This window comes from Cyanistes caeruleus, chromosome 19 (genome assembly GCF_971803275.1).
Source record: "Cyanistes caeruleus chromosome 19, bCyaCae1.hap1.1, whole genome shotgun sequence".
Lineage (NCBI taxonomy): Eukaryota > Metazoa > Chordata > Aves > Passeriformes > Paridae > Cyanistes > Cyanistes caeruleus.
In genome coordinates, this window is record NC_141719.1 from 6,763,897 (window position 1) to 6,835,985 (window position 72,089).

Genomic DNA, 72,089 nt, shown 5'->3' on the forward strand with positions numbered 1-72,089 from the left:
CAACAAACAAGAAAATAATGTTAGAAGTGGTTGGATTACATGTAGAGCTGAAAAAAAAAAAAGGGCAACAAACACCACCCCCACCCCATGTTATTTTCAGGTGGAGATTTCCCAAGTGTCAGAAATCTGCAGAGCAGTTTTGGCCCAGCCCAACATCTGTGAGGGTCTTCCTTGCTCACTTTTGGACAGCCCCAATAACAGGTCAGTGCTGTCCTGGGGCTTCTGAGTGCTCTCTACTCTGGACAACACAACCATTTAAACAGTGAAATATGAAGTGTGCTAGTCAGCTTTTTATCTCACGGGAAAAAACCGTGTGGGGAGGTCTCTTATCTGGTTTGGAGAGCCAGATTCAGTCAGAATGTGAAACAAGAAGTAAACACGTGTTGCTGTTTCATGAAATCATGGTGGCTTTCCGTGATTTGCCTGTACTTGGGGAGGAAAAAAAACCATACTGTTGATGTGGTGTTATTTCATATTTTCCTCCTGTGCTGTCAGTAGTTTAATTGACCCCCTGCTTCAGTGCTGTTCACAGACAGCCCACTGGTGTCTGCTCCTCTGTGGTTTATGCCCCAGCCCTCATCTTCAGCTGCATAAATTGGCTGACTTGAAAACTGCTGACACAGACCTGTCATGATGTTTTCCTCAGCTTTGTAAATTATGTTTTCCAGGTGAAGGACACTGTGTTAATGAACATTCTGTATGGGCCTGTTTCACTTCAGGCTGTGTTGTCTGAGAGATGTGAAAAGTCAAAGTGAACTTCATACAGTTGAACACAAGCAGGGAGAAAGATAAAAACAACAGCTGAGAACCTCTCCAGTATGAAGGGAAAAATAATTAGATTTCCCTCACAGACCAGCACACAAATCTTTCTGCTTGTATCTTTCTCACCAAGGAATGACAGAGAAAATTCTGTCATTAATTTTCAAATTAAATGAGCCTTAATATCAGCTTCTCCAGCTACTTCTGCTGGGGGTCATGGGCATAGCTCAGGAGGTTCACAGAGTACTGAGCCAGGCAGCAGCTGAATTGAGTAGTAAAAACTGTACTAAGCTCCTCCTTATCCCTGGACATTAATGTGGGGAGAACCAGACTAACCTAATTAATTTCTAAACCTCTGCACTTCCTCTAGTTGTTTTCCCTCCTTTCCCCCCAGTTTTCTGTGACATATCCATGTAGCAGCTCTGTGTTTTAGTCCAGACTTTACACAGTGGAAGACAATTTTTTTTTTCCTTCCTCTTGCCCAGTATACCAGACTTAATTCAAGCAGGAGTAAAATTAAGGAGCAAGTGCATGAAATGCTGCCCTTGTTTATGTAAATCTGAGATAGTAACCAGAATAGATTGAAAATTGAATTTTCATTCCATAGGCATATCCTTTTAATTTAGAAGCCATACTAAATGTAAAAGGGTTGAGGGAAGCAAAGTTTAAATTTAATGAGATGTTTTAATTTCATAGTTTCAAATTTTGTTTCACTTCAGTGACTTCAGTGTTTCTGTTGGATGGTACAGCACAGCTGAGACACTGGAAATGAAATGCTGTGATTATGCCACTGAAACTGAAGGAAAACCAAAAAACTCTCCAACAACATTTTTAGTGTTAGAGAATGAAGGCATTACTTTTTTCTGGCCAGGATGTGCAACAGAAACCATTGCATCCACATATTGCTGGGGTTGTGCAATGAAAATCATTCCATGACACAGGCATTTTACTACACTTTTCACACATTTTGAACAGTCAAAACCCATAGAAATGCATTGGTTCAATGCCCATTGGTCCCAAGTCCTGCAGTTTAGTATTTGTTTTTCTTTTGGATACGTGTTTCTTTCCCTCCAGTGCTAATTAGGTTCTTATTTTTATCTCTTTTTTTTCCCAGACCAGGTGTCTCTGACCATGCCAGGGGTGATTTTTGGAGCTGGTGATTGTTAATGATTATTAATGGTTCTTATCTTTTGTAGATCTTCTGTGCCACTCCCAGTCTGTTGAGACCTTCAGTTCATCAGACCTTGCCTGGTGGAACTTCCCCTGAAAAGATCCTTCAATTCCCTTCCCATGGGGCAAAGGCAAACAAAACTAACTTACTTACATTAAAAAATTTAAACTTTGTATCATTTCCACAGTAACTTCCCACACAGAAGATTGAGCAATCTGATCTGTTATAGTGTGTTCTCATTTTTGTAAATCAGTTTTATCTGGTGGAACAAAAGTCTGAAGGAAAGCTTTTAAGCAATTTCCCTGTGTTCACCCAGAAGAAATGGCACAGATTTTATTTCAGACATACCTGCAGCCCAGTGGAGTTGCCCAGCTGAGTTACTGCCCAAACTGCAGAGCTGCTGCAGACTTCAACAAGCTCAAGGAAATCTATCCAATTAATCCATTAACAATTTTCTTCTCCTGTATCCTTTCACGACACAGTTCACCTTCAGCTGACATACAAATTACTGGGTTCATGCAATTTATAATAACCTTTTAAGTACTTAGCTGGCACTTGTAACAGCCAAATTTAGCTGGTTTATTAAAATGCTAGAAATAACCATAGGTATTTTGTCTATTATCCTGGCTTCTTGGCACAAAGGTTCTGACTGAACACTGCTTCAAACTTATTATCAGGTAAAGGTCTGTGTTTCCTGTCACTACCCCACAGAGAGCACAGGTTATTTAGGTTTGGGGTTGATGTTAGAAGTCACTGGTGAATGAGATTCAAGTCAAGCTGGAAAGTATTAATTTTAATGTTTTTTAAAAAGAACTAATCTGATTGTAAATACATGAAGCAGGATTTGCTGAACTGACTTTTTTTCTTCTATTGATCCATAGCAAATTTATAAGGTGCTTTGAAGTAGAATAACTTGAAAAAAGTGAGTTGTTTTAGGACATTTGGAAACATCTATCAAAGAGATGCAGCTTTTGCATCTCTTAGAAGCAGCATTTGGGCTCACTGGGAAACCACCTGTTTGTCCAGTATTTGATGTAGAGAAGTTCATGAAAACTTTATATAATGTGATGAGTGATCTCATCCTTGCTCTTTAGTTCAGCAGAACTAAGTGAACTAAGAACTAAACAGAACTAAACTCTTCTGATGGAGTTTTATATGGCTTTTATTTCTTCCTATAGTCACCAGTAGCTTGTATTTTAAAGGGAGAGATGTGCTTTCGTTTCTATTTCTATTTTCACAGTAGAATGAGTGTTTGTCATACTTCATAGAATGACTGAAAGATTAAACCTGGTCTCATTTTCACAGCTCTTAATTTGGATCAACTTCAAGGGAACTAGTCCAGACTTGAATATTTTTAGTGGGAGCAGGAAAACTTGATTCAGTATGGGTTTGATTCTGATTTCAGATTTGACACCAGAGCTCTTATTTGATTCAAAACCTTGGGTTAAGTGCATTAGCTGTGTGGTCCTGTCCTTTTCAGGTGGAAATTACTGCAGGACCATTTAAATTAAGTCTTAATCAGGTGCAATACAAACTCCTGACTGAGGTTTTTAAATAACAAACTTGAAGTTAAAACCAGCAGGGCGTAAGAAATTCCCAGAGCGGTGAATACAGATTCATTAATCTGAATCACTTTGAGTTTCTGCTCTGAATGTGCTAGTAGAGTGCTTAATTAAATTGTGATCCTACTCTTAGGAAAGTATCTGCTGTGAGCATACATTCATTTTTTGCTAATCAGAGATGCTATGCAATAGAACTCATAGAAACAAGCTGTCATTTAGTATTTGAAAATGGAATAAAAGTATTTAATGGAAAATATTTTCTTTCTCTTAAGTAGCAATCGCTGCAACATGAGATCAGCAAGAACATCAGCAGGGAGATCTGAGTGCATGGCAGATCTCCCAGAATTGTGTAGACCAGGATGAGGACAGGACTGAGCGTGGTTCCTCCACATCCCTGGGGCTCTCTTGGCAGTGATGCAAAGCACATTTAACAGATTCAGTGGAGTGATGTCCGTGGAAAGCAGAGCAAACCAAGTCAGAGTCAGTTTTTTCAGGTTTCTTTTCTATTTACCAGCTGGGTTAACTGCTGTTCCCAACCAATTTTATAGAAGAAGCCATCACAGCAATGCACAAATTCGATGCTGGAGATAACCAAAGCAGTGCTTTGTATTTTGGCCAGGATCTTCTATGTTTTCAGTGCAGGGTACCCTGAGGTGCAACTCAACCTCTGCTTCACCCCCTGCTCAGTTTCCTCCATAGAAATCACTCCTGGTCCCTCACTCAGGGGGCTGGGCTCAGTTGTTTAGCTGAGGTTTTCTCTATAATCACACTGATGAGGAGCAGGAGAGCTCTCAGGAACCCAAGTTCTCAAGGCAGACAGAACAGGTAGGGCACATTGAGGTAGCAAAGCTGCTTCTCCTCCCCAGGTTGTGAACTGTTATTTTCTGGAAAATTGGTGTCCCGTGGATGGAGATTTGTGCTGAGACATCATCTGGAGGAGAGTTGGGATTCTGTGAAGCTCTTTAGTCATCAAAAGAGATTGTTAATGATCTTTGGTGTAATAAATATGCATGGGAGTGGGGATGAACAGCCTGTAAATTGCTGTTTGAGTGGCCTCTGTGCTGGGCTCTGCAAAGATTTCTCCTACACATTTTCTGTTGCTCTTTTCCAGACTCTTCCATGCATTTCCTTAGTCTGGGGGTGGCTTGGCTCCTGATAATCACTGGAATGAAGGGTGATATTTACTTTTGACAGAGGTGGCATTTGCCCCAGCACAGATTTGGCCCCCAGCAAGCCAAATGTGAGGTTTGTACTGGTCAAAACTGTGTCCTCACCACTGATCTTTCCAGTGTCAAGTGACACAGCCAGAGTAGGTCCAGGTGGGCTCAGCATCACCTCCAGAGGATTCCAACCTCACAGACACGATGATTCTCTGTAGGTTTTGGGATTTCTGTTCCTGGATTGTGACTAAGCAGGGGAGTTCCACGTGGAAAATTCAACTGGTACTGACAGAATGTAAATTAAAACCTGGGAAGGAGGAAGGAAGAATTCCCCAGGATGAACTAATAGGTCACTGCAGGAAAGCCCAGCCCTGGAAGTCCAGCAGGACTTAAATCAACGGGGATGTTACCAGCTCTGGGCTAATTGCCCTTTCCCTGTGTGCAGTAAATGTGCACACCCTGAGTTTAAGAGAGGATTTGGATTCCACTCTTTAACAGCACTTATTCACCTGTTGAAGTTTCAGTAATTCAAGGCTCCTGAAGTGCCTACTGCTGCAATTTCAATTTACTTAAAAAGGGGTGGGAAAGCTCAGCTCATTCCCAGAGGTTCCCAACTTCTCTTTGCAGGAATTAGGGAATTTCTTAGACTCCCCATGCAGCAAAGCTCGAATGTGCAGCTAAAAATTAAGTTCCTTTTATAGGTATTTCTTATATATCCACTAATTTAAGGAAACAAGTTCTTTACAGCAAGTAAATATAAGGTATATGCAATGAATATTAAAGTACTTAAAAAAAGAAAACAATACAATATGTTCTCTGTGTGATTGGAGCATCCCCAGTACTTGTTTTCCAATTAAGTGAAAAAACACAGAAAAGTAAGGATATATAAAAAAATCTCTGCAGTCATATCCAGGATATTGGTAGAAGCAACTAACAATAATTTTTGTCTCAGAAGAGTGTTTTGAGAATTAACACATATCTGAAAAAAAGATTTTAGTTCTGGGATGAAATACTCTGGACAAATATAAACCCTTTCAATCTTTTGAACCAGTCTGGCAAAATTTCTTCTGCTTTTATCCAATTCCTCTTTGCTGGAACTACTTGCACTAGAAGATGGAAATAACGACAAGGATATTAAAGACATTGTTTTTTCTTATATAAGAGGTCACTGCTTCATTCAACTGAGAATGACCTGTATGATTAGATGGGGTTATTGCTGGTTAGTTAAATATTTAAATGGTCCTTGCAATCAGTTAAAACACCATCTTAGCTTTTTATGGTATGAGACTTTTCACACACAAGTCAGAATTTGACAAAGTTTTAGAGACTGGTAGCACTTGTGTTGATCTCTTAAAGCTGCATACAGAAAAAAGCAATTGTGTTAAATATGGTTTTGAGGTCTAAATGCAGAAATATTAACTTTCAAGGTGGGATATAAGCTAACTGATCTGGAGGCTCTGTTGATTTGATATGACAGTGCAGAATTTTTATCTCATCAGTGAGTGATAGTTTGTGCATGAAGTTTGCAAATACAATATGTTTTTGTCATATAAAATACAGTTAATTTTGCATACCACCACAAGGGAAATTTTGGATTTATTTTATCAGCATGTTCTGTAATGAAATGAATTTTGGGGCTCCCAGGCTCAGTAACTTTCTCAGAAGAAGAAATAACTCTTCTTAGTCTCACTCTGACAGTTGCTGGCAACTATAGAAGTCTATAAATACTTTAAACAGGAACATTTTTAAGTATTAGAAACTAACCATGGTGAAATTGGCTGCTCCTTCTTCTCATTTCAGAAAAAATGAAAGAGTAAAAGCAAAGGGAAACAGGTGGGAGGAGAACAGAAGCAAAACCTAGAGAAAATTAATCCAGCTCAGAGCCTGGTGCAGGAATTTTAACAAATAATGTGACTAAACCATAATCATTTCTGCAAGGAGGGGTGATCTGAGACATTGGCATCAAGCAGGTACCACATGTGCTAAGTGGCTGGTTTACTGTGGGGTATCCCTGGTTTTACTGCATTTATCCCAGCCCATGCCTGGAAAAATGTCCAAGGCTGAAATCCAGTAGCTGGTTTGGAAAAAAACAGTGTCATGTAAATTCCAGAGCATGAGATGGGGTGTGGGATGCTTTGGACCAGGAACAGGCTGTCAATTCTTGCAGGTATCCACCTGTCCAAGAGCAACCTGCCTTTCCTCCTGGGGAAGCTGTGGCTCAGAGAGAGCCTTGTTCCCTCCCCACAGCCCTCAGCTCCCAGGCAGAGCTGAACATGGCAGGATTTTGGTATTTAAGGAAGGGAAGTGGTCCCTTCTTGCACTGGAGCGTGGCCAAAAGGAGGGGAGTGGCTGTGTCTGCACTGAAATTGATGCCTTAGGATTTTAGCTTTGATATTTTTCCTGGTTTTGTAATCCTGCAGTTCTTTAGTGTGTAACTCTAAACTCCATAAAGAGTGTTAGCTACTGATTTTCCATTTTGGTCAGACATAACTGTTTCTCTCTAGGCCTGAGAATCAAGGACACCTCACCATCTCAGGCCCTGAGAAATGTAAACAAAAGTGAGTTGGGGGAGGAGCAAACTTGGAGTAAATTACTTCATTACTTAAACTGTAATTGTAAGATTAACACCCAACAGGCAAATGAACCAAACTTATAAAAGAAAACCCATGACCCATTGTCCATTTTGGGTGTATTTTGCTTTGTCTGCCATAAATGTACCTGAAGGCCCTTTAAAAAATATGAAGGCTTTTTAATTATCTTTATTTTGTCTAGCCTCTGTGCTTTTTAATTGTCTTTATTTTGTGTGGCCTCTGTTTTTAGGTAAGCCCAAAAAGGCATCTGAATAATCAGCATGAGGCAGAACTGGAGGCACAGCCCTGCTAAGGCTGAGGACCAAGTGCACATCCTGCAGCAGAGGAAAATTGCAAAATGTTCCCATTCTGTGTGAGGACAGGTAAAATAACCTCCTTTGTGTGGAATGAAACACCCCTGGCTCCGAGCTCTGATCACCCTCTGGATGGAGGCCATGGAAAGAACTCATAGTGACATATGTCTAACACTCTGATTTTCAAATGATCTGAAAATTACTGAAGTGCCTTCTGAAATCAGGGCTCTAGCAGTGTCTGGATCTCAGATGAGACACTGCTGGCATTTGTCCTGCTGCTGGTCAGGGGACACTGGGGGATGTGGGGAGCCTGATCCCTGCAGTCTCTGCCCCTACATTTCCTCTGGAAGTTTAGACTTCATTTGGTGCAGCTTTTACAGCACTGAGAGGAGCTATAAAAGGAAGTTTCTGTAAAGTGATGCTGCAGAGAGATTAAAAAATCCTTACATACAGATGGAATGATGTGAGGCCCATGTATTTCCACACCAAAGTTGCATAATCTCAGGCAAATTAATGTTTAATGATTTGATTTACTCAAGATTTGTAAATCCCACTTCAGGCTTAATCTCTTTGCTCCATTGGCTTTAATTAAACTCATCTGGATTTTAGGAGTTTTGGTGAGCTCTTTACAAAGCAAACTAAACAAACATTGCTCATGTGGATGAATTACTCTGAATTCCCCATTTTTGCTCTTTCAAGTGATCTTGTGAACAAAGAAATTAGTAGTAAATGTTTGCAGATTATTGCAGTGAATGTATTTCTCTTGTCAGGATTGATTAAAGGGAAAAGTGGCTAAATTCTGATTTTTATCAACAATATGCCTCTGCCCAGAAGTCTTGGTAAGCATGAAATGAGGAATTGAGCACCCTGCTTTCATTGTCAGACTATGGATTTCAGACTCTTTCCAGAGTCTGTATCTGATAAATTATTGGAAACCAGAGTGGCATTTGAGGTGCCTGGATAAAGAGGCAATAAAAATATTTTCTATTTATTTACACTGAAAAATATCATATACTGTACTGTCAAGTCTGAAAAATTGATGCTTCTGACTTCACAAATATTCAGCAGCCTAATAGAAATGTCAGATGTGTGTGGTTCTGAGAGAGGAAAAGGAGAAAGAAAAGAAACAATCAGCCACATAACAAATGTTCATTTATTTTCATCAGATTTGATACTTCATCATGCAAGTGATAGATCCAAAGACTGAGAAAGTGTATAGACCTTCTTTTTTTTTATTATTATTTCAGTGATTTTTGATTAAGCACTATAGAATAGCAGGGTTGAGTTGCAGCTATTTAACATCACCAGTTCTCGCTGGAAAATTGGTGTCCTATGGATGGAGATTTGTGCTGTCAAAAGCAAGAGGCTGGGGCTGCCTTCCAGCAAATTCTAACAGGAGGAGCATGTGGGTTTGGGGATCAAGGAGAACAATTTTGGTTCTGCAAGATTTCCTCCTGTTCATGTGCAGATTGGAGAGCTGTGTTATGAGTGGGAGAGGGAGAAATCTTCTACCCTTTCATTATTTAAATTTTTTTTTTTTTTTTAACTTACTGTTTTCTGCTTTAGAAAGGAGAAAAGAAAGACACATAATAGTGGGAAGGATGAATGGAATTTGTATCTGTTTAGCTGAAATTGCAAAGTGTAGTAAAAATGGAACTTTTGAACGGGAGGGTCCAAATCTGGGAATGTGGAAGCTCAAATACTCTGTTCAGCAAGGAAACAAAGATGGTCCTTGTGGAGAGCAGCAGCTGGTGGAAATTGGCATTTTTGCAGCCAAGAGCTGCCAGAGCTGGACATTCTGCAGTTGTCCCTTGGCTTCATTACGTGTCCACAGTGAAAACACAAGAATGTAAGAAGTCTGAAATTGAAGCCCACTAGGATACAGAAAATAAATATCATTCTTGCTTCTTTCAGTTTCTTTGTAAGCAGCTTTCAGTCCCTGAATTCTAAGCCAAAGCAGCTAAGTTTTATGATGGTCTTTGTTTTCTCTGTAATATCTTAGAACAGATTATCCTTTGGGCAATAGCTGTGTTTTGGTGTAATTACAGAATCAGAGCAAACGCGTGTAAATGAGAAACACGGGGCAGAAACAGCGGGAGGATTTTTGTGGCAAACATCCACGGTGAATATGAAGTGCAGGGTCTTGAGGTCCAAGTAATGGAGCTGTCAGCACCCATTAAGGATGATAAAGTTGCAGCTTTCAAGACCTGGCTGTGAGGAATAGGAAGAATTGGATATGCATTAAAAATGCAGCCCCAGGGGGCTGGAGCAGTCCCTGCATGTTCTGCTGTCCTCAAAGCACAGAAGGAGATTCAGATCTGTGGAACAAAACAGATTTCAGAGCCCTGGACTTGGGGGTCTGTTCATTTTCAAGGGGCCATTCATGTACCAGACTGATGTTTGATTATGGTGTTCAGTGGAAGGTTGGACTTGATGAGCTTGGAGGTCTTTCCAAACCTGAGTGATTCTAAATTTCAAAAGGAGCATGGTATCAGAATGTTGAACCAGGTTAAGGTAGTATTTTCTTTTCTGAGGCAAAAGTCACGATTTTACCCAGCCCAAGGAAGTTACCCTATGCCTAAACTGGCCCTGGATGTAGGAAAGGCCAGGACAGCAAAACACTGAGACTGCAACTGTGAAGAAAAACTTTGTTCTTATTCAGGCCTGACTATCACTCTGCCCCATTATGTCAGCATGGAAAAAAAGAGTTAAAATGTCCTTGAATCCCTGGGAACCAAAACACCCCCATCTCTTTAAATAAGAATTGCATTCTCACAGGAAATTGTGCACATGGTTGTCTATTTTTGTATTTGACCTGAACTTGTTCCTAAATCTTATGGATTTAACAGTAATTAAGTCAGAACATACAAGTGGAGAAATTATTGTCTGTATAACTGGTACTCATTTGCAAAAAAATGAAGTTGCTCATGTAAGAAACAACAGGAAAAGGAAACTGGTCTCAGATGAATGGATATTGCTGTGGCATAATAGTCCCTGATAGTCTGTAACTTTTGTTTGTACAAGCTAAATGGTGCAGTTTTAATTACCATAATGCTCAAATCACTGTAAGGATAATAGGATGTTTGTGTTGCTGAAAATCTATTTATTTTTTTTTCCTTCCATTTTTTTAAGTGGGAACTGATGAGCAGCCATACTGTCATTATCCAGTGGTTCTTTTGAAGAGCCTTGGGATTTGCAGGAGAGAATGAAGGCACAGATATTGTCATGCCACAGTCCTGCTAGAAATAGGTGATTGTGGTGGGTTTTGCTTGCAAGCTTGGGCTTCTAAAGGCAGCATTTTGGTATTTCTTTCTCTGAACATGGATGGCTGCAGACAAAAAATAATATCACTGTGCTGCTTCTGGCTCTCCTGTGCACTGGGTGCCCCTCCCTGCCTCTCCTGTGTAGGGAAAACACTGTAGTACTTAAAAAGTACAATATACTACCTTTGGAAAGAATGTCCCAAGTTAAAAATGGGTGCCATGGAATTTAGGAATATTGAAAGGAAGAAAATAGGAAAAATTGAGGCTGGTTATATTGAACTGCCTGGAACTCTGTAGAAATGGTGCTTTTGGAAAAACAGCAGGGGTGCAACAGATAAATAAACCAGCAGCAGAATTGCCAGAAGCTGTCAAATCAAAAGCAGCAGTAAAGCAGAAATATACAGTCAGTATCAGTCTGAATAAGCATTTGTTAAACACACCAAGGACAGACAGACAGTTCTACAAAGCCATAACATCACTGGTGTTTTCAAAAGATAATTGTTCCTGTTGGTAGCAGCTGGTAGCTGACAATCTGTTCTAATCACTATGACTGTCTTAATCAAATGAGGGAGGAAAAAGAACCATGAAATCATTTTAAGGAAAAAAAAAAACCAAAACCAAAATATTACCCTGTTACTTTTGAGTGATGGAGCGATCCTGCCATCCTTTTTTCCCTGGGTTTCCCATAATGGAGTCTGCTATGAACTGACACAATCAAGAGGTGAGTGCAGAATTTAGGGAAGTTTCAATCAGGTGGGGACCTGACCTGGCTCTGTGCTCAGCCAGGTACTGCTGGGAGCTGAAAACATTTGTAGAAAAACAGTCAGCAGTGGTGAATTCTCACAACTCAGCCTGTGCAGCTTTGGGAGTGCTGATCCCAAAGGTTCTGGGTTTTATTAAGATTTTTGAAGATGAATGTTGCCTTGTAAATCCACACAAACCAAATGCACAGTAGAGGGATGACAAAACAGCAGAGGGTTTTAGAGCCTGCCCATAAACAACACTGTCTTATTCCATGTGTGGGTAATGGATGGTATCTGGGACCAGTCCATGTCCATGATTAAGTTTTTGAGTTTTCCAGGTTAGTAACTCTGGGCACTTGTAAGGAACTGTGTGTTCCCTGAGCTGCAAACAAGGACTTAGGAGACAGGTCTGGGCAGCAGTGAAAGAATAACTGCTGGAAAATGACTGGGGTTTCAACTTCTTCCCCTGCCAGTGAATTCTGAGCTGTATTTTATTAAAATTAAAGTAATTTAAGTTGGATGAACTAACGATACTAGAGCATCTTTCTGTAGCTCTCCTATAGAGACTCTCAATTCTGCAGGGCATCTCTTAATACACATGTTCTAATTTCTGCAATTCCTGTGACTCTGTAGGAGCAGGTCACCTGAAATGCTCACAGAATAATCCTCCCCAGCCTCAGACAGGCTGCTTTGATAAGTGTGCTCATGAAGAGCTTTTGAAACAGAAGCCAGCAGCTGCACAGTGCTGCTGCCTCCACGGCATGGGGAATATTTCATCAGCTTCTTTGTAATGTGTGACTTTGTTTTCTACTCTGGGATTATGTCTGATAAGGACAAAACTTTCTGTAGCAGTTGCAGTGAAACTCCAGGCAGAGATGCCTCTCTGTGTGGGGGAAAAAAACACCTCTCCAAAAATGTGTGGTTTCTAAAGCCAAGCCAGGTTGAGAGAAGCTGTGCTACCAAATGTGCATCATCAAAGTTCACAGTGCTTGTGGATTTCTTTCCCTTCCTCTCATCCTTTAGGATTCTGAAGCAGCACACTTCAAGGGTTTGACAAGAAAGAGGCAGATATTCCCTTTTGTGCAAATCTGCTTGATGCTTAGGAAAGCTGTTCATTCAAAAGCTCCATTAAGGTACTCTCCTAGTGGTGTGCCTCTGACAAAGAGAAACAGAATTAGATCCAGAGCAAGGAAGAGGAAAAAAAACATCAAGAAGCCAAGTAGCCTCTTTCAAGCTTGTCACTCCAAAGAATATTGTAAGTTAACATTAATTAATATATCCTGTTAAATAGGGTCTATTGATTTTTATCTAAAGGGGAGAAATGTGTGCAAAAATTCAAATAGGACAGCATAGGAACAGGTTTCCCTACCAAAAGTTATGTGGCTGTAGTGGGTTTAGCACTGGCTAAAATTGTCAGTGCACTTACTAAAATTATTTACTCATTTCCTGATGTAAGATATGAGTTAGGAGGAGGGTAAAGCAGGCCCAAAACTTGAAAATTATGAAGAAAACTTTATTAACAGAACAAAAAGAATAAGAAGAATCAGAATTAAACATTCAGAACACTTCTCCCCTCCCTACAACCTCTTTTCATTCTCACTGACAGCACAGAGACAAAACCTGGGTTTTTCAGTCAGTTACCACCTCTACAACAGTTTTACAGCAGGTCTTGTAGGGAGAGGAGTTTCTCTTGCTATGCCATGGAGACTTCTCCACAAGAAACTGTTCTCCTGTGGCTTCAGTGTGACAGCAGATCAGCCACCTGGGAAAGGAAAAATCTGTTTGCAGTGTCAAAGTCCCTCCTATGCCTTGGAGCTGCTTTCATGGGCCATGTCAACTTATGGGGTGCTGTTCTAAGGATGAACTGTTATAGCATAAAAAACCAGAAGTTCTCTTTTATCTCTCCAAACAGAGGCTTTTCTTCTTCTCTCCCTGGGGCAAAGTTTCTCATCTCTCTCTGTTCAAGTTCTCATTGGATTACAGCTTTTCAGCATCCACACACTCCAGCACGAGTGCCCTTTTCTCATGGGCTGTGGGTGAAATGCTGCATCCCCCCATTTCTGTCCTTCTGTCCACATCTTGGCTGGCTAAAAGCAACAAAATTAACAAAGCCATGCCAAAGTGGCCATGGCTGCATGCTGCTGTCCTGGTTGTGCTGTACAAGACAGCAGAGGCCACCCCAGGCCCCTGGAGTGAAATAGTAAATGTTTCACTTTTGGAGGCAGTCAGGGAAAATAAATCAGTATTTATTAATTTGGGTTTGTTTATTTTTCTAGCTAAGATAATATAGTAATTTGTGCAAATCCAAGAAGTTGCAAATAATAGAGGCAACCTTAAAAGGTCAGGCAGAGTATGGTCCAAGCAGTATTTTCTGCCTCATACATACTTTCTCCCTAATTGGAAGGGTAAGCAGTTATTCTGTGGCTGCTTTTTACACTGTTTGGGTGAAAACACAGTTGGTTTTGGTAAAAACATTGCCATCCTAATGATTGCAGGGCCAGCTGGAAGCTTTAGGATGTTTGTGTCCCTTGCACACATAATAATTTCAACTCTTCTCAATCCTTCTGGTTTCACTGGTGGGTGTTCAGGATGACAACCCAAATACCAACATGCTGCTAATTGATTTTTGCAATTTTCAGTGGATATTACCATTTGGAAAGTGGCTCCTGCTACCAACAGGAATGTCAGTTAAACTTGGGATAATTCTTCTTGAATCTTTCATAGCATTTCTATCTCTTCCTGGCTCAGTGTTGTGTGCTGACAGCCACCTGATAGGAATTTAATGGCATTCTTTGAAGGCAGACATGGTAATTTCTGCTCTGTGACTATGCAAAAGGAATTAAAATCACCAGTGCTCAATGGCAGCCTATTTTCAGACATTATATATTAACTTTTTTCATATGTGACCATGTCCATGTGTATTTTCTGACTTTTGCTGTGTCTCTCCTGACTGTGGTGTTTCATTGCAGTCTGGGATTATTTGTTTGGCTGAAGGATAAAGGAGTGGAACGTGGCCATCCTGGGAAAATACAAGGCTGCTTCTGGCTCCTCCTGGTGCATGTGCTGGAAAAATATTAATGAGGAAATAAATGCCTTCCACTGGGCTCACCTGAGAAAGGCCTTGTAAAAATGAGTCAACAAAATGAAATACTGGGACATACTGAAGGAGAAGGATGCACAGATGAGCTGGTGAGAGCTGAGTGTCACTACAGACCTGCAGATCTTTCTTTTAGCTTTTTTTTTTCCCCTTTAAGAAAAAAGATGCAAAGAAAGAAAATGAAAATATTGTTTTGCTGGCAAAGGTGAGCTGAACCTGAGTTCCTTCACTCATAAACCCATTCAGATCTTTAGGTGTTGTTGCACCATTTATTTTAACTGTTTTACAGTGGAGCCTGTGGATTGAGTTCCACCTGTACCATGTCCTCATGGATCTCCCAGAGACAGAAACCAGGGACCAACCCACTCTTTGATGGAATTGTCTATAATTTGGGAACCTTCTCATCAGGAAGGCAAGTGCCAGCTGAGATTTTCAAATTTCTCTCACAAAATTATCAAAGAGAATATCCTGAACAGGTCTCTTGAATTAAACACAAACAAAACATCTTCAAAATAGTTATCCTTCACGAGCAACACAGAAATCCCAATCTTGTCTGACTCCCTTTTCTCCTGAATGCCTGACCAGCCATAGAGATGCATTTCAACCTGCCAGAAATCATATTTTCCATCCTTTTTTCTTATTCTTTCTGAAGATGTTTGTTAATGAACCTCCTTGAACACTCACAAAGGAGGATGAAAGGCCAGGGCACTGGGTGGAAAAGCAATGCAGATTGGAAAAGACAGAAAGCGTATTTAATTATTTCTTTTCCTGATCTCAACTCCCTCAAGTAATCTTTAAAAGGATGTTTAAAGCTTCCTGCTAAAACTTTCCTACATTTAACTGTAATAATGAGAATCAGAAAAGGTAGCACTCAAAGAAAAGGGGAAAACTTTCACAACTGATTTCAGCCACTGCTGGTCATGTGTTTGGGGGTGGGTGGGACCTTGAGCAGGGTTCACAGCTATCTTTTTAACTTTGTTTTTATTTTTTAATTTGTTTTGCTTGAATTTCACTTGTTGAGAATGGAAGTCTTCATTTTTTGCCTATTACCTGCCAACCCTCTGAATTCTAAATCAGAATTCTAAATCTGACTATCAGCAGCAGTGAACTGAGCTTTAATTGAGGATGGAGTTTATGATTCTGCCAGTAAGTGAAAGGTGTGGGTTGAAAGAAGGAACTGGGGGTGTGGGAAAAGTAGAGGGATTAAAATAGTCTTGATCAAGTTCCCAGGAAGTGGCACTGCACTTTGCATGTTGCTCACCACATGGATCACCCTCCCAGTGGAATGATCAGGATTGATTGTTCCTAATGAGAACATAAACCCAGGAAGTCTGGTATCATGCCTACATCAATAACTAATTCCAGTCATTTAAACAGGACATAAAAACCCTGTAATGAATCTACTGATTCCGTAAGGGAAGTGCTGATGTGATATTCTAAATACCAAGGTCTCAGACATAATTAATATTCATTCTCAGCCATGCTTTTCTCAGGATTGTTAAAGTATCTTAAATGTAGACCAAGACTGTTACAGGTAAATGTCTTCAGCTTTTTTCAGGGAAGATGGAAATCTCTGGTCTAATGGCTCCTGGTCAAGCTGAATTTTTGATGTAGTAGTAACTCAAGGGCTCAGTTAATTCCTGTATCATCTTAGACCTGAAGAAACAGGAAAAGAGTAAAATATTTCTGGACAATGGTCACTACAATATGATACACAGCTGGAGCAGGGGCTAGAAATAGGGTCATCCCTGGGCTTTAGGAACAGGGAATAGGGACAGTATAGTCACAGCTGCCATATATGTCCCTATTATTTACAGTAAAGTTGATGTCAACTAGAGTGAATGATTTTCTCCTTTTGGTCATTGGGTTGGGGCTGGAAAGGACTCTGAAGGTGAGGGTTGGAGGCAGTGGGGCTCTGATGAGGGCTCAGATGGACAGGGGTCACCACTGCTGTCAATGGGTACAGTTGCTCTGATTTTGGCCCTGTGTCCTATAAATTTTCTATTGCAGCCCCAAACAAGAAATGTCCACAAAGTCCCAGAGTGGCTGAGGCTCAATCTGGAGCTGCCCAGTCCCTGTTGAGAGCAGCCTTACCTGGGGCAGGTTTCTCAGGATCTTCTCCAATTTGGTTTTCAATTTCTTCAAAACTGGAGACTGCCAAAACTTGCTGGGCAGTGTGTTTATATTTTTCTGGATGTGCTAAACAAATAAATTAATCCTTGCTGTAATTCCACAGAAAACAATGAAGTTAGAATTGGCAAGTGTTTCTCTGAAGTGCTTCTTTCTCTTGTTTGCATTTTTTTTATATGCCTTGCTTAACCACACTATTACAAATGTCTTTTCAAAAAGCTGGACACAGTTACTCAAATTTATAAAATTACAGCTGGATTTTGGATAAATCCTAGGAATGAACAGGTTGCTTGCAGGTTGTGCTAGTGAGAAGGGTTCAGGAGCTGGCACCTCTCCAAGTCCATGACAGCACGTTGGTTTTATTTGCTCAATCCCGTGTTATTACACAGAAGTGAAACTGCAATTAAAGATTTGTACACTGCTCTCTTCCCCCAGTGCACACAGGACAAATCTGCTGGGCTGGCAGCACTCGAGACAAGGCACTGCTGGGAGTTCCAGCAGCCACAGAATCCTGTTCAACAATTCCAGGTGCTGTCTTCTCTGGCATCAGAGCACTGCCAACCCTGAGCCTTTGCTGGAACTTGAGCTCACACAGCTTGAGTGAGCACAATTTATCCCATAAATCAGCTTTTATGGATAAACACAGACCTCTCACCCAAACTGAGTGGGTCCTGCACAGGCTTTATGATTGCAACACTAAAATCCAAGGGAAGTGTTTTAGTCAGATTATTAATGTTTCAGAAGGGTAATTCTGAAATTCTGATTTCCTTCCACTACTCTCCAGCTGTTCCCTTACCTGGTCCTCAAAAGGTTATGCATGTGGGGTTTTTTCCCCCAGATTTTACAGAGCTAAAAGGCAGAGGACTGAGCTCACTGATGCTCAGAAAAACAGACCCAGAACCACCAATTTTTATGAGTCAGCTTGGCCATGGCTTTGCCTCCATGCTCATCTGCTGCTCAGTCCTGAGCTGCTTGTCCAGGGAAGGCATCAGGCCAGGTCTGGGAGCAGCAGCAAATCTGAGAAGGAACATAAGAGTGACATCCTCTATCCCAGCTGCTGATGGATGCAGAGCAATGAGGTTTTGCCCAGACTCTTCCTTCTGCTGCTCCACAGTGGACATTTCCAATGGCAAGAACTGGGCAGGAATCAGGGGGGGTGGTGTCATGCATTTTATATGCAGAGACCATAAATAATGCCTCACTAATTCCAAATGGCCAGTGTCAAATGACACCATTTAACAAAGTCAGCTTCCCAAGATGCAGATAATTGTAATCTCTAAACCAGAAGCTCTGTGTTGGATCCTTATGCCAGTTCAAATGCTGATGGATTTATACTGTGAAATACTTCAGCCTGGCATTCCCTCTCCCCAGTCTTTTAATCTCAACCACATATACCACTCTCTTTATGCAATTATTAATAATAAATCTTCAAATAATCTGGTTACAACATGATCTTCAGCCTGTTACTTCCATTATTTGTCAGACAAAACAAACCAGCAGATGATTTGGAGACTCCTGAAGCAGTGTTAGTGGGGATTTTCAGTCACTTAAATATGGAAAGATTTAGCTAAACATTGGGATTATATGACAGATTGTGTATCTGGCTGCTTTGGCTGTTACACTGAAGTAACCTAGGGATAACTTTAATGAAGTTATGAGACTTTCCTTAAGGCAGGAGTCTTCTCACAGACCTATGTAGGTCTTGGAAACTTTTAACAGCAGCTCATTAGTCAGCCTTGTGTTAGATATTAGTGATAGATAAGCATTTTGTGGGCCTCTGCAAAGTGGTTCATGGTAACTGCCATGGAGCAGTTGGACACCACACATTGCCCACACATTTATCACAAACCATCAAGCTGCTATTAAATCAAGTGGTTCCATATGTGGAGCTCTCCTGGCACCCTTTCCTCAGTGTCTCACCTGGAGGTTTGGTTTCCATCTGATCCATCAGCCAGGCTGTTCTCCCCCTCGCTTCCCTTCTTTCAAACCCTAAACTGCCCCCTTTGCAAAACTGGGAAAGTATGGTAGGTTCTGTTTGGAAATGCTGCACGTGTTCTTTGGCATCTTATTCACAGGGATTGTCAAATGCCTGCCTTGGACAGATATTTTTGTGTGAGAAAGCAAATTTGTGTATTTGGCTGGCTAGAAAAGGAAGGTTCTGAACGTGAATAAACTGACACTTAATGTTACACAGTCTTCCAATCCCTTCCTGGAGCATATGTGTGTCCCAGCACTTATCATAGAGAAGGGAAAAAAAGGGAGAGGAAATGAAGCTGACTGTATCCAGAACACTGGTGTAAAACTGCTACCCTAATATGTAAACAGTTTTAAGTTAGGAAAATGTTAACAACTGGAGTGAGGGTAAAGAAGGCATATTCCCAAAGCTTGGAGTGCTGTTTGTATTTGCTGATTAATTCCTAATGAGGTCAGAAGCACTTAAAGGAATACAATAAAGATACATTTTCTCTTTTCATTTGGAAACATAACATCTGAGAATCATTTATCAGCAAAACCAACTCTGCACATTTCTAAATAGAATGTTAGAGCAACTGAATTTTAATTTTCATGTCTGTAATTTGTTAATACAACTACTCTACAATACAGTTACTTGCTTTCAAATCTTTCAGTGTTAATTAAAAAGGTAATAACTTGAAAAACTATAAATACTGAGGTAGTGGGGGTAGTTCTTCAGGAACATAACCCTTTATTTGTCACATAGTAGTAATCCCTTTACTAGAAGGCCAGGCTTTGTACTGGTACTTTGTACTTCATGTGGCACTTTGTTACTCCACTCCTTTGTTAATCAACTCCAGTGCAGGGGTTGATTCCCTAGGACAAATCAGCATATTCAGAGTTAAATGCAAGCAGAAAACAGAAACAACCTCACCCTTTTAGCCCATGAACTTCCTTCTCTGCTTTCATCTTCTCTGACCCATCTAGACCCACCTGCCTGTCTGTGGATTGATGCTTGGCACATGCTGAGTTCTTTTCTGACTCCTAAAGCATCTCCAGCTCCTCTTGTAGTCTGATACGTAGGTCCTGTGAGAAACTCTGAAATGCCAACAAGCCATGAGCAGTGGGGTGTGTCTGTCACAGGATGTGTCCTTGCAGCTCTGAAACTCAGGGCAGCTGTTTTGGGAAATAACCCCTTGATCAGAACTGAATGTGGTATTTTCAGTTTTGGGGGGAAAATTCTCATGTCTCAAATGAAAAAAGGGAAAGGAAAATTTAAAAAGGAAATTGAGGGTTTCTCACTGGAATCTTTGCTTCTGTGAGTCTCCTGAAACAACTCATTGGGGTTCCCAGCAGCACGTCCTTCCCTGGGACTGCCCAGGGGATAAAATTCCACTTGCACTGCTACATCAGTGTGGATGTGAAGAGCAGCTCCCACAGGGCTAATCACAGCTGAAGGTAAAAGTATTCTGTTATCTCTGTGCAGTGCTCAAAGCAGTGTAATTCGTGTTGTACTGCTGCAAACAAATTGTGGTGTGCTAGAACATGAATCTCTCTTTCCTGTGCCGTGTCTATTCTTCAGTCAGTGGGAATGGAAGGAAGATTTTATTTAAAGGTAGTGATCCTGGTCCTAAATTAACTTCATCTGGATGTAGCCTGGTTTTAATACAGTGACTTGTGAACTGAGAAAAATGCTTTGCAGTAGGCATACTATGGTCTGGCACTGATTGTTTTAAATCTTCTAAAATAAGATACCTATTTTAACCAAAAACGGACTTGCTCTGCAGTTATGTAAATGAAGCACAAAGAAAATGAGGCTGGGCCACCTCACAGAAGGAAAAGCTGTGTTTCAAATTGTAATGAAATGGTAACTTTTAGCCCCATGCACCCCCACACACCACAGAGCGATTGAGGCTGAGTTTTAAAACAATCCAACAAGACAAATGCTGGAGCTGGGGAACAACACACCCTCCTAATGGTGCACCTCAGCATCATCTCAGCACACAGCCATTTCCCTCATGGAAATCATTCATTCTGCACAGCCTTGCTGAGCAATGGTGCAATGATGAGCTTCCTAAAAGGCACTCAAAGGAAGCCCTGCGTGCTGCAGTCAGTTTAGATTGTTTAATGTTTGTCAGACCTGAATTGTGGTAGAAGCAGACGTTGTGAGTGATGGGTTCTCTCGCTGTTTCCACACGGGCAGGGCTGTGCAGCTGCTCCATGTGCCATTTATTGCACTGCATTTGGATCAGGTGGTTTTGCCAGCAGATAGATAAACACAAAAGGGGGGATGGAAGAAGAGCACAAGAGAACAAATTCATGTAATGTCCAATATACAACTCTAAGCAATAATTTAGAAAATTTAAAACACTTGTGTGCAAATATTTTGGAACTGTAGCTTTGAAATGAGTATGTCCTTGCAGAGAACATGGTGGCTTTACCATGAAACCACTCTTCCTTCTGTTGGAATTATCTTCTAGTTATTGCACTGCTGCTCCAGGACACCTGCAATCCCAAGAGCCTGCCCTGAAAACATGATCTCACATGCTAAAAAAGGAGCTGTGCTTTATAATTTCTTATTGCTTTAATGGGATTTTAGGTGCTAAGTCCATTTGTAAACCTGCTGCTCAAACTCCTATGATGAAAGTGTGCAGCAAGTAAGAAATGCCAAATGTCTAAAAAGCACCCACCAGGCACAGATTTCCAAGCACCCACCATGCATGGATTTCCAGCAGGCATTAGAGAACGCTCTGCTTAGGGATTTATTGGTAAATCCTACTGGGCTGCCCTCTTGGTAGTCAAATCACCGTGCTGTTCTCTCTGTGAGCACTCACAGGAGGTGCCAGACCCTCTCATTGCTGGGTTCTCCCAGGCTGGCTGTCAATTCCTTTCTGATCAGCATTCAGATGGTGAAGCAGAGGTGTTCCAGCTGGGCCAGTGGGGCCAGTTCTATTCAGCACAGCCCCTCGGAGATGGCAGGGGAAGGGTGAACCTGGTGACAGTCACTGCTCACCCATGGGAGAACACAGCCCTTCAGTCTGGCACTGCAGCAGGAATAATCAGAATAAATCACCAAAAAAGCCAGGAAGGGTGTCAGAATTTGGCTCTTTATGTGCTGTTATGTGACTGGCTTGGAGCTTGGCATCCAAGGTAGCTGGGAATCACCACCTGTGTTGACCACGAGACATTGGCATTCTGTCAGGGCAGTTTCTTGGCTTTCAGAGTACCACCTAACCTGGAAGGATTCACTTCTTTTTCTTTAAATCTCGTGAATGCTGTGCAGAACTGAAGATCATTACAGTTTTCCTGGATGAGCTGTCATGGAGAGCAAAAGGAGAGACAGCACATTGCAGACCAGGGGTAATATTTAGACATTTTGTCTCTGACTATGAAATCCAATGGCAGAGCCTGTGATTCCTTGGGGAGGCTGTAGGAACACAGGCACATTGTCAGGGTATAAATTGCTGTTTGTTAGTTCTGGAACAAGCTAACTGATGAGCACTGCCAGGGCACCAGAGCCAGGGACACATTTCATGGAGTGAAAGGGACCTGACAGCCAGCACAATGTCAGATACAAAAGCTGCTTCTCTTGCAAGACATACTTCCCTTGCAAGACATAACATATTCTAAATATCTGCAATATTTTTAGAGTTGGGGTTTTTTAGCATCACCTAATACTTACAGTGTACTACTTCTTGTGATGCTGGAGTCAGAGACACAGAGAATATTCCTGTTTCTGTGCTGGCAAGCTCTGGCTCTCACGAGAACAGTGAGTGTAATTTAAAATCATGGGAAAAGTTTCTAGAACTAAGTAGAGAAACTGAGAATGTGAGTGTGTAAGTTAGAATTATATTGTCACTGGGTGAGAAAGTTAGAGTTCAGGGTTTATGCTGTATTAGTGAATAAGAGACAACAGGGAGGATTTAAGGCATTATCCTTTTCTCCTTCTTCTTCTCCTTTTTCTTCTCCTTCTTCTAGGGTTTTTGGGTAAAATTAGGGGATTGGATGAAAGAATCCACATTGCAGGACACAGGTGTCAGATTATTGGGTTAGTAATGAAAATAAGTTACTTGGCATTTCATTACTGGATGGGTTGACACTTAAAAACCTTGAAGAGACACTTCAGCCATTTTGCACCTTGTTAGCCTACTGTACATAGCTCCTTGTACTCTATAAATATCTAATATAGGTAAGAAAGAATAAACTTCCTAAGCCCAAACACGAAAACAAGCCTCCCTCATCAATCCTGATCCTGGGGAAAAGAACTGAGCCACCACTGTCACCCCAACAATGTGAGACTGTTTTAATACTGAGCACAAATACAGCCTTTTGAAGGTCATGACAGATGCCAAGATGTTTTTTCTATGATTTGCATAAGATGGGTAGAGACATGAACTACCTGTCCTGAGCTCACAGATTTGCTTTGTCACTATTAAACCTCAAACTCAAAATATTACTCCTTTGCCAAGCTTTTCCCCAAAATTTCTAGACCATGCTATCCTCACTGAGAAAGAAGCAAAAAGAGAATTCAGCAGTCTCTTGGGTGAGCTCTAATCCAGATCCTCACAGGCTTTTGAGAATGTTTCTCTTCAAAGTTTATGTCCTCAGCCTGGTAGAAGAAATAAACTTAACCAACCAAAACCATTTCTAAATTATACCTAGCAGGTTGGATCCATCCCTTCTGCTTGTTGAAATTACTACTAATATACTTAAAAAATACTAGTCCATGGAAGAAGCAGCTTAACTCTAGACAGTGCTAATACTGAATGCAGGAGTATGAGGATTGATAGTCATTGTAATCTCTTACCTAAACACAGAAGAGCTGCATATGCTTTTCATAAAGCACTGAAATCAATCATCATAGTGGCAGGCAGGTAACTGGGAAGCAAGGTCCTGCTTGTGCTGAGAGAGGGGATATCCAGGAGAGGTTAACAGCCTTCAGCAGGTTTTTGTGGTTTTTATCAAAAATTATTCCCTGTCTCAGGTTTCAAACTTCAAAATCTAAAGCAAGTCACTTAAAATCCCTGAGTGTGAGCACTCAGAAAGCCAGAGTGGCTTTCAGAGTTGCACAAACCTTGTGTTCCTTGCACAGCTTCAGAGAGCAGCACTGCATTCCAGCACTGCAGGTAGAAAGGCCTAAAAAATAAAAAATAAAAGAGGGAAGCCAGAGCTCAGTGCTGGCTGCTGACACCTGATTGTAAATAGAGGGTTCAGAGTTGTGCATCCTGGTTAGAGATAAAAACCAGTTATGGCTGCATGGCCCTATAAGTAGGATCAGATTTTAATTAAGTTCTTTGAAATGTTAAGATTTAATATAATTATGCACAGTTTTGCAATTTTGACAATCAAGGTTTTGTCAGAGGGATCTTGGAGCAGTTAACAGCTCTGTTTACATGTTCAGTCAGATGAGGATAGTCAGAAAGACTCCATAATTAGAGTTTGTTACTAAAAGCCTTCTCCATGTATTAAACATTAACAGAATGTTTCTAACTATGAAATGAACTAGAGCTAACTAAATTTGTAGGAATTAGAACTATTGACTCTGATTTTTCAGATTAGTTACATTAATTTTAAATAGTCCTTTGTGCCAGGGAGAGGCTGGTAAAAACACAATACTAAAAATTAACTGTGTCTCATTCAAACTTTGACAAAAGAATATTCCTTGCATTTTTTTTTTTTAATTTTGAGGTTTTTTTGGCAACTCCTAATCCCTGACTTTCATTGAAATTCCTGGCATTTATCCTCTTTTTATAACAACACTAGTAATCATTTTGCTTTGTTTTTTATAGCTTCATAATATGAATGGAAGTTGTTTCCATTGATTATAGAAGCACAGTTTAGCTTTAAGAGGTGTGTGAAATAGGTAATGGTCCCACTTCTCTTCACATTACACAACTCCTCTGAGCCCCTCAGATGGGAGAATTTATCTGTGCTTTCCTAATTCCAGAACAGCAGTTGTTTCCCTTATTCAAGGCATGTGGATTTGTTTGGAGGATTTATGGTCTGTTTTCTTTGGGGTTTTTAATTTGGTTTTTCAGGGGTTTTTTTGTTGGTCTGGTTTGGGGTTTTGGTGGTTTTATATTGTTGGGGTTTTGTTTGTTTGTTTGTTTATTTTCACTAATTATGTCTAGGATCCTAAAGGAGTGTTTGTGTGGGCAGAGCTGTGCATCCCTTCGTCCCCCCTGAAGTGTGAAATGCAAATTGTTGTTTGCCTCGTCACATCCCATCCCAGAGCTGCCTTTTGGCAGGAAGGACTGATGATATTAATGTTGTGGGTTGCAACCACAGCTTTCTGCAAGTAGAACGAGCTGACAGGTGGCTGGGTGGCAGTGGAAAAGCAACAGAAGAAATGTGGGAATTTTATTTCTTTTTTTACATCCTGTGATAGTAAAGCATCTTCTTTTAACATACCATGCATAAAATTTTTGCTGCTGCATGTTGCATTTATTCTCTGATGATTCATAGCATGATGCCAAATGCTGTATCTTCTTCCTTAATATGATGGTATTTTTAAAAGTGCAAACAAAATAAAAACCTCATGTAAGTTTTCAAATTACTTGAATAATTTACCATGATTTAAGCTGTTGCACAGTGTGTGTTAGCATTTGTTTCAGTTCCTTTGTAGATAAACAAAAGGCTCTGGAAAAAGGTTGGCCCTCTTCCTTCTCTGAAGACATTGTCCTCTCCTTTCCTTTCCTCTCCACTCTCTAACTGCTATTGCCCAAACAGAAAACTCCCCCAAGAAAATGCAGGTTTTTTCTATAATTATTTACATGCTGTTGAGCCCAACAAAGTCCTGATTTTAACCTGATGTCTTTAGATGCCACCTTTATGCTGGTCAATAAATAACCATCCCTAAAAATACCCATGGACATGAATCTTGATTAAAAGCAGCACCTGGGTCTGCATCAAAATTTCCTTTTGACAATTCTTCAGCTGTAAGAATGTATTCCATCATAAACTCTGTGATATATTACAGAATAACTCCCTGGTCCCACCATAATGACTCAGCCTGCTCTGTCCAGCTGTGTCCTGCTCCTCCAGGACACTGCAGGTAAGGTGCAGCACTGGGGTAATTTCATCTTAATTTACTACTTGGAGTCTGAAACCCAGATGAAATTGGCATCAAAACATCTTCTTGGGTCTGGGTTTAAAATGATACTTGGCGAGAACCGGGAGGGGCTTTGGTCTCTGGACGGATTTGTGCTGACATGGGAAGCTGCTCTGGTCTCCCAGGGTGACACTGAGAGCGTGTGGGTCCCCTTGGCTCAGATTAGGGCTAGGTCAGAGCCATTCCACATTTGCCAAGGATTTAAGCAACTCCCTAGGGGTGCATGCAGGAACCCTTGTCCTTTATGAAAAGGGTTTTACACTTCTGTTTTAAATTTCAGGTTAATTGATCAGAGTGCTGGTTTAATGTCTTATTTTTCCCATCCGTGGTAAAAGCTGCTTGTAAATGCAGAGCCATCAAAAACTATTGATATTGTCAGAGTTTAAAACACCTTATCTCAAACTGAGTACATATATAAATAAAGGGGATAAAAATGGGTTATTTTAAATTGGTTAAAATATATAAATACGAGTGGATTTGAAACTGTTTGTCTCATGGGAAATTCATATTTAAAACCCATATTTGGATGTTTATGTTCTCCAGACCGTTTCTGTGAAGAAGGTAAAAAAAAATTGCTCCCATTTTCTGGGTTTATTTTTTGGGAAGTTACACCACTGGCAACACCTTCCCTGAACGCTTCCCAAATTATATTTCTGTTCCACTTATGTGGGGCTATTTCAGTTCTTTTATGGAACTGAGTCATCTTCTCTTTACAAGATATCACTAATTAAACCCAAGATGAGCAACTTCTTCCACAGCTTGGTGGGTATGAGAGCAGTATCCTTCTACCTGTGATTAAAAACACAGCTGTTTTCAGCCTGGAAGCCAAAGCCTTTCCACAGTGCCCTGAGGGATGACAGACACAGAGCTGGGTGCAGGCAGTGCTGAGCTCCATGGGGTGTTCACTGCTCCAGCCTCACCTCCACCCCATGGCTTTGGGCACAGCTGGGCAGTTTGGGTGCATCCAGCTGGGCACAGAGACCCAGTGCAGGGATGGGCACATCAACCTGGCACTGTGATGGAGCTCCAGGAAAGTTCTTCCAGCACCACTGGAGAGGACTGAGAAAGGGGCCAGCAAACGCAAGCAGGTGGATCTCCACCTTGTCTTTGCCCTCAGTCCTCACCTGGTCCCAAAAAGCACATCCATGACCACTGAGGCCAGCTGGGTGTAGTGGCAGTACCCTGCCAGGACATGGTGATGTGTACAAAGCTTGGCAGAGCTGGACCTCCCATTGTACCTGGACATTCAGGTCTTCCTCTTTGACCACAACTTTGATTATCAAGATTTATGAATTGTATAACCCTGTGAAGTGGAAGAAAAGGATAAGAGTGTGGGAAGATGAGCCAAATGATGGGACTGTCAGAGGAAAAAGTCACCAGTGTGGAAGATGTCATGAAGCATGTCAGCCAAGACCTCTGCCAACACTCAGTCCTCCCAGAGCCAGGCCACCTTCCAGACCATTCTCAAGAAGAGGGAAAATTTTGTATGCCAAGTTTTCCCTAATTGCTCTGGCTGGGAATGAGTGAGGCACGGACATCTCCACTGCAGACAGGCAAACCAGGCTGGAGGGGTCTGATATTAATAAAAGCTTCTTGGCGCTTGAAAGTAGGGGGCTAGACATGCAGGAAAATATTACAGTGTTGTTTCCAGTTATTTTTTATTGCAGCAAGTAAAATTGGGCAGCTGTGAGGATCAAACTGCAGGAAAAGTCAAGAATTTACAGAAAATGTCTCACTTCATGTAGGCAGGTTTCTCCCTCGTGCCTGTAAAAGGCACACACACACACCTCTCTGTAACTGCATAGATGGGGCCTGCTCTGGGGTTGTGTCAAACAGCACCAAAATCAAAGTCATTTTTCCGGGGCAAGAGGCATTTGGAGTGATTTAAAAAGGCACTGGAGTGCAAAGCACTGTCATCTCTGAGCAAGATACATTTGGGAAATGAGGGTTATTTTGTCATGGCATAAGCAACGGCTTTATTACAGCCTCAGCTCACGTTATTCTGCCTCTCCTTCTCTCCTTCTTTCTTAACTATGTTCTTATGAGACATTAAAGGATGCTGGAACCTGTCTTCAGAAAAATGAGACTAAAGATGATGGCAATTGCTTAGCTGATGGGGAGAGGATGCTTTGCAGAGGGAAGCAGGAGAGTCAGTGCCCTGTATTAGAGGCCTGATGAGAGATTTTCTAGATCAAAGGGTCAGAAAAGCTGCATCCAAAAAAGCACTGATAGTGCTTATCAGTGCATGGCCCAGACTGGGGCATCATTCCTGAGGGGAAATCTGCAAAAACTGCTCTTTGCAGGGAGGTCAAAACATCAAGTATATGTATCTATGATTACAATTCCATTTGGAAATTAATTAGCATAAAATACTGAAAGGATAACAAAGAAGTGGAGTAAGTTAAACTGGATAAATCATATCTAATTAACTGATTATAATCATCCTCCATTTCCTCACACTCTGACTGTTGGTCCCATATACCAGTTCGTGCCAGCAAATATTTAAATACCTGGTCTGAAGTCTGAAGAAAACAAAAGGACTTCAGTAGCCTTTGTACTGAAACAGAGATTTATTTTCAGTGATGAAATTATGAAACAGCAAATACTGTTTATATGCTGGTCATCTCCTAGTAACCATACACTGTGCTTTTCAGCTCCAGTGCACTCTACAAGCCTTTATTCATTGGCATCTTAACTGCCTTGGTAGTCCCAGCTTCAGCAGCTGAAGTGGTGTTCAGAAAAACAATGAGACATAGGTGCTACTTGCCAGATTGAGATAAAAATACATTGTTCCCAGAGGGGATTTACCATGAGAGTGTTTTCTCATTTCTGAAAAGCAGCTTCATTGAGGTTCCCCAGAGTTTCTCTTGGATTCTGGCGTATGAAGTGCTGGATGGAGCAGGGCACCACAGGAGCATGGGCAAGCAGAGGGTCTCAGTCCCTTGCCTGGCACTATCAAGCTGGATCCCTTTTCTCTGGGTGTAGGAAGTGTTTTCCACTCAAGGCATGACACAGATCCACTCTTTTGGCTGTTTGTGCTCTGCTCCTTCCTCCAGGGCTGAGCTCCTGCTGTGGCCGTGCGTTATCTGTAACTCATGGCAAAAAGGGCTGTGGATTAACTGAACTGGGCACAGCTCTAGAAACACAGCGTTAATGAGCTGGAACAAGGTCATACCAGGGTGGGATGTTTTGCAGAGAGCAGGAAAATTACTTTGATTCTCTCCCTGTTGATACTCACACGTTCGGGCAGCTATTGGCAGCTGAACTCCGAAGGTGACTCTTGAGCACACCCTACTGCTTCCCACAGCACATGCAAAAGGAATTAACTTTTGCATTAAAAAAATCAGCTTTTTCCCTCAATTTTTGCGTTCAAGTGTTGATTAACTTCTTTTCCTTCTCTGATGAACTTAATTTTCATATTTTCCTTTGCTTTCTAAACGTAAATCCCATGTATGTAAATTGCAGAACCTCTTTTTCCCATTGCCTGGACTTAAATTCCATCTGCCTGGTTTCCATGAGTTTGTAGCCACAGAATAAATAGCCCTCTGTATTTTGGGCTTGGAAATGTGGTGTAACCATGTTTACATGTGACTACAGAGCCCAGCTCATAAAGTTGCACAGATTTAATCAAATTCCCTCCTATTTTTATTGGCCTTTGTAATGAAACCAGCATCGAAGAAGGCTGCAGTATAGGTTGGCATTGCTCTGATGACCGTAAGTGTTCAATTAAGTAAAGATTCCTAATTACTTATAGTGAGGTCAGCCTTTCACTTAGCCTGTTAAACAACTGAAACCCTTTTTATGGGATGTGTTTTTGTTTATAACTGACTGTAGTTGAATGAACTAGAGAAGAAATGGCTGTATAAATAAGACCTGGTTAATCTAATCATTTAATGCCTGAAAATTAAACATAAATACTGCTATTCTGTTATGCTTCAAGAAGTTCAATGTGTTCTCTTCCTACCTGTGTCATTTCTAGGGGAGAGATTTCATTGCTAGTGAGATATTTTACTTTGGAGTTTTACATACCCACATTTCAGATGCCTCTGCTTGACTTCAGTGTTTTATGAGGACTGAACACAGACACTCAACAAGTCAGAACAATTCCCATTGCAAAGACAGACACATAAATGTTGGTCTGACCTGGGAACAGTTTTGACCATATAATATAATCGTATTTTCCACACTTCTCTAGTGTTTACCACTGAATTTTGTCAAAACAGGACTGCAGTGCCTGCATAGTTTGACTGAACTCCTTGCTGGGTTTCCTCATCACTTCAACTCTTGCATGTTCTCCCCATGCAGTCCTCAAAGGTTTGAATTTCCTCAGCTGAGGAATGCCCACATGTTCCCTTGAACAGGCAGGACAGTTCAACCCCTCACATATGACAGCTGAAAAAGTAAAATTGATTCATCCACAACAATTTTAAAGCATTTAATTGCTTTGCTCTCTGCTCTCACACCCATTTTCCTTCCTGTGTCCCACTCCTATTCCAGCTGCCTTTGTCTGTGACTCTCCACACCAGACAATCAACTGCAATATTGTTGTGTGTATCTTAGAATCTTTAATTTCAAAATTTCTGCCAGCAATGCCAGCTTTCATCCCTCACAAAATTCAGGTTTTTTCATTCCCCTTGAGAATAGCTCCAGAAATATTCAATTGTCAGAATTATACCTAAAGTGATTAATCTTTTAGATTTCCTGGTAGCAGGAAAAAAAAAAAAAACAACCTGGAACAATACAATTTAAATGCTGAAAAAATATTTCTAAAAAGTTAATCTTGTGAGTTTTGGCACCAGAAATGAAACATTTGAAAGCTTGACTTTGGCAATACAACTCTGTTTAAACATTTTTGATTGTGGTACTTGAGATTAAGCCTGTGCAGGGCTCTCCTCAGTACCTTTGATAACCAGAGACTTTGTTGACCATTTGAAGTCATTATTATTTGGTTTTGTTTCTGTGCCAGTCCAGGGCAACAATATCTTTTATTTGGACCCAGAAAAGCCATATCTTGATGTGGTGCAAGAGCTCACCTGGGGCACACTGCAGCTCTGATGGGAGCTGGCCCCAAGCTGCTCTAGGAGCGTTCAAAGGTAGAACTGGCAGTGAAATAAATCAAGTTCAACCCCAGCAGCAGCCTCCAGCTTTCCAAAATGCAGCATCTGGAGTGCTGAGGCTTCAGTCAAAATGGGACCTGCAAAGAATGGATCAAAATAATCTGTACCCCACAAAGTCTGGGAGAACAAGACACGTTCTGGGCCTGTGTCTGTGACAGCACTGTGCAATTTGCTCCATTCAGCATCAATTATAGCTGAATTTAGCCCTGTATTTTTGTCTCTGTAATTATCTGAGTGTTCCAGCTCAGCCTGTTAACATAGGACTAACTCACAAGGATTTATTCAGGTTTTTCTCTGCTTTCTGCTCAGACAAAGCTCAAGGCAACTGGGATTTTCCAGAGGAGGGAATGACTTGTCACTAATAATAGCTTTAGTCAGCAACATATGTTTAGTGATGCACATCAATATTTGTGCTTTTACAGAGGCTAAGCTTTTGCATTTTCAATGTCATCATGTCCACAAGCATCCTTTATCTCAGTGCTTTTAAACTATGTGTAAAACACTGAATTTTTATATGTACACTTCTGTCCTAACCATCTACTCCCAGCCCTGGGAAGCACCTGGCTAGCTCCTAATCCACCGGGGGGGAGGAGGGTCCGACAATGGACAGAGGAAAAAGATGAGGGAGGCTTTTTATTCCTGGACACTTTATTTTATTCCTGGACACTGCCCCAGTTTATTCTCAGAATGAACTCCAGGGGAGAAAGAGACTGAGGGAGAAATGGCGGTGACTTTTAAACTGGGGGGGGCGGAGCATAGAATTACAGCCAATGGGATGAGACTGAAGGGGTGGGGCAAAGGGAAGGAACCAACTTCACAAAACCAGGGGGGAGCACAGGGAAAAACCATTTAATGTGAACCTCTTAGTGCAACACAACGCATTTCCCACTGGCTGAAATCCTCTCTGCTGTCAGGCAGCATCGCATTGCAAACCATCCCATTTCCTCCAGACTCCCATGAATCTTTGAAATAGGCACCTCAGCTATGATTTATGAGATATTTGTATTAATTTTCCTGTTGTTTTTCTACAGGAGCAGGTAGTACCTTAGAGGCCATGTTGAAAGATTTCATGTTTTTAAGTAATTAATCTGATGTTCTGCCTCACTCGCTCCTTTAACTCTAGAAGGAATATGCAATAAAGCAATGTTGCTATTCCTTAGATTGTTCTTTCAAGTTTTCTCTCATTTCTACTTTTTTATTGAGTTATTCTCCTTGTAACTTCCTAATCTAAATTTCTTCAGCCAGAGGCTGGAAGGTGACTTTAGTAGAGATGAAGAGGAAATCTTAGACTTAAGGATCCTGGTTACATGCAGAACTTACAGTTCTTGGCTAAATAAACACAGAAGTGTTTACATTTGCATCACAATGTTCTCCAAAGCAAGCACAGCTCTGCCTGCAAAATAGAAAATTCCTGGTGATTCCCTCAGGCATTGGACTGGAGGGAGGAGTTGCCATTGTAATACTGGGGTTCTAGTGGGTAGGTATGATCAAATCTGCATGGTATAAGTTTAGCATCTTTTCCAGAGATGGTGGTGGTGGGTTTGTTTGCAATAACCCCTGTTTGGTGTTGTCCTGGGTTGATTATGATGTTAAATTGTATCCCCATCAGGTGTTCTCTGTCAGGAAATGAGAATTGGTCTCCTTCATATTTTGGAGGAAAGAGGTTTAATGAAAATCTACCATATGGCTTTCATTTTTATTTATTTTTTTTTAATAGGCTTAGGTTTTGCTTGAAGCAATTTATGTTTCCCAAACTCATGGTAAAATGCAAAACATCAGGAACCTCCTGCTCCTCCTGGGCACTTAACTGGTGACAGTACCATGCATCAAAATGCTTATCCACCTTTTCTGACTGGGTCAGGTGGTCACAAAGAAGCATTTTTTGTCTTGTGCTATGGCTGCAAATGGGCTCCTCCAACCACAGAGCACAGAGATTTTGTTTTCTCTGCGTGAACTGTGTTCTTGATATTAAGGAGTAGAGTGGTAGCTGGTGAACAGCTGCTGTGTAATAACCTGTCTGGTTTCCTCTGTGTCTTACCCTGAAATTGATGTTTAAATTCATTCTCATTTGTTAGACTTCACTGGTTTTGTTCATCACCTGAAAGCTGGCTCTGCACAGGTCTTGCAGCAGAGAAGCAGGGTACCACACTGCTCTAGAGCTTCATATATTGTTCACAGCCTAGTTTCCATATTTTTGCATCATTTCAAGCAGTGTTAAGAATTTTGAAATAGAACTTTAGAGCCTGAATTTTGCTTGGATACTTAATTCCATCCTCCTTCAGGCTGTCCCCATCTTTAAGTGCTGTGGGATGTTGTCTGTAATGCCTCTTTTTCATTACTTTTCTCTCAGTGCTTCTAACTCTGTCCTTTCCTTTTGGTCAGTTCTTATGTGCCATCCTCCAAGTAATCATTCCAAGGAGAGAAGAATAAATACACTGCCCATCTCTTTGAAGGAAAGAAGTCAAAGGAGAACTGTTTCCATCTCTGGTATTTCCTCTGTTAAGCTTCCCACATCCCTTTTGCTTTTTCTCCCACTTATGGGCAGTGGTGCTCTCCTTGTGTGACCAATTTGCATAAAGCCATAGCAAAATAGATATTTTTTTTTATTTAAACCATCTTTTATTTTATTTAAGTATTTCTGTGTGTAATTCTATAGATGAAAAAACACAAAGAGGTGCAGGATTCATGCTTGGAAAAGCACTGTGTGTCAGTGAGTGCCCCCTGGTTTTACTCTTTTGACTTAGCAGCTTTGTGCAATGGAGGTTGAAACTACCAATAACTGCAAAAATAACCCATTTTTATTGGCATAACAGTGACATCTATTGTTTGATATTATATACATCTGTGCCAATCTTAGCAACTGCATACAGGTATTGAACTGTCTCAATTTCAAGCGTGCAAAGTCAAATTATTGATTCAAAAAAATTAGGTAATGGCACATGTAGTAATGCCATTGGACAGCTATGTGAAATTAAACCTAATTTGTTTTGTCACAGCCTAATTTACAGATCAGTGTGGGCTGATGCACAGAGAGAGGCGTCTCCTGTTTCAGTGTCAGCAGATGTTGTTTTGATGTCACACCAGCCATGCTGCATCACCCCCCTGGAGACAGCCAGAGGTTGGCAGCATCCAGCAGAGGATTCTCCTGGGAAATCTGCCTCAGCATTGCCCCACAGTGCAGCTGCAGAACATCTGGCCTCTGCCATTCCCCACTGAACCAAGGGAACCCTGATATTGCAGGCACAGGCTTAGGAGGTAAGTGGGGAGGGCAGGCAGTGAACAAAGCCCTGCCCAGGGATTTCACTGAGCATCTGCTGCAGAACCACAAACCAGGGCTGGTTCCTGCCCAGGCCAGCAAAGCTGAGCCCTTCCAAGGCAGCCCCAGGAGAGTGTGAGGGCTGCACCATGCCAGGTACCAGCTCCAGGTGTTTTAAGACCAGGTCTTGCACTGGAAAGAGAATTCCAAAGCATCAGGCTAGGGGAGTTTAATTCCTTTCTTACTGCACTCATTTGATTATCTCTGTTATTTCTCACTTCTTTTAACAGAGAATACAGAATTTGAATAGGAAAGATTATAATATAGCAGTAATGAAATACAGGGACTGTTGAGTGTGTCAGACTCTGTGGCTGATTAGACTTTCTGATTCGTGGGCTGGCACTCAAGAAAACAGCAACTGTCTCTTTTACTACCTTGTGTATGAAAACAGCAGAAGGCTGTGTATGCTCATCACTGTTTTATGTGATTCTGAACATTAGAAGAAAAACAGAGAGAGCAAACCTATAGAAAGATATTTTTAATAGTTTTAATGGAATACTGTGTTTAATTCTTACAGAAGCAAACTCTGGATAAGCAATTACTCTCAGCAAAAATATTTGGTACTGGTAAGTGAAGCAACATAGTTCCCTTCTTTTTAAGCCATAAGCTGTAATGTAAGGATGTAGAATTGTAAAAAGCAATAAAGGGTAAAGGGAACACATTGCCTATAGACCCTACTGTGAAAATAGCACTGAAATATGTACTAAACATTCAGCTTACACTTAGAGTTCACTTGGGTACATAAATCCTGTCTTCAACAGCCACAGCATATTCCTAAACTGAGGATATAGAGTTGGGCTGCTGTGTAACCCACCAAGTTTTCTATCCTAAGAGTAAATGCCATCTACTTCTCTGTGGATCTGTACATAAACAGATTTTTCCAAACCTCCAGTCAGTTGTAAAGGCTGCAGGATGAAATATTCATATTAAAAATCTTGGATTAAAATCTACAGCCTTTCATGCCTAGTTTTCATGTATTGTTGTCCACAGTGATGGAAACATGCTTCTAATTTCCTACACTCCAGCCTCCCTTTTAAGATCTCTCCACAGAGTAGCACCCAGCTGAAAGGTAACAGCAGCTGTGTTTCTGAGAGCTTGTGTTGAACTTCTGTGCTTTCCAAAGAGAGAGAATAATAAACGTTATAGGAATAAGTAACACAGACTTCATAAATAAACAAGTTCTGGAAATCTCACTGCTCCCTCAGTGGAGAGGGAAAATAAGAGTGTGTATTGAAAGCTCTGCAGTGTTGGAAGGGCTGGAGATGCAGACAGGCACCAAACCCCAGAGGAGCAGATGTTGGTTTTTTTGTTCACAAAAGCACTGAAAGATGACAGTTCAAAAAATTGACAGTTCCATGGGTGAAGAACTAAGAGAGCTCATGGTGGCTACAAGGAGGGGCCAAGGAAAATGGCTCTGCTCTCCCACCTCCAGATACCTGAGGGAGAAGACTCTGGCTTTGCAGCAGGCACAAAAGAAAAGCTGCAAGGTTTTGCAAAAGACCCAAGGGATGTGGGAGCCTGTGTCATACTGAAATTCGGAGGGCACTGTGCTGTTAATTCCCCACACGTCCCCATGAGGTTCAAGTCCTCTGTATTTATTTATTGTCTCTCAAGCTGCATCCCTCTAAATGGCAGAAGCTGGGAGTGAGTGATAGTAGGTTCTGAAAACTCAGTGTTAGCAACAAGCAAGCAGCCCCCAATCCAAGTGGAGGGCAGTAATTTATTATCCATTAGGTGCTCGGTCAGTCAAAAAGGACTAACAGAGCAATAAAGTCTGAAGTGATCAGTTGAGCTCAGCCCATACCACTGGCTGGCTATCAGAAAGGTCAGGGTAGTAAGATGGATGGTTTCCTCTCCTCCAGACACTCCATCTTTCTGTCTGGTGACACATGCAACTCTCTCTCAGCAAGTAAGATTGTCAGATATCTCCTGTGTGTGGAGCCAATTCTGACCCAACTGCATATTTAATTGTTTCAGAGGAAAGAATACAAACTTCTCACATTTGCTGAAATGTTGAAATGAGGACAGTGGGCCCTGTTCTGGTGGTGTTGTAAATGGGCTGCAGCCTCCGGTACCAAACCCACCTTCCTTGCAAGGCTGGTGCTCCACAGCCATGCAGGGCTCAGGGGCAGCAGCCAGGTGCTGATTCAGGGAAGTTTCAGGGAGACTGTCAGAAGTTTTTCTCTGTTTTTCCACTATAATCAGTGTGCCAAGGCCTAGATATGAATCTTCTTACTTAGGACTCAAGGGGTGCAAACTCATTTCTTTCACCTGATCCATCAAACTGTGGGCTCCTCCAGGGTGAGGCCCTGGTCATGCTTTAGTAATGATCCTGAAATTCTGGATTCATTAAGCCAGGCAGAGAGAGATTCAGAGACTCCATCCCTGGGAAAGGGAAAAATTTAGATTATGGTCCAAAACTGTGTCAAGTGTTTCATTCCCCCTTTATTCCAAGTAAAACAGAAACATTTCTGGAGGCAGCAAGTAATGAGTGTTTTGAAAAGCTCCTCTGAAGCAGGTACAGTTTTCCCAGCCTGCTGCCCTGGCACATTAATATTTCCAACAAACTTCCCTAAACCCCAACCTGTTGCAGTGTGTTTTTTGTTAATGTTATGTTCTGTTATTGCCCAAGTTGATGGTTTGGTCCAAATGAGACCCTCCCACCCCACACTGTCAATCTACCCTGAGTCCCCTGTCAATCCTGTCTTAGACCCACCACATGCTTGGAATTCCACTTTGGGAATTCCCTAAAATTTGACATTTGATTAGTCCATGTGACCCAATTTCCCCCCTACCTCCCTCACTGGATGATGATTTTGTGAACCCTGCCTTTTACCCTCCCCAGGATATCTCTGATTGCTGATGCTTTGTACCCTCCCTTTGAACCACCTCCCTATTTCAGCTGTTGCACGCTCACATTTTCTGTCTTTTGCCCCCAAGATTCCCCAGAGCAATAAATCCTCTGTTATCCCATGCAGAAGAGACCTCCCTCTCGTCCTTGTCTCCTCAGAGCACAGACTGACAGCCAAAAGCCACAGAGCAAGTGCTCCAGTGGCACCTGGGGTCACCCTGCTCCTGGGGAGTGACCCAGTGCTGGAGCAGGTGAAGGGATGGAGCCACATCAGCTCTGGTGAGATGTGTTACCAACCAGTCTTGCTCCTGGGTGACCAAGGAAATGCATTTCTCAGTCAGAATTGTATCTCATTGGAGGGCTCTCTCCAAAGACTGCACACAGCAGGCTGGATAACACTCAAAACTGGGAATTAATCCATGCTCTGACACTCTCCTTGGCTCCATCCTTCCCTCCTTACTCCTCATTGCACTGACAGTTGTTACCAGTCTCTGCCTTGCAGCTACAGGAAGAAGTGTAACCAAACTTCCAAGCCCCAGGGAGGGAACTGGAAATGGTCCCAGCATCAGATTCCAGCCCAAAATGCAGTTCTGGTATTCCCCATCCTTATTGTCACTGCAATATCGTGCCCATGTTTATTTGTCGTGCTCTAACAAGCCATATGTGAACAGCCAGTTCCTTTGTTCTCAGAGGATAGATTAGAGCAGCCAGTCTCCTCCTGGAATAAATGGAAGTTGAATTATTTATTTCCTTTTCTTCATAAGAAGCTTATAGCATGCTGGATGAAAAGTCAGAAATAATTAAGAAAAATGCTCTGCTTTCAAACAGAAGAAACACTCAGAGAACAGTTGGAGTGCTGGCCACAGCTGGTGTCGGTGTGGGCTTGGGATGGGAAGGGAATCTCTCACTGGTCCTGCAGGAATCAGCCTGGAAGGATGCAGTGATTCTCTGGATGCCTGACATTTTATCTGAAAAATCTCTCCTATTTACTTTCAGCAGTAAATTTCTGGGTGAGGCTTTTTCCCAAGTGGTGAGGAAGTGTTTCACCAGACAGGCACCTGCTGTCATGGTGGGAGTTTTAGAGAAGGGGATACTGAGGCACAGGGAAGGGATGACACTTGTGGGCTTGGAACATGTTCCCTCTTTAATTATGCTGCCAGGTGTGGCTCTTTATTTTTAATATTTATTTAATATTTTTTTCTGTTATTTTCCACACAAAGTTTGAAAATACTCCTTCTCTTTATAGATGCAACTTTTTTAAAACACCCATGCCTCCCTCAGAGGAGAAATTCTGTCTTTATGAATTTCTGTTCATTGGTCCCACACCTCAAGCTGAAATTCTGAGTAAAAGACAACATTCCCTGACAATGGAAGTTAGAGCTGGTTTATAAGGGGTAAGCTAACATCCCTTTAAAAAAACAAACAACTTGTTTTACAGATACTGAGTTGATTTTACATTGCCCAAATACAGGTTACATGTGTCAACTTGGGAATATTACAAATACTGACAATTCCTTTAGTTGTGATGCTAATAATATATGGAATAATATTTTCTGAAAGAGATTTAAAGAAAAAATAAATTTCAGGGACTAAATCATCAGTAACACCTATTGCTGGAATTCTGTGTGGGACTAAATAGCCCAATATACCCACTTCAATTTAAGAAAGAAATACACTCCTGTAAAGGTATTTTGAATGAAAAAGTAATCTACTTTCCTTCAACACAAATTGAGTCTGGCCCACTTTTTACTACACACAGATCTGTGATTGCTCATGAAAATGATTTCTTTAGGTTTAAAGCCAATTGCTGCTCATGTTTAAGTGAAGCAGCTCTTTCACCTGAGGTATGACAGAAAATACTCCTCTCCACCTATTACCAAGCCCTCAGAGTTTAATTATTGGCTGTAGGTGCTTGGAAGTCATCAGAAAATGGTAAATATGTGATGATGACTGCCTTGACTGTGCTGCCCCAGGGGTTGAAAGACTGAGCTGCTGCAGTGGAGGGGAAGAGCAGGGCTGGGTTTTCAGGGCTGCCCACAGCCCTGTGCATCTCACACAACAGGGACTTGTAACCAGACAATTAACCAAAGGTGTTCCTCAGTGCCACAGGCAGAGTCCTACAGAATCCTCAACAGGCAATCAGATTAAGCACCTACCCTTGGATTTGGACATTTTTGAGGTTAAAATCCTATAAAAAATACTTGAAATACGTGTATTTTTCTTGAGCTGAGCAGAATCTAGCTCTTTAAAGAAGCAGGGATTTTCCAAGCTCCCCAGGGTAGCTGGGTACCAGATTTATACTGAAGCTCACCAGATGCTAGCCCTAATTTTCTTAGAGTCCTTTGAAAATCCTGGAGCTGGTAAAAACTGATTTTAAAAGGCTTTTTAGTTTCTTAGGAAATAATAAAGCATAGTCTGGATACTGCAAATAGGATCCACTTACAGCTAGGACAGATTCTTCTGGTTTTTCTCTTTCAGATAAATCCTTCTGTATATATTTTAGGCTCCATAATTTATTACTTGTGAGCTCCATAAATTACCATTTTAAAATTCACTGAGTGCTTCCTGGGCAGTGCAATATTCTTTGACCACCTTCCTGGGTATTCTCTTGCTGGTGGGTTTCACAAGTTCTTTTAAAGTAGGTCAGTAAAATGTCCTCTCTGCTGAGGGTTTTGTTTTTTTTCCTTTGGATCACCCTCTCTAGAACAACCTCAAGCTGCATTGTGAAATCCATCCAGGACATAATGTATAGCAGTATATGGGATACAAGATTCATTGACTTAGCTGGGTTTAAAAAACTAATCCTTGTTCCCTAAATCTTTGATGAAACATAATTTTAGCTTGAAATGTTGTGTTGTGTGGCATGTAGTAATTCTTCCTGTGGTATAAAATTTTATTTCTGCTTCAAGCCTGTTTTGGAAACCTTGGCACTTTCAGCTTACTGCAGTCAATTGCCACAGTATGAAAAGTCCTTTGTGATATTGAAAAAGCAAGGTGCCCCAGTGCTGTGTGATGTGAAAACTCAATTAATTACAGGAAGGAACAATACATGATAATTTCAGAATTAAAACATTATCAGTGCTGGAAGCACAGAGGTAAATCCTCCGCTGAATCCAATATTCAGAGCAGAGAAGTGAGTGACAGATAGAGAGGATTGCTCTAATCCCAGGTTGCTGGGAAATCAGGCCACTGCATAGGTTAGAGGAGCCACTGAGAACTGGTGTGACCTCCAGGAGATGGATGCATCAAGCTGCAGGGACATAGTGTGCACTGGAAGCACTGTCAGACACTGTCCCACCCAGTGGAGACCCTCCCACCCAGCAATGTGGGCTGTTCATCAGCAGGAGAGAGTCTGGATATTGTCAAGAACTCATCCTTATTTTATCTGAGCTGGCTCCTAACAGTTGGATCCCCTAATCTGCTTACAGCAGATCATATTTCCCTTACTTTGAAAGCTGAGTTTAAAAAATTGACAGAAGTCTACAAGCTGAATATTTTGGGAACCTTTTAAAACTAATGCTGTTCTAAATGCAAGATTGGAGATTTGGAGACTTCTCCTTTCTCGTTTTTGTTTCCCACTTAATTGTTCAGCATCACCTATTTTTGATTTGCAGGCAGATGTCCTAAGCTCCAGTATCCATATTATCCTTATTACCTTTGCACATTCTTGTGTAATTATTTTTAAACATCCTGACCCATTATAGATTAAAAGTCATGAATGAGGTTAATGTATAATTAATGAGAAAGGATGTTCATGGTGACAGCTCAGAATAATGATGAATGAGCTGAACAAGAGATCTGATGAGCTGTCCAAGGTCAAATTGCACATGGGAGTGTTAATGTTGCCTGACACAGCTTTATTTCTTTCTGCTTTCCTATTTTAAACAGATTTGTTATTCTTGCAGAGCTGTTAAGCCATTTTAAGGCATGCCAAGGTGTCCTCTGACCTCTGAGTAAGGAGTGGTCCTTGCTGGTAGTCCTTTATACCATCTGCCATGAAGTATGAGATCCAAAATCCACTCTTTTCTCCTGAAGATATCCATTAGATTCAGGGAACAGTTGATCAAGGGGGAGAGGAAGGGAGATGGTAAGAAAAAACACCTGGAAAACTGTTTAATTATTGACTCAAAGGAAAAAAAACCAACTCTTTCCCATTTCCATACAGTCAATGCTCCATCTACTGAAATTGTTATTTAGTGACAGACTGCAAACAATATTCCTGACTGATTTTTCTCACAATTTTTTGTCAAAATGGTGGGGTTTCTGATACCATGAGAGTCTTGCTGTTTTCCCCAGAGAAATCATGACCAAATTCTGATGTTGGAATAGTAGCTGACTGATGAGAATGGTATAGAAATTTTATGTTCAAAATTGGAAGTCATGGAGCTGAGGCATCCCATACTCCAAGGTCCTGTCCTGTGACCCAAATCCCAAGGTTACAGAACAAACAAAAAAGGGTTTTACAGCAGCAGCAATTAATTCTGCCCTTTCTCCTTACTTAAAGGTGTGTTTCTTCACCAGTAGCTCTGGCTGGAAAACAAGGAGGATGGATAGATTGTGTGTCAGGATTGCTGGGAAAACCATTTGTGCCTGCTGACTTCAAGGTTTGCTGCTCTGGAGCGTGGACCCAGCCTGGTGAGTGCCTTGGAAATGGGCAATTTGTCTCCTTGCCATGTTTTCCACCCAGTCTTAATTTACAGTTGCCTGGGGGAGGAAGGAAAGGTTTTTCTGTCTCCCCAATCATTTGCTATGTAAGTTGCTGCCACTTAATTTGTTTTCTTTGGTCGCTGCTGTCCAGGTTGGTGCTCCTCTCTCAATCATGCAGAGTTAACTGAGTGCACTCCCCGTGTTCCTGCCCTCAGCACCCTGCTCTGTCAAATACACAAATATTGAATATTTTACTTTTTTCCTGGGCAGTAGAGGTTCTGAAAACACTGAGACATTTCAAGCCATTCAGGGACATGAACATGAGCTTCCCTCAGCGTTAAAAATGAAAGCGAAATCGCACAAGCCGGAGCAATGTGATAATGTGATAACTATCCTTATTACTTAAGGAAAATAAATGTATGAATCACACAAATTTAGAAATTGCTTTTATTCTGTCACATTCATAAATTTAGCATTTGCACAGATTAAGATGTTTTTAGCATGTCAGGAAAATTAATCTACTATGTCAGCAGTTTATGTCTAAAAGAGAGTCCTGTAATTTTATTTAAATAAAGGGAGGATATTGGATATTTCCCATGGATATTTCCCACAGGTCTCTCAAGTTGTTGGAGGATGCAGCCTCCTTTTTATCCTAATTGGCTGAGGTACTTGAGAGGTACAGACTTCCCTAATTGCTTAACACAGACTCCCTTCTAATGTGCACCCACTGTTCTTTTTCTTTGTGTCTCTGTTCTTTTTAAGTCCAGGAATTTAGCATGGCCTCGGGAGAGCAACAGTCTGTGTCAATTTGTGGAATTCCTGTGGTATTTCTGGTTCCTCCCCATTGCTTCTTTCACCTATCAGCATCTGGCTTTATCTACCAGAAGGCTCACAATTTGTGTGTGACGAGTCCCCTTTCAAGCAGAATATTTATCTGCTGCTTATTGCCCATAAACAGGATTAAAGCAAGCTAGAAACAAGCAACCCTTTTATTTCCCACTGTGCCACATGCAAAGTGTAGTAAATCACTCTGGACACACTGTACCAGTGTGATTTTTTTTTTTTTTCCAGTTAAAAGGTGAAAAAGTATCAAAAACTGGGCAAAAGTTGCAAAGTACAGCACAACTGTGTCATTATGCCTGCCATATAAATGGAGCAACCTGTTCAAGTTGATCAGGGGATGCAGACCTGCCTCAGGCTGGAAACTTTCCAAGGCAGGAGGTCCCAGTGAGGGAAGGCATCACTGGGATCACAGCACACCAGACACCTGCCCTACCCAAGTTCCTTTGTTAAATATGTGTGCCTCCACTTCCATGGACACCATCCTGGAAAACACCTGCAGTGTTTCATGCTCACACATCCCAGGACAGATCTGGCTTCAGGTGTTTCTGTTGGTCCCTTTGTTACCTGGCAGGGTAAGGAGGGTCCCTGGGCAGAGGAAAACTTGCTGGAGTCCTGCAGCTTCACTGGCTCCTGGCTCTGCTGGGCACCCAGGGATTTTCCTGTGCTTTGTGCCTCAGTGGAGAGCAGAACACTGATCCCACCCAGTTCTGCAGTTGTGAGGAGGCAAAGGCTGGAAGGAAATTAGACTACTCTGTTCTCTACAGCACTTTCTGTTACTCTAATAACTTCATAGATACGAAATCTTGCCCGGAATAAAACACAACCATGTCACACATCCGACATCAGGACAAGGTGTCCAAAATATATTTCTTATTTTCTCTTGCTGGATTTTCCCTTCTGCTTCCTGTATTTTCTTTCAGCTGCTTGGTTTGAGGTTGACTCAGTATTCAGGTTAGAAAAACCTCAGATGTTTTTCTTTGAAGGTGTAATGCTTTATTCATGTTTATTGTTCTCTTGCAGTACTGTTTCCACTACCATTTTTTTTCCTCCTTTTTTTGACATGAAGCCTGCTGAAGCAAAATCTTAAAAACGGGGAAGACAAGATAAACAATAGCCTTTCTAAGAAAAAAATATCCATGAATTCTAGCAATATTTGAAATGTGAGTTTAAAGAGCAAACATTCTCCTTATTTCTGAGCAGAAACTTTCTGGCTCACTTGGGACTCGGCACTTCCTCTGACATGATTTATTGTCATTTCTTGATGTCCTTCAGTAATGACTGATCCAACAGCATCCTCCAACAGGCATGAGATTTTACTTTGATTGGGATGAATTCCCACCAAGCACCTTTTTTTGGGAGGAAATAAGAGAGCACCTGTCCTACAGGTACAACCCCACCTGTGGAAGTCATGATTGCAAGAACTGATCTTTGTGAGACACAAGTGTCTGAATGGATGAAAAAAAGTTGAGTTTTGGGTCTGGGTGGGGTTGTTTTCTTCATTTTGTATTTTGAAGAGAGTTGAATAGGGGGAGCTATATTGGAAACCACAGTAAGCAATGTCCCACTTGGAGAGGGTGGCAGCATTTTGCTGTGGGCTATGTGGTGTGTATTGGTTGCTAACTCATTAATTATAAGCAGAGTTTTAAAAGCTGGTTTGAAGCCTAAATGTCTGACCTGTGCCCATCTTTCCCTTCTGTGCTGCCTTGTGGCAGAAAATGTTGATTTTCACCATTCCTTTTAGCAAGTGAATCTTTACTTTTTGTGTTAGAATTAAAAAAATCCCCACATCACCAGACCCTGGGTTACTCATCAATTAAGCCACGGGGCCACTGCAGGAGATCTTTGCTGAGAGGGGCTCTGTTCATCCCCTCCCATCATTTCCTCTACACTGGCTATCCCACAGCCTCTCCCCCTACACACTGAGTAATTTTTTCCCATCCATCTGAGCAAGTTTGAGGCAGGAAAACACTTGTGTGTCTAATTCAGGGCTGGAAGTTGTCGCTGTCTCTTCCAGCTCAGTACCTGGTGTGTTAATCCAAGAAGTAATTAACAGGATGGAGTGTGATGCTAATGGAATGAGCCCTCTGCCAGGCTTGGGAGCACACAGGAGGGAGGGGAACATGATTCTGGCATGTTTTCCTCCTCAGCATATGTGCCAGATCCCGGGCTCTGCCTTGGCGGTGAAACCCTGGCTTTTAAGTAACACTTTGGGGTATTTTTGTCACTGATGCTGTGAATATTTGCAACAGCCAAAATAATTTGGATAAGCCTGTACTGGCTAGTTACCATGGTCACCTAATATGCAGTGGCTTTGGTCAGGTGTGAGGAAGGTTTTACTGTGCCTTCTGCTGGTAAATACGGATGGAAAACACATTAGGCTGTAGTAGTATTTCAAGTAGTATTTGTAGATTTGCAAATAAAATTCCCTTAATCCAGACCGAATGTTAGGATTTTAAGGAGTTGTAACAAAGATACAGACAAAGCTGGAGCTGCTTGCCAGTGAAATGGCTTCATGTTAGAAAACAAGACTGAATGTCTCAGTTTTGAGATAAACAGCTTAATGCCCAAATTAGACAAGTCAAGTACTCTGTTTATGTTTGTTATCCTCAGCACTGAGTCACAGAAGCTGTGCATGTAGAACAGGTCCACACATATTTTTGCATTACAATTTATTAAAAATGTGATTTTTTTTTTCTTCTTGCAAGAGAAAAACTAGAACCCACTTGTCAGCAACAGAATCAGCCAACCTTAAGGAGTGAAGGGCAGCTGGAAATGACATTGAAATATCCTGTAGGATGCTGGGAAAGGTAGAAAAAGGGTTTTAAAAAAATATCAATCCATATATCTTGCTGGGGTGTTGGGAATGTTCTCATTGTCATGTCCCACTGGAAAGGTAGAAAAAGGGAAATAAATATAAATTCCTGGTTGTAGCAGGGAACTTTCTCAGTGTCTTGTCCTGCCATGAACAATGTTTGGTGCTTTTAGAGGAGGGATAGATCTTGCTGCTTCCCAGTCAGCTTTGGCCAGTTGTTCCCTCTATCCCTCAGCCTTCTCTGGCTCTGAGCACCAGCACTGGGCTCACAGCTGGTGACACCAGTGCCACAGGGACACCAGTGCTTTGGTGGCAGGACATCAGCACCCAGTTGTGTCCCTGTGTGCCCCTGTGCCACACGTGGTCCCTACATAACCCAAGGGTGATCATCCTTTAATCTCCAGCTCCCAATTTAGTGATGACCTTTTGAGGTTCATCCTGGATCTTTGACTGTTAAAAGAAACATTTCCTAAATCATCCCCCTCACAGTTGTTTCTTTTTCCATATTTAGTGAATATTCTGGTGAAGTTTGTTTCACAAAAAAACAAAATTATATTCAAAAGGCTCCACTATTCAGCAGGGAAGAAAAACAAATTTTAGCTTGTAAAATAGAAAAGCTTGAAAAACTCATTTTTGGGCCAGCTGTACTTGGCAGTTTCTGTTCAAGTTAGGGGATGCTGAGCTGGTGGGTAAAGCTTGGCAGAATGAGGCAGCAAAGCTCATCTGTAACACCATCATTATTGTCCCTGTTCTGTTCTCTCACTAATTTCATCTATTAAACAAATAAATGAGTGATTATGCCAGATGAGGTTTTTTTGTGTGAGAGTATCTTCTCCTAGCATTGCCATCTTTCAGTGGTAATTATGCAGTCATACAGCTGTTGCTTGCAGGCAGGTTTGAAATAATATTTTTATAACCTGTATAAATCTCACCATAAAAATAAATCGAGTCAAGAGTTTGGTTTGAAGACAGCAAAGAAAAGAAGTTGGGGATCTGGATGATTGAATACCTGGAGAAATACAGTCAGTGCTGACTGTAATTGGGCTATGTAGTCACGTGATTACAAAATAGAATCATAGAATAGTTTGGGTTGGGAGGGACCTTAAAGATCATCCTGTGCCATGGCAGGGACACCTTCCACTATCCCAGATTGCTCCAAGCCCTGTCCAGCCTGGCCTTGGACACTGCTAGGCATGGGGCAGCCACAGCTCCTCTGGGTACCCTGTGTCAGGGTCTCACCACCCTCACAATGAAGATTTTCTTTGGTAAATCTTACCTGAATTTCCCCTCTTTCAATCTGAAGCCGTTCCCTCTTTTTCTGTCACTACAGCTCCTGGTGAAGAGTCCTTCTCCAGTTCCCTGCAGCCCATTCAGATCCTGGAAGGTGCTCTGAGGTCTCCACACAACCTCCTCTTTTCCAGGCTGAACAGCCCCTACTTTCTCAACTTGTCAAGCCTAAATCAATCAATTTAAGGCTCTGGTGCTTAAAAAATAATTACACAGATGCTGAAGCGTCCACACCATGGGCAAGTCAAGTATTTCTAATTTCTCTGCTCAGATTCACAGTGAGGAGTGTGGGAAAAAATTACTGCTGTAGAAAGTCAAGTAGGTATGTCATGTTTTGGAAGATAAAAGCAGACCAGCATGAAAATGTTGAGAAACCCAAGCTTCAACAGTCCCAAACTCACGAACTCCACATGCAACACTTTGCTAACACATTGACTCATACATTTGGATGTAGCTCCTTCCCAACATATGGTCTGAAATGGGTCTCTCCTGTAAATTTCATGGAGTTATTTTCTTTATGGCTTTATTCTTCCAAAGCCCAGTAAAAATGCCTGTTCTCTGTTTATTCTGGCTATTTAGTCTGGCAATTATGTAATGTTCATGAAACAGAAGCCGCACATAATTTTTATGGTTCATAATATCTCTCCTCAGGAAAAAGGCCACTTAGAGGAATTTTCTTCCCCCAGGATGCTTTTTTGGAGATGAGGTTTTGACAAAACCAAACTGCTGCAGCCTGGAGGGAGTAACTTTTAACTGACTGACTGTTCCATTCTCACTTATGAGCATTCATAGCTTCCATTGCTTCACTCCCCTGTTTCCACTTTCTTCCTGAGGCAAATAAGAGATAAAGGTCTAATTTTGGTTTTTAAAGCTGCCACATTTCAGGATCGGTTGGTTGGTTTGTTTGGGGGTTTTCTCCTTTTCAAGAGAGAACTGAAGAGACTGCAGATGAAAAAAGAAAAACAACAAAAACAAAAAAAAGAATTTTGTGTCAGTTTGGCATTTAGAGGTGTGGAAAGTTCGTGTAAATTTTCTGTCTCATTACAGTTCAGATGTGTTTTCATCATACAGCTGTGCTTATAAGATCATGATGATTTTGTTTAGAACCATGGGACACTAATAGAAGGATGCCATCCCAGACTTGTCTCTCATTTTCACATAAACCCACAGCAGTTCCATTGAAGCCAAGGAATCAGTTAAAAGGAAAAAGACAAAGGAAAATTAGGAGACTTTTTTTTAATGTGAAAAGTTCTGCATCTGAATTTTAAGAAAATATAAATTAAGCGGAGGAAAGAGTTGGAAAATTCCATTTATTTCACTTGTATATGGCAAACAGACATGGATGAAGACGAAACCTTTATTTGAATGAGTATTGCAGTTACAGGGATAAATATTTATAGGAAAGGTGTGAATTATTTATATGTGTTCCAAGATAGCAGAGTATAAATGCATCCTTCCCCTGGATTTATTACCCTGTAAGCTGGGGATTGCATGCACAGTGATATGGTAACTGATATTAGAGGATTTCTGTTTGACATGAGGAGATTGCAGTGGAGGGAGGGAGCAGCCCCATGTTTGAGTTTGTGTTTGAAATTTGTGCAAAGGCCAACAAAAGCTCACAGCCCTGAGTAAAGAATATTCAGGGCACCATAAATCATCCATCTAATGTTGTTATGCTACAGTCACAAATTATGCTGGGTTTGTCTCTGCAGTTAGTGCAACAGATGGCAAAGATTTGCACAACCAGTTAAAATTCTTGGCAAAGCACATTTTTTGAATTTGTAGCAGAAGCGTTAGTTGGGATACACTGGAATATTTCTACCAAATGGGGGGAAAAGCTCAACTTTTTTATAGTCTCTCTTCCACTTAAAAAACTATAATTTTACATATTTGCCTAACAAGCAGCGCTATTACACCAGCAGGTCCCATTCATGTTTGCACTGTGGTGGAGAAAACTGCCAGCCTCAAATTATCCAGGAAGCTGTTTCCAAAGGGGAAATGCAGAGCAGGGAGAAATCACCCCTCTTAGGGCTATTCAGGAAATTGGTAATAACACAGGCACATCGTGTTTGGCTGCACACAACAACAGCCTCGCTCTGCTCCTCATTTGTGGATTGGTGGTTCCCAAATCTTCCACTCTGGGCACAGCAGGTGTGAAGGGAAGTTAGAGCATATTCCTGAAGGTGGGAATATGGGGGAGAGGTCCACTCTAAACACAAAGTGCTTATTTCTCATCTTTAATTCATCACTGGATTACAGTCGTACCCTAAACTACAAAGGCTGTAATTACATTGTAGTTTAGGTAAAAATTACAACACATTTTCAGTGTATTTTAATACATAATTACCTGTTAGTTAATAAAGCCGAACAGTTATGAGTTTAGAGGTCTTTTTTATTCCAAAGGAATAATTCTGAATACGTGTACCAGTAAAATCCAGGTATTATAACAAAACCATACTACTCCCATGTTCATTCTTTGTTATCCAGCAAGGGAAACTGGGGGTAATTTCGAAGTCAGTGCAAATCCCTGTTTAACAGGAGAGCAATTTCCCAGTGATCTTCAAGGGCATTTTGCTTTGCTGGTTGAGTCCTGCACTGACTCACACGTGCAGAGGTGTGTAGCACATAGGTTTGGTCCTGCTCTAATTTGCTCTTTCTTGAGTGGGTTTTGCAGTAAGAACTGTGCTGAGCAGCACATCCAAAAATGGTATGGGAAGTAGTTTTTAGTACCAAAAGTGACCTGACCTGCCCATTTTAAGTGCCATAGCTGAAGGCAGCACAGACCTAAACTGGAGCAGCTGGCACGAGGCTCACACAGGAACTCTCATCAGACATTGAACAGAATCATGGAGCCATTGAGGCTGGAAAAGAACAAAATCACAGAATCATTACAGTTGGAAAAGACCTTCAAGATCATCAAGGCCAACTTTTGACCCAATCCAGCCAGCACCCACATTGTAAAGGGTTGGACATTACACAGGCTGTTCTCATTTCCTTCCACTGCCAAAAAGAATCAGCCAAAAGCTTTGGGGAGGCTCATTCAGGCTTCTCCATGGCCAAGGCCTCGCTTGAGGTGCTTCTTCACACTGGTGCCTCAGTCAGGCAACCCTGGAAGAACTGAGTGGACCTAAAAAGTCCCCTGAAACACCTGAGCCATCCAACAACACCCTGAGCATGGCATGGACTGGGGGAGCAGTGGGGCCAGCAGTGCTATCAGCCCTCAGGAGGTTTCTCCAAGGAAGATTCTCCTCCATGCTCAGGGTCCTGCCGGTGCCCTGTGGTCATCCCCTGCTCAGTGGGGGATGTGCCACAGAGAGATTCACAAAAATATCAGAATACTCATTCTTTGGTGGAGAAAAAAAAACAGGCTGTTTTTCTTCTGAGGGCCATCAATCCTCTCTTCACGCCAGGGCTGCATGGATGAGCCATTCCTCTTTGATGTGGTTTTTATTTTGTCACTAGAACACTGCACTGCTCAGGGGGGAGGGAGGTTTATCAACCCCAAGATAAAACAGATGATATTTTTTCATTTCTCTACCAACTCACCCTCAGTAAGGAGAGAGGTGAGCAGCCCAGCCTCACTCAAGAGAGGGATTTTTCAACACTTTTGATACATTTTTTACAGGATTTCTCTCCCAGTTCTCCCATACTCCCAGTATGACTCCTGCATACAGAGCAGCATTTTGAGCTTCCCTGCCTGGTGTGCTCTGTCCAAAGGACAGGAAATCCTCTCTGCCTCAGGCCTGGATACAGCTGAATTTTAGAAGCCAACTCCCACTGAAGTCAGTGTAACCTCTGTATCAAAAAGATCTTTGGGAGGCTGCACCTGCATGAGAGCACGTCCCTGAGACAAAAGACAGAAGCTGCTGCCTCATAATGTGGTGAAAAAAGGAAGCAAAATTATTTTTTTAATATAAAAATAAATGTAAATAATTTATTCTAAATTGGGTGACTCCATAACAACACAGAGAATTTTCTTGTTTGAAATCCAGAGTCTCCATGAGTGCAGACTGGATATTTTAATCTTTAGTTACACCTGACCATTCTTCCTGGATTTTTGTGGTGCTATGCTATTTGTAACTTTTATATTTTTAGCTGTAGTAAATGTTGAGCTTTCTCTTTGCAGATAAGCTGTAGGTGGAAAAAAACCAACTTTAATATTAATATTAAATTAATATTAAATATTAATAATGGGTTAATATTTTACCCATTTTGTTTCATTGGAACAGCCCTATGGAACAGCTCGGCCTTATGGATTTTTACATAATATTTTTCACAACTTTAAATCACTTCTCATCATTGCTTCTCAGACAAAAAAAGAAAAAAGTTTTGGGTTTCCTCAGTCACCTGTTTTGTTACAAACTAGGGATTTCCATGCTTCTGGTACTACTTTTTAGTTTTATAACATATTCTTTGGATTTTCATCTGACATATTTGTTATTTCAGTTAGTTGTTGTGGCTTTGCATAGCCTTCTACTGAATATGCAATACTTTCCAGCCATACTTTGGCAATATAATTTAGTAGAAAAAAAATTTAACTTTTAATATCAAGTAGAATTTTATTTTCATTTTTAGCAATGAATTAACATGATACTTTTCCTACTATCTAGCTGCAAAACAAAACATCTCACCTTTGCAGTAGAAAATATTCAAAATAATATATTCAGAATAATGGAAAATAAAGTAATTTTAGGCTGGTTACAAGAATCCCTAAAGCTTTCAGTGGCAAATATGCAACTGGAATTCTCTTCTAGCTGAGTTTAAAAACACTCTGATGTTTGTATTTAATAAAATACATAAATAAATAAAATACATAAATAATAAAAATCCAACTGTAAAAGGCAGAAGAGACACTGCCCATCATCCTCTTCTTCACTTGAACTGTATATAAGGCTTCTTTTATTTTTTGTTATTGCCAAAAGCTGGAGTAATTCGATTTGATGGCATCACAGGAATTTCTCAGGTTCATATGGAATCATCTGGGTCTAATATGATCCATCTCAGTTTCCAAGAAAAAGATCTGTTCCTCAGACTTGTTCTGTTTTTATCACCAACTTGCTGTGTAAGGAATTTATCAGCAACCTACCCCATTTTCCCCCTTATCTGATAAAGGAATATCTTGACATGTTCATAGGAACAAATAGAGGGAGATAAAAAAATACCACAAAATGCAAAAACTTACTCAGTTGGATGATGTTTTTTTCAGTATTGTCATGAACTTCACTATGCACAGCTGATTTCTCTAAGGATACTTATACCAGCTAATTTGAGAACTTGCCCAAATGTTCAGTGCTGTAATTGAGGTTTCTGTTAGGGACAGGGGAAAAACAAAAAAGAAAAGTACACAAAGCTGTTACCTAAATGAGCAGATATTCCATGACAACAACACTTCTTTTTGATAAAGTAACTTTAGAAAGAAACTATTAAAGCTGCATTCTTGTGCAATTCAAGAGATGGAATTGAAAATAGTTTTTTTACAGAGTCAGCTCCTCTAAATTTGTATTTGTGCTCAAATCAGTTTGGTTTTTAGTTGGAAAAGTGGGACATCCTTCCTGTTTTCTGCTACTTAAAAAAGCTGAAAACCATCCTTCTTTTGAGCAACTCATAAAAAAGGTAAGAGAAACAAATCATTGTTTTTCTTCAGAATGAGTCAATTGAGAGAGAAAGACTAAAAAGAAATCCTCAACCCTCTTATCTGCCACAAGTGGGTAACAAGATCAAACTAAACATGACCCAGGAGGCCCTGGGGAATGAATTTGGGTCAGCACAGGCACGAATCCTGGAGTTAAAGAAGGCTGAGAAGGATGCAGGGCCACAACTTTCCCAAAAGAATGGAAGTTTTGGGGGCTGGGAGGTGAGTGTTTTGTTGCCTATCAAAGGGTTCTTTGATGGACTTTCTTTTAAGAAATAAGATGCTGCCAGACCAGTGGTTTCTTGTGCTGCCTTAATGACTGTTTAGTTCTCTCAGTAAGTGCTTGAAATATGAAAGTGGAAGGGAGGGGGTAAAAGAAAGGGAGTTAGGTGAAACAAGATCAATGACTTTTAATTTTCTCTGGTGTGTCTTTGGGTGAAAAATTAAATCTCCTGGAACGGAATTTGTTAAAATAGAAATTGATACTGCTATTTTTCATCCTGTGAGACTTTATTTACTAAAAGAGTAGAAAATCTATTTCTTCCTATTATGGCAAGAGTTCCATTTTTAGCCTTATTTCCTAAAGGACCAATACTTGTCTCTTCCTTCAGAGAAGAAAGAGCACCAAAAGCCCCACTAGGCAGAGGTTTTGGTCAGCCAGGGCTGAATTTGGGGGTGTGCAGGATTTCCCAGCAGCAATGGCTCTGTTCCCCTGTCCTGGCAGCAGGGACAGGGGAATGAGAAAATCTTTCCTCCCCACTGCAGTAGCATGAAATTAACAGCACTGCCCTGCTCTCCATTTCATGGGAGCTGCAGGGGCTGAATCCCTCCAGCCAGAACTGGATAAAAAGCTGGAAAACCTTGTCCAGTTATTCCCCAAGCCAAAAATGGACATAAGTCTGTTGAAAATGGGTACAGTTCTCCAAGACGAGTCCCTGGGAAGGAATCAACTAATAAAAGTGTCTACCCTGTGGAAGAATACTTATCATTTCTGAGGCTGAAATACTTTCTATGCTTTAAAGGATGGGGCATTTTGAACAACACTTAAGCTAAATTGTCTGGTTTAAAATATGAGCTGGTAAATCCCATCTTCCTCACAAATTAAGTCCATGCCATGAAATATGTGAAGTAGTTAGCTTTTGAGTTGGGTCTTGTTAGGTCAATAATCAAATAATATCTTCATATATTTTTTTCATGTTTCAGGATAATTATGCTTATAAGCATAAATATTAATTTCTGCTCAGTATGTATGCGCTTTTGAGTCCCTAGGTGTGAATAGCATTATCTAATTGCAGAAGCTAGAATATTAATTAACTTCTGTCAGATAATTTTCAGCTGGGTGTACTATGAGTCAGGTATGTGCCAGCAGGAGGGTTTTCTGCAGAGCTTTGTAATGCTCTTCGAAGTTTCCCTCTGGCCAGGAGGATATCACAGTGTTCAGCTGCTGGCATAAAAGAAGAGAAATAGAAAAGAGCTTTGTGGGGCAAGAAAAGCTTTACATTATTGTACCAGATATGTTCTGTGTAGTTAATTCTACTGCCCTAACAACCTGATTAGTTGTCCTGATGGGACACTTGTGGTTGGGTTCTTTTTTCCCCCTTGGACTGAAGATTGATGAGAGAGAGGCAGTTTTCTCTTGTTTGGACTTGGTTGTTTATTCTTCTTTTATCTCCATTACATGTATACAGGGTACAAGGAGTTACCTGCACTAAGATAGAAAGGTGCAAAATGGCTAACAAAGATCTTCTTCAAGGTTTTTTATATGTCTATTTAACCAATTAACAAATGCCAAGTAAATTATTTTTCTTAGTGACCCAATGACCCAACACTTGTGTGCTGCCCTGTGGCATTCTCTATCCAGTCACTCACTATTACCCAAAAACCTCTAGAAAAAGATGAAGAAAGAAGGAAAAGAAACAACACCCTAAATCCTCCATCTTGTCTTTTGTTCTCTAATCCAGCTTAAACTCTAAGCTTTAACTTTCTCTCTCAGTGACTTAAGAAAACTTTTTAATTTATACACTCACACTCTTAGTTTTTCTATTTAACTTTAACAGTTGTTTTCAGGATGTTATATGAAATTCAGAGCTTTCTTGGATATCAGAGCCAGGTATCAGAGATAAGGGCACACACTCTGTGCCTCTGACTCCAACAATTAGTATCTTAAAAGCAGTAATTTTCAAAATCATTACAAACTGAGCAACACTGAGATAATAATGTTTATGTGATGATAAATTGGGGCTGTTCTGAAAATGATGTAATGATGTGGGGTTTGCTCCTTTCTGTCATTACTCATAAGCTCCAGAAACTTTGCACACTGTGGAGAACAGCAAGGAGAGCAGTGGACATGACTGTGTGCACTCATTTGCTTCTTAGCAACAAGATTTACGTGCTAAAGTCACGTTTGGGAGTGTTTCCTGAAATCATAGGAAATAAAACCTGCAGGTTTTACCTACAGAAGGAGCCACCCCAGCCAGGATCAGGTCTGGGTGTTACTGCTCTCTGATGTTTGACTTACATTGCTGTGCTGTTCCTTTGTGCTTATAGAAATATACAACTTATTCATTTGCTAATGAGCAATACATCTACATAATTAATAGCCTCAGTGTGTGTTTTGTCTCTCTCTTTCCTGAGTCCAGCTTCCCACATAGAAAAAAACTCATGGAGGAATCCTACAAATTCAGACACTTCATAACCTCTGTTTTTGAACTCCTGAGGTTCTTGTCTGAAGCTCCACGGCATCCTCCCCAAACCACACTCCCAATATGTTCATCCTGGCTGAGTGTTTTAACTCTCAGAACAGCCAGAAGGTGTTTCTGACTTGGTAAACACAGCACAGGCCAGGCAGCACATCCCAATCCCACTCCACTCCCTGGCTGCTCTGTGCTTGGCAGTCGTGCCCACATTTCTTACAGCTGACTCATCTGTAAGCAAGATTCATTGATACATCATTTATCTGCTTTTTCTTCTAAAAAAAACATTAAAGAAAAAAAGAGATTCCTGTGCCATATGTAACCCAAAAATAGATTAGTTTAAGACAGGAGTTTTAAGGAGAACATCTGCTAGCCTAGCTTGGTTTTGGTTTTTTCCTCTCTTAAGTATGCTAACAACGGCTACCTGATTTCAGATTGAGATGTGTCCTGAGTACCAGGCTCTTCATCCATTTGGATCCAAATTTTGCATCTCAATGTTTGGTGAAATCAGGAGGAACATCAATGAGATTTCCACATGGGATGTCTGGAGGGCAGACTTTGGCCCATTTAGGAGACTTATTCAGAGAGTTCCTTGGGAAGCAAGGACAGAAAAAAACACAACAAAGGAGTTCAGGAAGGATGGGCATGCTTCAAACAGAGATCTTGGGGGCACAGGAACAGCCTGTCCCTGTGTGCCAAAAGATGAGTAGAGGAGGCAAATGTCCAGCCTGGATGGGCAACGAGGTTTTGAAGGAACTTAGAAATAAAAAGAGTCTGTATCATCTTTGGAAGGAGGATCAGGTCTCTCAGGAAGTATTTAAAGGAGCCACTAGGGCATGTAGGAAAGAAATTAGGGAGGCCCAAGCTCAGTTTGGATTTAAATTGGAAACTTTTGTTAAGGACAATAAAAAATGATTTTACAAATATATTAATATTAAAAGGAAGGGTAAGACCAACCTCTGCTCCTTACTGGATGAGGGAGGGAACTCAGTAACTGCAGATGAGGAGAAGGCAGAAGTGCTCAACACCTTCCTTGCCTCAGTCTTTAGCAGGAAGATGGCTTGTCCTCAGGACAGCTGTCCTCCTGGGCTGGGAGATGGTGGCAGGGAGCAGAATGTTATCCAGGAGAAGGCAGTCAGAGAACTGCTGAGCTGCTTGGATGTTTATAAATCCATGGGACCAGATGGGATCCATCCCAGGGTGATGAGGGAGCTGCCAGATGAGCTTGTGAAGCTGCTCTCCATCATTTACCAGCAGTCCTGGCTCACTGGTGAGGTTCCAGATGACTGGAAGCTGGACAATGTGACACCTATTCATAAGGAGGGTGGGAAGGAAGACCCTGGTAATTATAGATCAGTCAGCCTGACCTCAGTACCTGGTAGTTTGTACTGAATGGCATCACACAGCACTTGCAGGTTGGGCTCAGGAGGGGTAGGTCATGCCTGACCAGCCTGGTCTCCTTTATCACCAGGTCACCCAGCTGCTGGATGTGGGAGTGGCTGTGTCTCTTTGGACCTCAGCAAGGCCTTTGGCAGTTCCCCCACAGCATTCCCTGGGAAAGCTGCAGCCCAGGCTTGGACAGGAGCACTCTGTGCTGGGTTTAGAACTGCCTGGAGAGCTGGGCCCAGAGTGCTGGAGAATGGTGCTGTGTCCATCTGGCAGCAGTCACCAGTGGTGTCCCCCAGGGCTCCGTGCTGGGACCAGTCCTGTTCAATATTTTATTGATGACATGGATGAGGGTATTGTGTCTTTCATTAGTGAATTTGCAGACACCAAGCTGGGAGCAGGTGTCCATCTGTTGGAAGGTAGAAGGGCACTGCCCAAATCTACATTTGCCATACCTGATTTTTGTTCCATTTTTACTGTTTGCTGCTGGAGTGTGGTGGCATCCAGCTGGTTAACTGAGTCAGGTCACAGTGTTTCTGATTTCTGACTGAATTCCTCCAACTTTTTAAACAATGAGTTAGTGGCAAATTAGCAAATCCTGTGACTCCCCCAGGAATATTTTTGTGTGCATGAGAATATATTCATACAGGAACAGCCACTCCCCAACCATTTGTGTAAACAAAACATGTTTGCTTGAATATTCATGAACAACACAGGGCACAAACACGGCTGAACCAAACAGCTGCTCAGAATTCATGAACCCATTCTGTAAACAGAGTTTGGCAGCGTTTGACCAGCTCTAGGTACTGCTGTCAGACAGGAGCAGAAACGAGCTGAAATGTTGACAGTAGTAACAGCAGATTAAAAAATAAAAGTAATCAAGGACGCATTTACATGCCCACTAAATCTTACTGTGTGTAAAGGCCAACGATGATTATGAGCCTAATTCCACTTTTTTTTGTCTCTTTGATGATAAAATGCACTAACAAAATAACACATCTCACTGGGAGCCTTTTCTCAGGCTACTTGGCTGTCTCATCTCTTCAAGTATTTCCTTCATTATCTTATTTCCATCCTGCAGTCTTGATTGCAGGGATGAATTTCTTGCTAGAAAATGTCTTCCTTATTAAATATTCTGCTTGATTTCTTGGTTCTTTTCCACCACTGGTGTCTGTTGTTTCCAGCAATGAGCAGAATGATGCCCAAGGACTGGAAGTGGAGCAAAAATCACCATTTTAGTTTGTGCTGTCTCATCTGTCTCTTGCTCAGTTCCCAGGATGGTGCTGCTTTGCTCAGAAAAGCAAATAGTGGAAAAGAATTTCAGCTGAAGAGAAGCAGAATGTGGCTCTTCATCAACGAACAAAACTCTCCAGGTTGGTGAAGAAAGTGGCAAAGAAAAACGAGTCTGGGAGGGCTGTGATGATTAAAAAGGCAGACAAGTTTTGAAGAGTAAACTGGAAACCATCCTCAATTAATTCTTGAACTGCTGACTTCCCAAACCAATTTAGTCATTCATCCATGAAGCTAAAAGGACTTAGTTGTTGTTTATGTCTAGGAGAGTTCTGGAAGCTCCTTTTTGTTGTTTTTTGTTTGTTTTTTTTAAATCTGCATGCAATCTCTCTGCCTGCCGTGGGTTTTTTGTGTGCAAAAGTGCAAATTAAAAGTGTTTTCTGTGATTTCTGGAGCTGTAAGTGAAAATCTCTGAGAGAGAAATTAAGTCCTTTGCCCTAAACTGGGCAGATCTAATTTCTCTGGTATTTTACAAACAGAAATGAAGTGCAGTGTTGTTACCTATGGGATGTGGCAAGGTTCAACTGGTGGGATGCTAACATAATAATGGGAATATTTTAATAATTTTAATAATTGTTCCATAACCAATTTGCTGTGTTGGCTTTTGCAAGCTGTGGTTGCCCCATACACAAGAACAGAGAAAGAGAACTGTAATTTTTTTTTTCTTTTTGGATTTGCATGGAGCTAAATTCTTTGTATTTTCCAAAATAAATGAAAGACAAGGAACTGCATAAATTTCACTTGTGACCCTCTGGGGCTTTTTCCTCCCTTTCAATCCTCCAAAGTAACCTGTGTTAAACAGGAAAATTCTTGCTCCATCCTCACTGTCCACTTTCTGTGGAGAACCCCACAATTTTTGTTATTGCTCAGTTACCCTGCACCAAATTACAGCAGCAAGACAGACTGCAGGCACTAACAAGGTGGAGATTTGTACAAAATAATACAATTAAGTTGCTTCTGCTCATGCAGTTTGCCACATTAAGTAAACATTCATGGGAATTATTCAGAAGAAGGTGGAATACATTTGGAAAAAATTGCATATTTGCATAATGCAGTGAATTTCTCAGCTTTTGTGCCCAGCTGAATATAGATGAGATACTCATTTAAGGAGTTTAAAATTCTTCATCCATTCTAACATCTGTTTATAATAAATAGCTGTGACTAGTTTGAAATGAGGAAGGTGATCTCCACAGCCTTTGGCCATTAACTGCTGCTAGCAGGTACATTTTTAGCCTACCCTCTTTATATTGAAATAAGATGTTTGCCATGGAAACCTACATGTTACAATAAACCACCACTTTCCAAAGGGCAGGGAAGCTTTGCAGTAAGCACCAGGAATGTATCATCCAGTGCTTCTTTTTTTCTGAAATTATCTGTTCTAAATAGGTTTTCTTAATATTTCTGATTGATTTGATAAGGATTGTTCTGACCTCTCAGTTTGTGTGGAAAATGGGAACTCCCATCTACAAAGAATTACCTTCCTTTTAATCCTCTTTTCCCTCCAAATTCCAGATTTTTCTGTGAAGGAAAAGCCTGAAAAATATTTTGGAGTAGGTGAATCTGTTTCTTATGGACAGCAAGAAAGAGTTTTTCATTTTATTTTGATTTCCCATTAGATGATGTATAATTGAATACTAAAAATACAAAAATATCAAAATTTTCAATTTGAGAAATATGAATGTGAATTATTTTGAATTTTTCCTTATGTTCCTATTACTCTCTTATTAAAAAAAATTTAGTGAATTTCACATAATTCTCTTTCTTTCCATTTTATGCAATGGAAAACCCAACTTCTGGAGGGCAATCAGCCCTTATCAAAGGAATATAATAAAGATTGAAACAATGGGAGCACATTTTTCTTCTTTCTCTTTCCCTCACTTCCCTCCCCACTGCTCATTTTTCGTCTGTAGCTGTCTGAGCAAGTCAGTCTTTGGAAGATACCTGAGAGGGTCTCTTGTTCTGGTGTCCTGTGGATATTGTGCCTATTTTTGGGAGCTGTGTAAAGGGCTCCCACGCTGGGCTTCCATCCCCTCCTGCACCCAGATGACTTTTCCTGGGCTGCTTTGCCACGGGACTCTGGCAGGATGTGATGGTGCAGAGTGAACAGTGAGCAGAAAACCTCCTTTGTCAGAGATGGGAAACCTGAACCCAGCCTCTCTGAGATCACAGGAACCAGGTGAGGCACAAAGACATCCACTCACACTTCCTTCTGCTCACTCTCTTTCTGCTGCCTTACACCTCACTCTTGAAATGCTTTCTTTCAAAAAGTATTTCAGGGCATGGAGGGGGGAGGAAACAAGGCTTTGCTGCAGCCAAAACAGATGAATAAATTAAAGGCATAACTCTTACAGAAATCAGTTTAATAACCCTAGTGGCAGACACTGCTAATGTTAAACCTTTGAAGTCTGTTATGTAGTTAAACTGGGATTTCACATTTAAAAAAAAGAAAAAAGTTATTTGTGTTTTCATATGCTAGCCCAGCTTTTGTTAACAGCACTGGAAGATTAGAAGTAAAAGATCTGAGGCCAGTAATAGAAATGCAACAGTCTGCAGACATCTCTCAAGGAAGCTACTACAAGACTGGGAGGGGAAAAAAAAGTATTCAAATTCCCCAGCACGTTCCAATCATCCAGAGCATATTTCCAGATGCCAAAACAATCTCAGGCAGCAAAAGTGAAACTCATTTGCTCAAGCTTCCTGTTACATTGGGGTCCCAGTTTTGGAGGCAGGCATGACTCGAGTCACCAATGGCACGAGACAAGCAGCCTGGTTTATTGTTCAGAGCCCACTTTTATAGGGGACCCAAAGTTTCCATGCTGGGAGAACTGGTCCCAGCACTGCCCTGCTCCCCAGGCAATGATAGATCTGCATTCAGCATTGAATGGGACTGGCTGGGGTGCCCTGTTTGAGTTCAAATCCATCCTATTATTGGTCACCCAGGGACTTGTTTCTTGCCTCTTGTTTCTTGTTTCTTTTCCATATTGAACTAGCTAACTGGATTTCTGTTATGGCCAGATTTATCTGTCCAGCTACAGAGCAGCTGTGCTGTGACACTTCCCATTTGCTGAGCTTGCCTAATAAGACACTTGAGACCTAAGTTTACATTTTTACAATGAAAATTAGATGGAATGATGCAAAGCCCTCCTTGATGTCTCTTCCCTTGATGTTTCTGCTTCTCTGTCTTTGGGTTGACCACAACATCTGAATCTTCCCCAAACTCTGGGCTGCAATGCTATTCTGATTGCTGCTGGGGGAGAAATGATTCTGGGAAGTATTGGGATTTTAAAGAGAATAATGGGAAATGTATGGAATGTTTCACACTGTTTTCCCATTTCAAATCTTGGACCTGAGCTGGGTAAGACAGATGGGCTGGATTTGTTGTCTGTCCTTTACCTTTAGGTTAAAACTTCTACTTAGGCCTGGAGTCAGGTCTTGGATGAGGTATTTGACTTCAGGCATCGGGACTTAAGAACTGGGTTTCCATCCTGAAAAACAGCCTTGATTTTCTGCAGTGTTTCCTGCTTTTTAAGACAAACCAGAATTTTGACCACTTTTGAACCACATGCCAGATTTTTCATTTGAGACCAATCTCAAGTAAAAAATAGTACAAACCTAATTTTTCTTTCAATGGGAACAGTAAAGAAGAAAGGATTATTTTATTGAATATAATTAAAATAATAGACATTTTCTGCAAGTGATAATTAAATGTGCTATTAGGAATGAAAATTTAAATGGAGAAATAACAGCATAGAAAAAAAAAATTAAAGAGCTGATTGAGTCCTTGTAATCCAGTTTTGGAAGGTCTTCATCAATCAAACAGGGCTTCACTAAGAGCCCTGATCCCCCAGCACTTCTGATCATCAAACCACTACTGCTTTTAACTTTTAAGCAACTATCAGATGTTTTTTGTCTGGATCAGATTAAAATGAAAAAAAAAAAAAAAACCTGAAGGAATTTGCCTCTCACTCATTTTAGCTTCATTTGAAAAATCTTAGCCTCTATGTTTTACTCTAGCTTTAAATACCTTAAGTCACCCCTCCTATTGGCCATTGATTTTTTTAAGGTGAAATCTGACGTTGGAAGCATCTAATTAAATTAAAATTTCTTATGTATGAATTTTTAGACAACACTTTTGTTTCTTTTTTTTTTCTTTTTTTTTTCAGTGCACTTACATTATCAGAGCATCTTTTTCCATTTTGGGGGCTAGATTGGTTCCTAGCCCACTCTATCCCTTAAAAAAGTTTTTAAACCAGAAGATACAGCAGCGTTTTCAATTGATACCTTGATTAAAATCCCGAAATGAAAGTTACTCGCATACTTTATGAGGCTTTGAATAGCATCAGATGAATATCCCAGTGATTGATTGTGATCACAATCCACATATTAAAGAGTTTTTCAGCACCCTGGAACTCATGCAGCCTTTCAAAGAGGCTGTGTGTGTGTCTGCTCCCTGAAATGTTCATAAAGTCAGGCCTTGGGAGCATGGCTGGCCTGAACACAAAGGAGCAGACCACAGAAAGATGTGACTCTTTGGGTCAAACTGATTTTTACTGTACCAATGTCACTGTGGCCTCACAAAGGATAGAGGCAAAATAGAGAAATAAACACATCTGAAGCCAAATCACACATCACATGTTCCTATCTGAAAACCCAAAGCTGTGTCACTGAACTGGTGTCTGTGCCATGTCCAGCAGTCCCCTAAAAACCTGACAAAAATGGATGCCCATTCCTATAAAACTCCTTTTTTTTGATAGCTCTCATTTTACCCAAAGTGGTAAAACCTCACTTTGTTAGAGGAAATTAGCTGGAAAGTGGGGATCACTGATCCCCAGTGGTTTGAGCTAAAAAGAGTTTAGGATTTTCAACAACACACACAAATGTTAGTGCCTGGCTCCCAGCCCTGGGCATGTCACTTGTTCTGGACTTTTGAAAATGTCAGTCCCAATGCATTTCTGCTTCTTCTTTTCCTGTTCATCAAACTGAAAGAATTTCCACCTTTTAATTGTCAAGATGAGCGCAATCAGACACATATGTGCAGAAATCCTTATTTAGTGGACTTGAACTGTATAATGCATCCATAATGTTTTAACACAACATAAAACATAATGGCCACTCAGCTATTTTCAGAAAGCAATACATTGCAGGGGGGGTTGTCCATTTGATTAAACTGAAACATGGTTTAAACATTAATTTGCTGCTGGCTGGAAAGCAGAGCAGCTGGTGTGACAATATCCTCCCATGGCTGCTGCAAAGCTCCTGCTGACATTAAAACTCATGATGCTCAGCAGAGGTGTCACCACCAGCACTGCTCAAATACCAGGTGAATCCTGGTGTAATTCCACACCAAACCAGCTGGGTAGAACTAAAGCAGCTGGAAAACTAGAGACACAATTAAATGCCAAGGTGGCCTATCCTGCAAAGAGGAGAAATGTCCCTCTGAAATGAGGCTTGAGTCAAGCTCAGTGAGCTCATAGCAACTGAAAGGACTCCAGTTTAGGCTTTCTGGGACATCATCAGCTGGTGGATGTTTGCAGTGGCATGTAGGAGGTGTCAGCACTGAAAAGTCTCCCTGGTAGGACGACACTTGGAATGACTCCTTCAGAAAAGGGGAGATAGGTTCCCCTGGCAGGAACCCTCCAGCAGATGTCTGTTGATCACTGAGCTGCTGCCTTATGGTCCTTTCACAGCTGGCACCTGGAGGAGAGATTCATCTTGAGATGATGAGATAAATCATGACCTAGAAATGATCTGCCTTTACTTTGACTGGATGGGTTTGGGGACTATTTCAGGTCTTACCACCCACCTTCAATCAGTTATATTTCAAGTCTATGAAAAGGTATGGGGAAATTTTAATTTCTACAGCACAGGCCAAAGTAATTTTTCTATAAATATGTGAACATCAAGGAAAAGCAAGTTACACAGTGAGAGAAACATCAGTCTGATTTTCTTCTTTCATTTATTTCCTGTGACCATGAGTTATACTGGAGGGTCCCATAGCTCCTGGGCTCTGGCACTGGACTCTTACTAGAGCAGAATCTCTGGGAATTGTTTGCCTGGCTCATGAGAAGAGAATATTATTTTCCTGTATAAGAAAAGAAAGAAAGAAAACTCATTTGAAATCCTGACACTCAGTGGTGTTTCTCTATGTGACAGCTGAAATAAGTGGAGGGATGATTAAACCTCGGCCATGGTGTTGCCATATGCAGATCTCTGATTTCTGCCACTTGTATCTCCTGTCACCACCCAAACCCTGAGGTGATTTCTTTGAGGAACCTGTTCTTTAGCAGAAATAGCAAGAGCACCCCATGGCCTGGTTGCTTGTGGTGTGACTGAGCAGTTCTTTCTGAATCTGTTGCTAATTCTACCTAAACAAAGGAATCTGAGGTTCCAAGACAGAGTGGGCAGATAATCAGATCTATGTTCAGTTTGTTGTGTTTGATGTCAAAGGAGAAGAAAGGGGTTAACAATTCATCTTCTGTTCTGTCCACTCTTCACTGATGACACAAAACTGATAACTTTCAAAAATTTTCTAGTGTACAGATGCACATTCATGTCTTTGCTGACTGTTCATCCACAGTGGATGATAGTGGTGATATCTGATATATAAAACATGTCCTAAACAATCTTTTTGTCTGTTTTGTGTGCTCTTCTTCATTTTAGTTTGCAGTGAGTCTTGCAAATTCTCATTTTTCCTCCTTGGCACTTCATCTGCAGCATTTATCAGCTTTAGCTAAGTGAAAGCAATATATTGAGTAAAGAGATCCACGAGCCATATTGATCTCCTACTTCTTTCCCTGTCAATCCTGGGGGATGATGACAAAATTGTAGCAGAATCAAATGTCAATTTACAATTGTCTTTTCAGAGCATCTCTGCCTCAGTCTTGTCACGTGGAAAATGCCAGTGACATTTTTAAGTGTCCAGAGTTCCAGCTTTGAAGTTTTTCCTTTGATTTACTTAAATTGATCAACTCGCATGATGTTTATTTATCAAAAATAAAACCAGCATCAATCTTTCTTTTAAAAATCAGAATGTGAGTCTTCATGGACAGTATGTATCACTGTTTCCTTAACACAGGTTAGATGAAAGACAGCTGAAAGGAAATATACCCATGCAAAGGATCTCTGATCAGTAATTTTAAAAGCAATTTGCTGTAAATGCTTTACAGAAAGTTAGAAAAATTGTAGAATTCCTCTGTTAATCCATTGTTGACAACAAAGATCCCAACCACTGGTGCTGGTGCCAACAGTAGTTGCTCTGTGAAACATCATCATTCCAGGAAATGAACAGAAAGAAAATAAGAGATATGACATCAATTTCTTCTGAAATCAGTTTTCAGAACATTTTGAATACTTTTCCTTGAAAAGATGAGAGTTTCCCTGGAAATGAAAAGACAGCACAGGAGAATGGTATGCATGACTTTTAACTTTTTTTTCTTAGAAGTTAATGGCTCCCTTATAGCTATGTACTTTCCCTGTGGCAGACAGTAAAAAATAATTTAGTGATTTGACTACTCCTCATGTAGTTCCTTCTTCCTTACCATGGGATGGACCTGGTCACTGCAGTGATTATACAGAGTTATTTATTTCCTTTAAGGAAAAAAAAAATAATAATTGAAAACTTACTAAGGATTTTTTCTCAGGGGTTTATTTTCCACATTTCTCACATGTTTTTTTGCTCAGAGCCTTTTTACAGCTCTGACTTTGTTGTGTTCCTGTCTCATCTGCCACTGGAGCTGGCTGCAGGCAGCAGATGGAGCTGGGTGTGCTCCTGCCAAGGACTGGGCATGAGGAGCAGGCTCTGGTGTGGCCCAACCAGAAAGTCAAATCAGCTACCTGTGGGGGACTCCTGCATCTGTCCCAACAAGATCTGCCAGCAGTCCTGTGATTTGGAGCAGGGTTTGGAGCTTTCTCAACACACACAAAGCTGGAGCAGCCATCCCTGAGCTTGGGGGGATTCACTCCGGTTTATGGTGCACAGAGCTGGGCTCAGAAAGGCACTGAAGGAAAGAGTGCTGGGATTGCCAGGGCTGCTTTAGAGTGATTTCAGAAATTCTGGGCTCTCTCAGGTGGTGTGGGGATATGAAAATGCATTTGGGTGAGTGGGGAGTTTCAGATTTCCAGGGGAACAGGTGCAAAGGGAAGGTGATTTATCAACAGCTGGCACAGGAGGGAGAAAGCAGAGGATTCCCAGCCAGTGGTGGGAAGCAGCTTCTCCAGTTACATTCCTGACACTTTTATATAAACTGGAGCACTCAGCTCCAGCTTGGCTTTCACCTTCATCCATGGAGCTGTTTCAAACAGTTGTTTTTTTCCTTTTATAGGGATTTCCTCTTAAGGAATAAGCAAAAGTTGAATAACTCCTTCTGAAAAACATTTTCACCTCTCCATTTTATTAATCCAGCTCTAGCTGACTGGTTTTTTGTTTCCTGTTACAAATAATCCCTAAAATTCTCTCAAACATTCCCAAACTGCCACAATAAAGGCATAGCTCCTGCCCTTTGGAAGAGACAATAATTTCTGTCTGCAGCTGCATCTTGCCAGTGAAGTAAAAAAATTATTTGGAACCTTTTCCACAATAAAAGTTGAAATAATTGCTCTGTTCTGGGTGGTTTTTCCTTGTTGTTCTAGTGCTTTTACTCTCAAAGGCCAAATGACATTTATGTCATGTTTTGCTTCCTCTTCATCAAAATACATGGCAATGTCTACTGGAGATTTCTGATATTACCAAAAATGCATTTTTCTGATCAGTTTTACATTCATTTTAAATAGTCCTTCATGGGATAGATAGGAATTTATAAAATCACATGGCCTTTTTTTTTTGGTTTATTGTGATGGTACTCAGTGCTGTAAACTGGGATTAATAATTTGAGGTAAAATAGAGTAACTATTGAGATTCATGGAATTTTCTGTGGCACTGTTCATGCCACAGTTTCATGGTTTCAAACACTCTTCTGCTCCATGCTACACTTTTTTTTTTTGTTGCACATCTTTAGGTTCAAGAGATTTGCGTGGTCATTCAGGTCAAAGGAGTGTGGGATGAGTTCCTTTAAAACTCCTAATGTCTACTCCCCTTTTATTTTGAAAAGAAATCTCAGATTCTTGGGTATCACTTTTCATTCCTGCTTCACTTATGTCCCCTGTCTCTGTAAATGTCCTGGCTTTGAATTTAGATGGATGTAGGGTGACCATTACATCAGCCCATACTAAAATAAGGGCAGGCTAAATGCACTGAAGCCACATCAATATGTTGTAGCTAATACAAACCACTTACAGAAAAACAAAAGTAGCCTGAGGGTGCTATTAATTTTAGACTAAGAATGCATCAAGGAATGAAGGCTAATCCATTAAGCCAGGATTGTTTTGCTATGATTCTAATGTAAATCAATGTCAGAAAAGTAAATATATTAGCAGCAACTGAGCAGTTTTACCAAGATCAAGCCAAGGTTTGAGAGATGTCTTCATTCTAGTGTGTTTGCAGTTGTTTTTCTAATTGCTCAAAATTAGTCAGTAGCACAGGAAATAATTCTGTTCTGGACAAAAAAAAAAAACAACTCTATTTGAGACTCCCCTGATGTCTACCCAGAATTCATAGAAAACCCCTGAACTAGGTAATTATGTACAAGAAAAGTAGTCATGAAACAAGAATCAATATTATTTCTAAATAAAATTTAGCTACTCCTTCCCCCTTCTTTTTTTTTTTTTCTTTAGGGAGAGATGTTTTCAAGGGGAAACCCTTATTTTGAATATTTTCTTTTATCAGAGAATTTCTAGCAGTTTCCCTCCAATGCTGATGCTGCAGCACATTCAGGAGTAGCTGGGATGAGGTTCCAAACAGCCTGGGCACAAAGGAAGATGTTTCCTTGGCAACTGCAACACCAGAAAGGTCCCAAAGCAGCACTTCTACCTGCCTGAGATTTCTTTTTAATCTAGGAGTTTGCACGTTGGTTTTGTGTGGAGAATTGGGTTCTGTCTTCAGGCTTTATTCGTAACACAAGTTGCTGATAGGAATAATGTGGTTTTTGCATATGAATTCATTTTTGGGCTTGTTGTGGCTGGCTGGCTGTGACTCCAGGACCAGTCTGGCTGGGCAGTGTGGCAAATAGAGGGACAGGTACGATGGAGAGCCCCAAAGATGGATTTTAATGTTCACAGAGACCACATGGTCTGAGGGCTGCATCCCAAACCTGGGGGCATGGCTAACCTGCCCTTAGGGGTATCTGAAGGCAGGGATGCAAATGCAGCTGCAGGAAAAGGTTTTGACCTCACAAATCGAAGTTCCTGCCTGTTCTGGGATGACTCCATCAGCATCCCCCAACACCCTGACCCCCAGGGCTTCAGGTTTATTTCCTCTGTCTCAGGAACCCGGTCCCAGGTATGATCTTCCCCATCTAATCAGGTTCCCACATGGGCTGGCTTGCTGTGAACACTTAGGGAGTGACAGAGGATGCTGAAGTGCCACGTGGTAGGATTCAGGAACGACATACAGCACTTGAGCTACAAAAACTAATGTGCTGCATGGGAGAAAAAGGTTCTGTCTGGGGAAGAATTAGTTTGGTCCTGTGTCTGTGTTAGAAATGATGAGATCAGGGAAACTGCTGAACCAGCAGAGATCTTGGGGGTTACTAGATTTGTGAACTTTTAAGGTGAAACAGCCAAGAGAAGGCTGTGGCATAAGGAAATAAAACCCCAGGTGGTGTAACATATTAACACAGGGCCAGGCTTTAATCTGTAATTGCCCCAATTAACCCAGAGCCTGGGCTGCCACTCTTCAGCCTCACTGCCAAGGTCCCAGAAGGATGGGCATTCATAAAAGGAGGCTCTCACATACTTTAAGAGTCACAGCCACTCCAATTTTTGGAGTTCACTGTTTTTGGACAATCACTGTGGATGTAGCAGAGCTTGGCTCCTTTTGCCCCCACACAGGGTGTGCCACCCACATGGGGTCTGCCCAAAGGTCTGGGAGCTGCTCCTCTGGAGAGAAGGATAATAAACCTGCTGCTGGTTTCTGGGGGTTGTAGATTGCTATAAAACCTCTGCTACCCAAAGAGCTGGGAAGAGAAGGGATGTTCCCCCAGCATGTGCAACATCTGGAGCCACCAGAGCCCTCCGGCCCCACAGGGAGCACAGAGCGAAACTGGGGTTGGTCCTCTGACCTCAATATCCCCATGAGCAACAGAGACATGAACTAAAAGATGCCACAAATGACACAAAGAGCTGCAGCAAGGAGGGATGGGGGCAGCCTGTGGTACCCAGGACCTGAACTGAGGGAGAGAAGATGAAGGAAATAATCCTCAACTTCAAATGTTTGTGGAAGCAGAGCTTGGATGGGTAGAGTTCTGTCCACAGTTACGAGCTAGGTGTAAGGGATGAAGGTGAAGCCCAAAGTGTTTCTCCAAAAGGCAGCTGATCCTCACAGGTACATCACTGCCCTTCCATATCATATTTTCAGTTTAATTTTGTAGGACTGTTCTGCCAGGACAGGGCCCCTCAGCTTTGACTGGGGCTGTTGCTCTGGTGATGCCTATTTCTGCTGTGAGGTGTTTGTGTGCTCAACAGGGTTACTCTCATGCTTGTGTGGACTAAAGCTTGCCAAGATACGCTGGGAGGGAGAGGCACCATGATTTTATTCTGGTTTTGGTGTCAAGCTCCTTCTCCTCCTTTGTTTGTTAAAGCTCTCTGCTACAGTGAATTGTCTGTCCCAAGGCTATTTTCCTTTTTAGATTCTGTGGCACCCTCAGATTTATCATTGTCCAATATCATGGACAAGCATGGGATTTTTGCTGTTTTACTGGGGTGAAGTTTCCTTCTGTATAAGAAATGTGTCTTTTCAGTGCCTGGATATCTGATCCTAAGTAAAGAGATTTTCAGTCACTGCTTCCAACATGGGGAAATGCAGGCAGGGAGCCCCTCCACCAGCTCCTCTCAGGGCCACAGAGGTGCAGGTGCCAACCAAAGCACCGAAGGAGATAACTGAGTGGTGATACTGTCCCTTTACCAGCTCAGTTCCCAATTAATTGTTGTAGTAGAGACAGACAATGACACCTGTTTCTTCTTCCATCACAGCCCAATCTTTATTGCACACAGCTTATATTTACATGGTTATCAGAAGGCTCCGTGTTTAATTGCAGTTGGTTGGGAACTTGGTGAGTGCACATGTCAGTCAGAACTTTTCTCTCTAACAATGTTTACATACTTTTTCTCCTGATTCTCATGGAACAGATCCCTTGCTGTTACAGGTGCACTTGTTTTTCTACCCAAGAGTAGTTTGTTATGTTAACTTTTCGTTCTCAAGATGTTTTTGCATGGGAACTTATCAGGCTAGCTGCTAGCTATACTGAGCCAAAGTAACAAGGTATAAACCTTTACAAGGTCTTTGTTTTGTAAGGTTTTACCTATATGTGACAATTAATATTTCCTGAACCTGGGTGAGGAGACTCAGAGTGTGGTCCTATGCTGAACAGGGAGAAGAAAAATTATTCCCAGCTGTAGAAGCTCTTTCAATCCCCCTCTGACAGAAATCTTTTAAGGTGACACTCTATTCTCTCTGGCAGGGATGGATCCTGCAATGAAAGTGTATGTCATGTTTTTCAGACACTTTGTGACCTTGGTTTTGTTACTATTATGTCAGTAATTAACATGTCACTTATTGGTAGCACTTGGCAACCTAACTGGGTTTTGGTGACTCAAATAAAGTCAAGACCAGAAGCAGATTTTCAACCTTTTTTTTTTCTTCTTCTTCTTTTCCAAGCCTATGCTTGGAGAATGATTTTAATGCCCAGGGGAAGTGCTTTGTCAATAGAGAAAAACAAATGAAAAGGAGGTTCTCAGGTGCATCAGGAGTCAGAGCTGTGTCTGCTCTCAAAAGCACTGACTTAATCAGCCTCCCCCTTCTAGTCACCCTCGAAAGCATTTATTATTTTCATATCATGCTTCAATAGAACTTGTGAGTCCTTAGGCTAAATACCAGCATATGTGATCTCCATGTATTAATGTCTCCCTCTTGTTTCCATGTCACTAAAATACTGCCAACCTGCTGAGTTGTTTGGTTATATGTGTGTGTGCATGAAAGAATAAATCAAGATAATAAACTGAGTGACAGCAGTGAAAAGAGGAGGCAGGGAAGCTCAGCCTGACAGGAGGGTCAGAGACACAGCCCAATAAATTAAGGGGACATGGAAGTTTGAATACAAACTTTTCCAGGAACTATTTTGCATGACCACTCCTTGGATCCACCTTTTTAGAGCATGCACATTTCTTGGTTTGCGGTTTTAATTTTTTTCTTATCATCTTTTAATTTATCCCTGGCTCTTTCTTCCACAGGCAGTGAGTGTTGATAGCAGCCTGGGCCTCATTCATGTGTTCACTGGTTGTTATCCTACCTGTTCAGGCAGGACCTGAAACTAATGTCCAAAATTCCTCTGACCTATACCTAAATCCTAGCTAATAGCAGGAGAAAAAGACTGCATTCATATAAAAGCTATTCTAACATTATCCATATATCATCCACCTTAATACTTGCAAAAAGCCAATATCACAATATGTATTTATAACATTATTCATGGTGAGACATAAAAATGACTGGGCAGGAGTAAAGAACACAATGATTTATATATTTTTTGGGTTTTAATTTTCTTTTTTCAGTGTTTGAGCTTTAACCATGCTGGTGATTCTCTCCTCTGTGAAGAGCAGAGATTCTTCAAGAGTACAAGAATTCTTGTGAAAAGATTTGCTTTGTGTTGTGTGCTCACAGCCCACTTATGTCACACAGCAGAGAGGAAGAAATAGCATATTTTTAAACAATGGCAAAAAAATTTTGTTGAAATATATAAAGCTCTTGAAAACAAATCTGTTACCCGGAAGTAAAAACCAGTATATCTATGCTGTGCACCTTTATTTAGTAATTTCTATTTTGTACTGATACAGAAATAAACATGATGTTAAAAGCCAACAGATACATGAATATTGTGTGACAACCCAAAATATCTGTATATTACAAGAAGATAATCAGTAGATCAATAAGCCTGTCTGAAATGGATGTCTTGCAGCAGTATTGAATTTTATTTTTTGCACCACTCAGTGTTTTCTGGAGGGATGATTTTCCAGTAAAGCAGAGTCATGTCACAACCATTTGCTGGGCTGCTACTTTTTAAGGCTGACAAAATAAAAACAATAAGGCCAGATCCATCTCCTAATTATCAGGGATCTTGATCAGAGTCCAGAGCTTATTCATAGGAGGCCGGCCAGGCTGTCTGAATGGAGAAATTATGCATCTCAAATGACCTTGGATCCAAACCATGACCAGTGACCTGGTGTGCCCTGGCTTCAGCTGTGCTGAGCAGGAGCCACACCATATGGTGCACAAGTTCTGTGCAGAGAAGGTGT

At 41.2% G+C, this 72,089-nt stretch overlaps 1 long non-coding RNA gene across 1 annotated transcript; it reads left to right on the top strand.

Moving 5' to 3' along the window:
• The first annotated feature begins 11,403 nt into the window (after positions 1–11,403).
• LOC111937522 (uncharacterized) lies at positions 11,404–59,455 on the top strand. The gene is made up of 4 exons (XR_002868662.2): positions 11,404–11,520; positions 33,947–34,205; positions 41,622–41,752; positions 57,687–59,455. It is a non-coding gene; the product is annotated as an uncharacterized LOC111937522 (long non-coding RNA).
• Positions 59,456–72,089: the final 12,634 nt, after the last annotated feature.